This window comes from Neoarius graeffei, chromosome 13 (genome assembly GCF_027579695.1).
Source record: "Neoarius graeffei isolate fNeoGra1 chromosome 13, fNeoGra1.pri, whole genome shotgun sequence".
NCBI lineage: Eukaryota > Metazoa > Chordata > Actinopteri > Siluriformes > Ariidae > Neoarius > Neoarius graeffei.
The window spans coordinates 75613760-75685848 of record NC_083581.1 but is presented as its reverse complement, the minus strand read 5'-3'; the positions used below and the strand labels follow the sequence as shown (position 1 = coordinate 75685848).

Sequence of the window (72089 nt, the reverse complement as noted above, 5' to 3'; positions counted from 1 at the left end):
TGACCAGTTTCACAGTTTGATCGATTCAAACAACCTAAAACAACACAAGCGTAAGGCATTTTTCATGTGAGCAATGAACCTTCTCCGTCCAAACGTTTTGTCAGCTGAGCTTTGGTAGACCACCAGGTAAAGTTTTGAATAATTAATGAGGTGGATGTGATGTCACGTGAAACCCAAGAATATGAGGTGATAGCCTAGTAGTCCAGTAGAGTAGCCAATCATTCCTGTCTGTTTGGCCACATATTCTCATCGACATCAGAACGGATATTTTCTCTTGCAATGCAGCGAGGAAAGTATCTCCTTGAGTGGCAAATCCATCCTCTGCATGAATCTGCAGCGATGTCATCACATGCTGCATCCATGGCTGCTAGCAGGGTCATTTGTGTATGTGGACACCGGTCATACACCTTCCACCTCCAGGCAGAGAAAAACTCCTCTATGGGATTAAGGAATGGGGAGTAGGGAGGGAGATATTCAACCAGCATCCTCTGCTGTGCTGCAAACCACTGTGTGACCAGATGTGAGTGGTGAAAACAGACATTATCCCACACAACAACATACTGGTTGAGTTGGCCTTCACCCCTCTCATTCTCAGGGACTATGTCCCTGTAAAGAGTGTCTAAAAAAGTCAGCAGATGTTGTGTATTGTATGGACCAAGAAGGGGGATATGGGTGAGGACACCATTGTCTGAGATGGCTGCACACATTGTAATATTCCCTCTGCGTTGGCCTGGGACATCAGTGGTTGCTCTCTGTCCAATGATATTTCTTCCACGCCTTCTACCTTTGGCCAGATTGAAACCCGCCTCATCAATGTATATGAATGTGTGCAGTGGTTCCCTGGCTTCCAGCTCCAGTATACGCTTTAGAGAGAGAGAGAGAGAGAGAGAGAGAGAGAGAGAGAGAGATGTAACAACTTTTCTTGTGTAACATACTGTAATGCATTTTGAAAAATACAGTATACAGTATGTTCTGTGAATACATATACAGAATTGCATGAAACTACACAAAGTAAAACTGTTTACAGTGCTGAACATTAGAGTATACACAAAAGACATGTTTTACCTGTACATACTGGTGACGCATCTCCTTCACTCTCTCACTGTTCCGTTCAAACGGCACTTTGTACAGCTGTTTCATGCGCATTTCATTTCTCCTGAGCACTCTGTCAATTGTTGCAACGGACACAGATTCAATATTGGCAAATACATTGTTATCTTCTATGACAGCACTTTGAATTTCTCTCAACCTTATAGAGTTGTTTGCAACCACCATTGCACAAATAGCTTCCTCCTGCTGTGGGGTAAAAAGGGGCCCTCTTCCTCCACCTCTGCGAGGTTGTCTATCAATCCTATGTCATGCAGAGTAAAATTTCAGTAATGTACAGTAAACATGAGATACTGTATTACAGTATGAGATATTGGATTACTGCCCAATACTGTACTATACATACCTGTTCTCCCTACGAAATGTTTGAATGATTGAATTCACTGTGGTTCTTCCAACATTTGGTTGGACCCTCCGACCAGCCTCAGCCATTGTGAGGCCGTGATTGATCACATGGTCCACAAGTGTAGCCCTAATTTCATTAGGAATCTGCCTATGTACTTGACCTCTTCTCCCTCCTCCCCTGTTTTGTGCCCTTCCTCTTCCCCTTCCCCTTCCTCCCCGCATCCTCACCCCTCTTCCACGATGCTGACCTTCCATTTCTATGTCACAGAATTGTAGAAAAGGTACACACTGTGTCCTGCTCGGTTCATACTGTATATTCTTGCAAATGGGGGTTCATGGGATTCCTCCCTGAGTGATTGTGAACAAGCGGCTTGTCATTGGTTACAACTAATACTTCACACACCTCCTCGTGAGTGAAAGCTGAAGTTCACCTGAGAGCAATTGTTCAATTTAGGAGACATTTCCAGTAAAAAATGATAAAGAAATGTATAAAATTTGCTTGACAGAATTTGACAACGAGTTCAACAATTTTGTATGTAATGACTCAATCAATGAAACAAAGACTATTAGTTTTATTGTGAATGACTATTCAGCATCCATAAGTATAGTTCATTTTGACTGACATGACATAAGCAAATGATAATGTTATAAAACAGCATTGTATTGTATGAAAGCACCTGATACATGTCCAAAGTCATTTGCAATTTGTTCAGAGGAAGGAGAAATTGCTACTATGATGTGCACAAATAACTAAATGTTGTGGAGGTTGAACTAATGGTTATGAGAATTTACATTCTGATCTGAGAATTGCACCAAAGCGACTGAGAAAAACTGTAAATATAGAAATGCATTTTTGATCGCTATTTTGTCACTGCTATAGCAAGTTATGAGTGTTTGAAATATGCTCTGTAATATATCAGTCCATATGGCAAAGCAATGGCTGTAAACGAGATTCACTGAGACCTGTGCAAGACATCGTAGGACGGAAGTAAAACGTACAGCGGAAATCAAAGTGACCAACATCCGCCAACGTTGTCAAAAACACGCGCGCCCTCTTTCGAATGCTGATGTAATCAAGCCGGAAGTTTTGTTTGTTTTGATAGCAATCAGGAAAGTTTGAAAAAAGTAGGCAGTAATCGTCATTTAAACTCGTTTTTGTGCAATACTTCGTTTGGAAAACAGTTTTCAAAATGGCGGCACTGACACCTGGCTGACACTTCACGTTTCGAAGTCTCGCACAAGTCTCGTGAAGATCACGCGGATAAGCGACGCCTGCCGTGGACCAAACGAACTAAATTCAACACGGCTAAAAAGCGAATAGGCCGATAAGTATAATATTTAATTGCAATTAGTTGCCAATACAAGTCATGATATAAGGTTACTAAAACCAAAAACATAATTGAATAACACGTTAATTAAGAAATAAAGCAAGTTTAAAAATGACTTCAGTTCCCGTTGAATTTAATGTGAAGTAACAGATTTTAAGTTTTTTTTTAAAAGATTGTTTCTATATTTTTAGTGTATTGTGTTTGTAATTATTTGTATCTGTACATGCACGACCCCATCAGCTCTGCTAATCAATGTCTGTGAAGATTCTCAGTCATCCAGGTCATAGTAAACTGTGGGTGGTAAAAGAGAGCAACTGGACTTGCTTGAAGATTCTTGAAGACGTTTCACCTCTCATCCGAAAGGCTTCTTCAGAAGAACGATGAGAGGTGAAACGTCTTCAAGAATCTTCAAGCAAGTCCAGTTGCTCTTTTTTCCCACCCACAGTAATCAACTTATCGTGTTTAAATAAAGTCATTCATTCATTCATTCATTCATTCATTCATTCATTCATTCAAGTGGCACCATCTTTCAGGTGGCAAACAAGATATGGGCGAGTTGTTGAGTGTAATATTTGGTTAGATGTCATATTAGAACCATGGGCCACAGATGTATGGCTGGTCTTATCCCAGAGTTAAAAAATACTTTTTTTTTTTTTTAAATCAAGGTGCCAATATTTTCATACACATAGCCCACTGTTTCTTCCTTACTTACTGGTTTTAATGCTTTTAAGTTCATCCATCCAACAATAAATGTTGGCCCAGTTTAAAAAAAAAAAAGCATAATTCGTGTATGCGAACCAAAGCCCTGTTTTCTCTCCAGTGATGTCACAAAGTGCGATCAATCACACTCCTGATGTTAGACTGCTTCTTTTTGGACCTGTAGTGCACTAGACACTGTTTCACACCCAGACTGAGTGCACTCATCGAGTGAGCACAGTGCCGTTTTCATATTCGACCTCAATCTTCATGCACTAGACAGACAGAGTGATCTAATTCCCTGCAGTGTGTGTTGTAGCAGTCATCACCCCACCTCCAGCTTCTCTCAGAGCTGCTCTTTAACCGTGCCACTTCCACACCGCACGCGGGATGTTTTGGCTCGCGCAGGGCCAGGTGTGGGGGAGTTAAAAACCCGACCTGGGGGTGCCATTACAAATCCAAACACTGTGTTGTGGGATATCAGTTACACCCGAGTGCTCCGAGGCGCCAGGGCTTCATCCGAGCCTCTCCTGTGGAGGGGGGAGGTGTGTGTGGGGGGTGTTATTGAAACTTTACTGCACTCTTAATTCTAATTACTCTACACTGTATGACATCACACCAGCACGTGTGTGTGTAAATGGTGTTTCCGGTGACGTGACGTAGCCTCGCTGTCTAATTTTAAGTTCTCATCATGCCACCTGTTCAGTCAATGGCGCGAGCAGGTGCACTCACACTCGCTTCCGGTCAAGCTTCACACGCTCTCTGGATATTATGTGCACCATCATCATCATCATCAACAACAAGATCATTTTCTGTTGAAATGCTGAGCAAAATAGACCGGCAGCTACAATTATTGACACCTGAACGATCTTTTGGCCGTTGCAAAAGTAGAAAAGACTTTCAATATGTAAATTGTGCATGAATAATTACTCAAATTTCCACTGGAAAAAAATGAGTTGATTCCCGATTACTTAGCGTATCAGATCACGTGACACCATTAAACAATTATCGACACCTTTGTCCACAGTTATCGACACCGTTCCACAATTATTGACATCCAGATGATTCTCATCTCATTATCTCTAACCGCTTTATCCTTCTACAGGGTCGCAGGCAAGCTGGAGCCTATCCCAGCTGACTACGGGCGAAAGGCGGGGTACACCCTGGACAAGTCGCCAGGTCATCACAGGGCTGACACATAGACACAGACAACCATTCACACTCACATTCACACCTACGCTCAATTTAGAGTCACCAGTTAACCTAACCTGCATGTCTTTGGACTGTGGGGGAAACCGGAGCACCCGGAGGAAACCCACGTGGACACGGGGAGAACATGCAAACTCCGCACAGAAAGCCCCTCGCCGGCCCCGGGGCTCGAACCCAGGACCTTCTTGCTGTGAGGCGACAGCGCTAACCACTACACCACCGTGCCGCCCATCCAGATGATTATTTATAAAAAAATAATAATAATCGGTATGTGGTATTAAGTCAACAAAACAGTTTTTATTTAAAATGTGTTTTACATAGACTTATACTGAGTACAAAATATCTTTTATATAAATATATGGATGTCGGTGTTTACGTAAATGAGGAAGTAATTCTAATGTTTGTAAACAAATGAACTGATAATGTTTAACCTGCATCAGAAAATCTTTTTGTTCCATTTTCTAAGTATTTTCATAGATCACATTTTGTTAATCATTCGTTGTTTGTATTAGTTTCTAGTTTTGTAGTTTACCAATAAATGTCAACAGGTGATTGATATTGTAACCACATGGAAATCCAGGTCAAAGGTCACATGTGATTCCTCGAACCAAAATATAAAATGTTTACTGATATTGTAATATGTGGTCGATATTTACAACAAACTGCAAAAAAAAAAAAAAATTCTGAATGGAATAGAAAAACGTGAATATTTCAAGCATGTAATTTTTTATATGGTAGGAATTTAATTCTGGTCTAATTCTATTTATTGCAATCGGACTCCAAATAGTTTATAAACATTCCATTCTGTTATGAATAAAAAAAATTATTATACATCACAGCACTTTTATTTTTTTAAAGTACTTCATCTACTTCAACAATGTTACACAAAGATGGATCCATAACAGTTGTAAATGTCCCTTAATCCCCCAGGGTGTCAATAATGGTGGACACCGGTGAAAGTGATCACTATTATCGACACCTCACGTGATTCTCAAACGCGCGTTTAGATACAAAATGGCGACTGTCAAATGAAAGAGAAAGAAACAAAGTAGGTTTCAACGAGGAGATCATGAAATAATAGTGAACCTGCTCAGTAAAAACATGTCCATGATCTTTCCACCATGCTTACCTGTGATGATAACGTCCGGGTTTTCATCAAATTGCTGATCGTACTGAAAAAAATTCCATCTCAGGTAACGAATTGTGTCATCAGACAACAAGATCAAAGGGCAAGGGCGGTCTTTGAGTTGATTTAATTAACCAATAATAACTGTTGGAACTGAAACTCACCTTTGTAAAATTGTTTTTTATTGGTAAATCTGAAAAGGTGTCGATAATTATGGACTGTCGATAATTGTAGCCGTCACACTAGTGATTTTCAGAAAATTAAGAAAATATTTCTTCTGACCTTTTGTGATTATTAAATATTTAAAATATTTCTTAAAATATGCTACGTATTTTATAAAATATTTGCAATTTAGTTGAAAAAATAATGATATTTTTGCATATTTAAATATTATTTTTAAGCACTGAAAAGTAAGATTAACTTACTATACAATATATACTTATTATTTAATATGTACAAATTTTTAAAATATTTATTAAGAGAAAGAAACCTTTATTTGTCACATGCACACTTCAAGCACAGTGAAATTCATCCTCTGCATTTAACCCATCTGAAGCAGTGAACACACACACACACACACACACCCAGAGCAGTGGGCAGCCACACCAGAGCACCCGGGGAGCAGTCAGGGGTTCGGTACCTCGCTCAAGGGCACCTCAGCCCAAGGCCGCCCCACGTTAATCTAACTGCACGTCTTTGGACTGTGGGGGAAACCGGAGCACCCGGAGGAAACCCACGCAGACACGGGGAGAACATGCAAACTCCACACAGAAAGGCCCTCACCGGCTACTGGGTTCGAACCCGGAACTTTCTTGCTGTGAGGCGACCGTGCTAACCACTACACCACCGTGTATCATTTATTTTAAGCATAATTAAATTTTGAAAAGATTCTATTTATTTATTTATTTATTTATTTACTTACTTACATATTTGTTATATTATTACATATGTAATAATAACAAGTACTAACTTTCATGATTGACTTATTATACATAGTATGATACCAGTGGTTCTCAAAAGTTCTCACATAAGTCAAGTCAAGTTTATTTGTATCGCACTTTTAACAACAGATGTTGTCGCAAAGCAGCTTTACAGAAAATTAAATACTTTAAACAAATTAGCTAATTTTATCCCGAATAAATGTATTTATCCCCAGTGATCAAGCCTGAGGCGAAGGTGGCAAGGAAAAACTCCCTCAGACGGCATGAGGAAGAAACCTCGAGAGGAACCAGACTCAAAAGGGAACCCATCCTCATCTGAGTGATAACAGATAGTGTGATTATAAATAACTTGCATCTATAGCAGTGTCCTATAGAGTCACAAAGTATAACTGTGAAACCAGGAAATTCACTGTAGTTTTAACCTGAAGTCTGTTTTGTTGAAGTTATAAACTGTTCATTGATGGAGACTTGAGCACAAAACTGTTCATGACAACTGCAGTCCTGAAGTTAGCAAGTCAACTGTAATCTTCAGGCATAAATGTATTACTGTCAGTGTCCAGACCGTCTTCCAAGTGCGACTTTCGACTGTCCATGAGACCGTCCTAGACATAAGGTCCAGGAAGCATAGCCAGATAACCTTTACCAAGGCTATTTTACGAATTAATTATGAATTTCTTACAGTTATTCACCTGTTTTCTGGTCACGCTGGGTTTAATCCAAATCTCAGTGACTGAAAAACTTGCATCTATTTTTTTTTTATGTTCAAGTGCTTCTGACAAAGCACTGTAGCTCTAATAATTATCCAGAATATTTTATGCATGTCTGAATGAATAATAAACCTAATATTTGAACATGTTCATAAAATAAATCTCAGTGGAATTAAGGAGTCCCTGGCTGCAAATAGTTTGAAGATATCTGATGTACAATATGCCTTATAGATACAAATGATTTTTCTGGATCATAAAAATGATCTTCAGTGCATGAATTAGTTATTTGCTTGTGGATTTTTTTGTCTCTTATTGCAACATCATATAGGCTTGTAGTATTCGAGTCCAGGACTCAGACTTGAGTCCGACTCGTGCCCTAATTTTAAGGACTTGTGACTCAACTTGGACTTGAGCACTGATGACTCTGACTCGTGCATTAACTGCATTCAGACTCGTAAATTAGAGATGAGGACTCGGATTTTTTCTTTATTTTTTGTAACATGGCATAATAATTTGGCATAAGATATTTATATCGACATTCATTTTTGTACTAATTTCGTGCAAGAATGTCACATCTGCGCGCCTTGGCGCATGCATCAGATAGACTCTCGGGTGCGCTCCGGACAGCACACGTGCCATGCGGACTCTCGCACACATGCCGTAAATAGTTTCATATACAGTAAAGGCAGCAACAGCCATTATCAAATGGTGCGGTTGGAGTCTTGTTCTCAGACTCGACTCCAAATTTTCTTTAATGACTTGGACTTGAACACTGGGGACTCAAGACTGGACTCAGACTCGAAGTTTAGTGAGTCGACAACAACACTGTAGGAGTGTGTCATTATGAATGATGTCACTCAAGGCCTACATGGTCATTCTCTGTATTTTAACTTTCTGTTTATGGATATGAAGTCCATGTGGGTTAAATCGCCCCTGGAGTTTCTCTGAAAAAAGTCTGTCCCTCAAAATTAATTCTCGATATTTCTAGCATGCTGTGTCTTTAGTAAACTTTAAATCCTGAGACTCAAGATTTTGAGAGCGACTTAAGAAAATGGACAATAAAGTGTGATTTACCCAACATAGATATTTTTGCATATAAAACCATGGATTCAGTGCTTCTTGAAGGTGTGAAAGCTTTTCTCAGGAGTCCAGAAACAAACTCGAGATAGAACTTTATGTGTAATTATTGTTGGTGAACCATGAAGTACACAAAGCATAAAGAAATAATTGCTGGGTTTCACATGACATCACATCCGCCTCATTAGTTATCTGCCTCAAAACTTTAGCTGGTGGTCTACCAAAGCTCAGTTGACAAAGCGTTTGTACGGAGAAGGTTCATTGCTCGCATGAAAAATGCCTTACGCTTGTGTTGTTTTAGGTTGCTCGAATTGATCAAACCATGAAACTGGTAAAAGTTTCTTCAGGGTTCCCCGTGAACTAATAAAAATGGGTGAACGAACACACAATTTCACAAAAAGACATGGAGAAAGGTGGCTTTTGAACCTCTGACTGAAATCGAAGCATGCTCAAATTTGCAGTGACCACTTGGTGAAAGGTTTGTATTTCCCTCTCAGCTATGGCCTTAGTGTTTTCCAAGTACTTGTCTTGCTATGTGTCGTTATTTTACAGGAGTTTTTTTAGTCATGACACGCTAAAGTCCCCAGCTGTTTCTTTGTTCACTCCTCACAAAGTCCATATGCATGAAGGTCGCGACAAAATTCTTACCCAGCAGTACAGTTACAATGCGCCGTGATCACTTCTCCGTCTTGTTTAACTAAGATCCAGGTCTTTAAAGGGGTTCCTGATGATCTTTGTGAATGATTTACCTGAGAGATAAGAGCCAACACAAGTTAGAATCAAGCCAACTGTTGTTTGTTTACACTTCAACTTGCAGCACTTCATTGTAAAGATGCGAACGAAAAGCTTAAAAAAACATATTTACATGGGCAATACAGGATTCATTGGGCAGCGACTTGATACCGAGGTCCTTTACCCAGCCACATACAAAAAAGTTGTAAGCCTCCACACTCTTCCACGCTTTCATCTGTTTTGCGGTGTAGAAGGACGTCTGCAACACCAGATAGTTCGAGATGTCGGGGAACTCGGCTGAAGGGTAGTTTTCGAGATCGTATGACAAATCCTTCTTTCCCAGACTGTAGGGGTCGATTCCATTGCACATAGCAATCTTCTGAATATATCTAAAGCAAGCACTGGCTTCTAGATTACGAGCGTACTCTGATAAGTTATCACTAGTTGTTTGCACTACGGCAGCCTTTTAGACCACCAGCTATTTCACTTCCAGTAAAACTTTCCGCTGAGAAAAGTCACATGACTGAAACCCAGCAATAGTAAGAACCAGCAGTGAAACACACACTAGTATGATCCTAGAGACACTAATAAGCTACCCACAGTACCCACTACACACAATTCCAGTCTTCTGGACGTTCATTCATGTCCATTACCTGCTTTATTCTGATCAGGCTCCTCGGAACTCTGGTCATGAGGCAGGGATACATACACTCTGGAATGGGATCCCAGTCCCAGTCAGCGTTCTAGTTTATCCCAAAGGTGTTCAGTTGGGTTGAGGTCAGGTCTCTGTGCAGGACACTCAAGTTCTTCCTCTCCAACCTTAACACACCAAGTCTTCACGGATCATCACTATTCTGGAACAGGTTAATAATTCCAGTGAAGAGAAATTGTAATGCGACAGCATACAAAGACATTCTATACAATTCTCATCTCATTATCTCTAGCCGCTTTATCCTGTTCTACAGGGTCGCAGGCAAGCTGGAGCCTATCCCAGCTGACTACGGGCGAAAGGCGGGGTACACCCTGGACAAGTCGCCAGGTCATCACAGGGCTGACACATAGACACAGACAACCATTCACACTCACATTCACACCTACGCTCAATTTAGAGTCAGCAGTTAACCTAACCTGCATGTCTTTGGACTGTGGGGGAAACCGGAGCACCCGGAGGAAACCCACGCGGACACGGGGAGAACATGCAAACTCCACACAGAAATAGTCTGGCTAACGTGACTTCAAAGCTCTGCGAGCATTTGGTCTGGCAAAGATATTAAGCCCAACCGTTTCCCAAAGGCGTGGTTGACCCGCCTCCCTGAAATGCCTCAGTTTGCTACTGGTCGAAGCCAGAAAAGGCTGTGACGAAGCTTAAACCAATCACATCACTCTTTCCTCTGACGTATGTGACGCGACGGAAACTGCTTGAGTAACAGGAAGAAGATAAATACCTCCAGGGCTGCTCTTTGCTCCGTTTTCAATGAGAACTTCCCGTTGAATGCTTTCAATACAGCATCTACCGCTGTGTCAAAGGCTTGCCGCTGCTCCATGTTCGTAATGTTTCTAGTGAATGAAGTGCTTCCGGCATAGATTCTGTAAACAATCTATGGCTTCCGGTCACAGTTCTACTACGTCACTGCCTTGAACACGCCTCTACCCAGGGCCGTTGGAGATGCTCAAAGTTGATTGGCTCCCGATTTTTCGGGAGCTTTGAAGAGCTGGAGATAGCTTGCCTTGCCAGACTAAGCTCGCAACAGGCCCTCGTGTTGCGTCACACTTAGGATGGGTGGGCCCAGGCTAGCACAGAAAGGTCCTCGTCGGCCACGGGGCTCGAACCTGGACCTTCTTGCTGTGAGGCAACAGCGCTAACCACTACACCACCGTGCCGCCCGTGGTAAATGACTATTCTAGCTAAATTCTACTAAATGTCTGGTTTTTAGTGCAATATCTGCATAGGTGTATAGAGGCCCATTTCCAGCAACTCTCACTCCAGTGTTCTAATGGTACAATGTGTTTGCTCATTGCCTCAGAAGGCTAATGGATGATTAGAAAACCCTTGTACAATCATGTTAGCACAGCTGAAAACAGTTGAGCTCTTTAGAGAAGCTATAAAACTGACCTTCCTTTGAGCAGATTGAGTTTCTGGAGCATCACATTTGTGGGGTCGATTAAATGCTCAAAATGGCCAGAAAAATGTCTTGACTATATTTTCTATTCATTTTACAACTTATGGTGGTAAATAAAAGTGTGACTTTTCATGGAAAACACAAAATTGTCTGGGTGACCCCAAACTTTTGAACGGTAGTGTATAAAAAGAAAAGTGTACACTTGAAGGTCGCGTACCAGAGGCAGTGAAAGGTATAGTTTCGTGCCCTGTGTGCTGAGAAGGTGATGGGTTTGAGACCCTGGGATGTGTTGGAGTGAAATCATTAATAAAGCGCACTGGAACTGAGCACCAGTTTGCGCGTGTGTGTGTGAGTGAGTGGGTGATTGTCTCCTCTGTGTGATGCGCTGTGATGTTGTCCCGTCCCGCCCCTGCGCGCGTCAAATAAATAGCCAGTTCCGACAGTCCGGACTGATCCGCGTTCCGCTGATCTCACACACACCCGGAGCGCGCGCCCACCCCATCAGGCACATGCTTTAACACAGTGCACAGCTCCAATCATGTCCACCGGCTCCATCAGCGACGCGGACGAGTTCCACGACGCGGAACTGCTAGACGGTCTGCTACCGTTCGGTTCGGCCGTGGACCCGGCGGCGGGCGCGTCACGAGAAAGCGCCGAGGACAGCTCCAACGGCGAGGGGTCCGCGGCCACCGAGCTCACCGGACACGCGCCGGGCAAGCGGCGCAAAGCGGCCACGTCCTCGCGCAGAGCGGTGTCCGGTGGAGGCGCGGCCGTGTCGGCGGCCCACGAGGGCAAACAGGTCCAGAGGAACGCGGCGAACGCGCGCGAGAGGGCGAGGATGCGCGTGCTGAGCAAAGCGTTCTCGCGGCTGAAGACCACGCTGCCGTGGGTTCCACCGGACACCAAACTGTCCAAACTGGACACACTGCGGCTCGCCTCGAGTTACATCGCCCACCTGCGCCAGATCTTAGCCAACGACAAGCACGAGCACGGATACATCCATCCCGTGAACCTGGTGAGAGGCGCACGGTGCAGCGAGCTTTACAAACAACACACAGCAGAGGCACTCATGCTGATTTAACACCGCCACTGATCAATTTTAAGACCATTTCTTTTACCTATTTATTATTATTATTTTTTTTTTACAGTAGGATTTAAACCCGACAATATTAAATCTTAGTGTTTTGTAAACACCTCCTGCTCTTTGTGTGCGCACTGGGAAACACTGCGTGTGTGCGCGCATGGGTGTGGGTGTGTGCGCGCATGGGTGTGGGTGTGTGTGCGCGTTTCAATCTAATATAGAATGCTGAAAGTTGTAAATGTCATTTACACCGAGAGAGAGAGAGAGAGAGAGAGAGAGAGTCCAGGGAACAGTTTATCAGTTTGTTAAATTCTTCTTTTTTCCTTTTTTTTTTTCTTTTTTTGCTTTACACTACCGTTGAAAAGTTTGGGGTCACCCAGACAATTTTGTGTTTTCCATGAAAAGTCACACTTTTATTTACCACCATAAGTTGTAAAATGAATAGAAAATATAGTCGAGACATTTTTCTGGCCATTTTGAGCATTTAATCGACCCCACAAATGTGATGCTCCAGAAACTCAATCTGCTCAAAGGAAGGTCAGTTTTATAGCTTCTCTAAAGAGCTCAACTGTTTTCAGCTGTGCTAACATGATTGTACAAGGGTTTTCTAATCATCCATTAGCCTTCTGAGGCAATGAGCAAACACATTGTACCATTAGAACACTGGAGTGAGAGTTGCTGGAAATGGGCCTCTATACACCTATGGAGATATTGCACCAAAAACCAGACATTTGCAGCTAGAATAGTCATTTACCACATTAGCAATGTGGATTTCTGATTAGTTTAAAGTGATCTTCATTGAAAAGAACAGTGCTTTTCTTTCAAAAATAAGGAAAGTGACCCCAAACTTTTGAACGGTAGTGTATGTGTACAATATGTGCTGAACTGAAGGTTTTCCAAGTCAGTATTTAAATAATATTACTACTTATAATAATATATTTTTTTAAATGAATAAATGTAAAAGAATAAAGAATTAGAGGGAGGGAGGTAGTTTGGTTATCCTTGAAGGTGCATGTACAGCAGGCCTGCATGCCTTATTCATATAAACAGGCAAAAAAACACAAACGCTGCATGTATTTTATTTTCATTTTAATTATTTATTTTTTCATTTTGTGTTGTATTTACAGTCAATTCCACTTTTAAAAAAAGAGGCACATTATCAGTGTTTCTTTTTTTCTCTAGCTATAACTAAATTTTTGAGCATGCAACTCAATTAAAAAAACCCTCTATAAAAATAAAAGACAAACAATTTAAAATAATTTCAACATTTCAATTATTTATTCTTTTTTAAATTTATTTATTTATTTTTAAATTTTCCGCAGACGTGGCCGTTCATGGTGGCGGGGAAACCAGAAAACGAGCTGAAAGAGATGCTGAACTCCAGCAGATTATGTGGCACCACTGCATCCTGAGAGGATTTTAACCTTAAAAACATGGACAAGTTTTTTTATTTCTTTATTTGTTTCTTTTTTTATAAATATAAAATATCCTGTTTTTTTTTTTTTTTAAATGTACTGAAAGCACATCATCTCCAGTCCAAACCCGAAAACGCCCGCGGTGAGAATTAACGGAGGGACCGTGTGACCCAGAGGCGCGTCTCCATGTACAGAGAAACTGTAGCTATGGTTTTTGTGGGGTTTTTTTTATTTAAAACAACTCACATTTCTTTCCTTGCTGGTTCGAGGAAGTACAATGTGTATGCATTTTATGCATTTTTTTTCTATCTAGATGAATCTAGTTTAATCACTTTTTAATACAAAACCATATGTATATAGGCTCTATAGATAAGCTTTATGCTTTTGGTGACGTATGTTGTCTCCAAGTGCAACCTGCTGCAGTAAACATTTTGGACGGACAGCATTATATATATTATATATATATACAGGCTATTGTGAATAAAATATTTTGATATTTGACATTTCGGTGGCGCAGAGTGCATGGATTTTTTTTTATCATTCTTGAAGGATAGTTCTTGATGGATCTTAGATAGTTGGTGTTTATTTATCTTTTCTGACCCGAGTGAACTTTCTTATCTTGTCCTCCTAAAGCACGGTGTTGCATCAGCAAGTGAGAAGAAGAAAAGACACCATGTACTGCAGGGAGAGAAAGACTTATTATATACAAAGAAAAGCCTAAAATCAATAAGAGGTTGGGGGTTTTTTTTTGCATTTAACTGGATTTATTCTATCTCTACTGTTTTAAAGAATCGGTTTGGTGCAAAATGCAAAAAAAAAATTGGATTTGGATTCATTTTGAGTGCTATATACAGACAGTATCACGTAAATCAAATGCGAGGCTAGTTTGCATTTTAATTCATAACTAAATTATGAATTTTGCTTTCCTTTTTTATATTTATGCCACTAATACAATACAATACACTCTTCTTTGCTTCTTTGTTGAAGTGATAGTGGTCGATGTGGTACCTTTTAATATGTGCCTTTCGCGTGGAAATGTGGATATAGTGTACCTTTAAAAAGATTTAAGCTTAAAGATTTATGTAAAAGTGACTAAAGGGACAAACTAGACAGTACAAGGAATGGTCCAGGCGTGTGTGTGTGTGTGTGTGTGTGTGTGTGTGTGTGTGTGTGTGTGTGAAGCAAACTCGTCCAAACCAAACCAAATAGTCTGAGACGGTATGTTGTATTGTATTTCATAATGTTTACCTTTAATTTCTATCTTTCTCTTCAATCTATGGATATAGTGTGTCTTTAAAAAAAAAAGACATAAGGTATATAATTAGACTGTAATTATCTTTTAATGTAAATTTTTAAGCCTGAAGTAAAAGAAGTACAAAACTAACTCCAAAAGGTACACACTTGATCTTTCCACCTTCGTGACAAGGAACGGTATGGTTTAATACCCTGAGAGTGTACTGTATTATTTTGCATATAATTCCAGACTGCTTTATATATATATATATATATATATATATATATATATATATATATATATATATATATATATATATATATATATATACCACTAACAGATCAGCAATGAGTTTAACCTGCATTGTAAACCTATTTTTATCTGTAAACTTTTTATCAAATCAGTTTAGGTTTGAAGCTGGAAGCTGGAACCACCACGATCTGAGCTTCATTACAAGCACAACTGTAACAAACAACCCAATAAACGCAGGTCAGTGATGTTATCTGCTGGTGCTTTAAGAAGGAGCAGAGAATCAAAGAACTAAAACGAAGTGATGTGGCATGGTGGCTGTTTGCAGTGAAGCGGTGTAGAGCTCTTAATCTGGTTGTTTAATTTGGCTCGGGGTTGTGACCGATCTGTTTATACCGCGCAGACAGATATTTATGCCGCACTTCTCTGAGGAGGGGAGTTGCCGAGAATTACAGAGAGGACGGCCAATGTCACCTTTAACTCACTGCACAGCAACGGTCGAGTTCACTTATAAAGCAACATTCCTGGGGGTTTGTTTTGTGGTTTTTTTTTTTCTTTTTTGCATTTTAGGGTTAGTCTGTGCGCTTGTTGAGAAATGCATGCTTAGCAGTAACACAATTCAGAGTGCATTTTGAAATTGTACAATATTTCTAATAATGCTCAAATATTGTACTAGAGTTGTGTTTTATTTATTTTACTACACTAAAAAACATACTAATCATTTTCATTGCTGCTAGAGTGGTATTGTCAAGCGTACACTTTTATTTTGAAACATTTAATATGTAAGTTTTATTCAAAAAGATGCATCTAGTTAGCCTTTAAAGCTTGAGTCTAATACTTTTTTAAAATGCATGTTATGGTTGGAGAGTTAAGTGAAAGTAGTTAACACCGATGCATAACACCTCCTGATGGAGGGGCCCCGCTGTACCAGTGCAACCAGTTGAGGATAAGGGGCCAAAACTGGCTGGTACGGTATCCTCCTGATGATGTCACTAATCAGATCCAGGAACGAAGCTGTTAGCGATGAAGCTAAATCTCTGGGAGGTGTTTGTGACTCCACATTTCCAGATGAAAGGATCATATTAAAAGCAGAAAAGACAAAGGGACATTTTAGTACATGAATTTCAAAGACATATAAGCTTCAATTCAATACAAATTGTCATTTAGGATTTATATATTCTATTATATGTATATGTTATATTATTCAGTGTTGTTGTTGTTATTATTATGGGTTTTGTTTTTCTTATAGCCAAAAAACAATCTCCTTGCTAATAATTTAGGCGTGCACTTGACAGAATGTACCTTCTTAACAACATTAATCTCATCGTTCCAGTGCAAACCTAAAAACAACAAACACGTCTTGGATGATCGACTACCGTGCATGATGTGGGGAAATGGAAAACGGTGTGAATTTCAATTCTGGCCAAACTGTTTCTTTTTTGTACAGTTGCACGTCCTGTACGTGGAAGAATATCGAAGGGAATTTATTCATTTATCAAAATCATAATTTACAAGAAAAAAAACTAAGACAGAAATCCTGTGAAGTGAAGCTTTTTTATTTCAATTCATACAGCAGCAGGGATTTTCGCCTTGATTGTGCCACTATGTAAAGGACTGCTCCTTCTTTCGAGGTTGGTTTTCTCTGCCCTCTCACTGCAAAGACCAAAATCAGTGAAGGAGTAAAAGATCTGATGGCGCAAAGACAATAACAAGCTTGCCGCCACCATCCATCACGTTGTGTTATTATAAGGAGAAGCTGTAGGGCTGATCTGAGACTGTGGAGAGCGAGGGAGGCTCTCTCTCTCTCTCTCACACACACACACACACACACGGCTAAGCAGTGAAGCAACATTGATCATCCTGAAATCTGTTGATAAGTCTTGAAGCGAGGTGTGATAGGAAGGGATTTACTTTAGCACAGCGGGGCTTTAAGCACCGTGACAGGTCTCTTTGATTTCATTTCACCGTGATAGACTTTATTTATAGATCATATAAAATAGCAGCTCTTTGCTGTTTGGATTATTATCGCTGGTTTAGTGGCCTAATTAAGTGCAATAGAAAAAAGAGCTGTCCCATATGTATAAGTTATAGCCTACATGAGGTCATTTTTCATGTATTTTTTTTAATAGAGTCATCACGCTGGTATTTTGCAAGTGTGCACGCTTTGTAGTAATAGTGTCATTTTCCAGGAAAATTTATTCAGTCAGAATTTTTATTCCATGGTATTTAGATGGATGCAGTCAAACAACTCTAGGCTAGATATGGAGAGATACAGATGATCATGGTGTCTCCTGGAAATCTGTTCACTAAACCAAGGTACTGTAATTCACTTTCGATGGCTAGTTACAGTATTTATTCATTATTCATTATTCATTATCTTAAAGGGCTTTTCCCTGACACCCAATTATTTTTGTTTAGTGGACCAAAAGCTACTGAATTCAAATCACAGACTTCCAATTTAATTTATTTTTTGAATAGAACAATTAATGAATTTAGAGCCACATAGCCCTAAATTCTCCACTATTTTTTCCTGCTTCACCATGATGCAATTCAAGATACTAAGTCATGCATCACATGGTGGGCTTTCCCTGTTCACGCAAGGCATTGTGAGATACAAATTTGAAACAGGAGAGAAAAATGGAGGACGTGAGTGTGCGAATGAACTGTGAAAGACCGACTACAGTAATGGAAAGAAAACGAGAAGAAAAGACATTATGTTATATACGAAGGAAAGGAAACGCAGGACCAAACTAATAAATATGGGCGCTCAGCGAGCACCTCGGTGTGATCAGCTGTTCGTTTAGCGACAGAATGATGGAACTGTTAGTGCACGCTCAAAGGGAAACCTGTAGATGGCAGTAATGCAACACTGTGGATGCCAGCTACCATAAAACCCAAAAGAAGAAGAAGGTAAACCTGTGCATGCGCACACGGACTTCCTCTGTCTGCTTGACTGCGCGAAGCGAGCGATTTCATGCACATTATTTGCTTTAATCCCCTCAAATTAAATAACTTCCCAGCCGCAGAATGGCCTGATATTTTGTGAGATATTACAGAAATAAACATCTATCACAATGACCACATTTCAGAGGGAATTACATTTCACAGATTTTATGAAATCGAAAGGCTGTCTAGCTTTCAGTAACTGCTTCCTGGTTAGGGTGTGGTAGAACCATTTTGTTCCCTATCCCTGGAATACTGGGAAATGAGGCAGGAATACACCCTGGATTCAGTTTGTGATCTCCAGACAGACATTTGCACTGGCTAGTTCACCTACTGGTTTGGTTTGGAATGTGAAAGGAAACCCACACAGACATGAGGACAACATGTGTAACTTCACACAGACTAACCCAAGTTAAGTCCAGAACCATGGACCTGTGAGACAGAAACCTTACCGGCTGCACCATCACGCTCTCCACGCTAACTTGCTTTGAAATAAAGATAAATGGAATTGCACTAAGGGTCTGTTAGTGAAGTTAGTTAAACGTCATAAAATAAAATGCGAGCTAACAGTGGCACAGAATAAGAATTATAGAATAATAGATGGAAAACTTGACACTGAGGGGTTTTCGCTGAAGGTAGATAACTAATAACAGTACCAGTCAAAGGTTTGTACACCCCCACTCTACTTATTCAGAGGTTTGTCTGTATTTTGTATTTTCTTCTTTGTAGAACAAAACTGAAGACATCATAACTATGAAATAGCATATGGAACATATATGGAATTATGTGGTAACAGTAAAGTATAAAAAAAGAAAAGTTTTCTGTTTTAGATTCTTCAAAGTATCGAGCTTTTAACTTGACGACGCTTTGCACACTTTTGGCGTTATCTTAACCAGCTTCATGAGGTAGTCACCTGGAATGCTTTTCAAGTAATAGTTGTGGCCTCGTCAAAAGGTAATTAGTGGATGAGTTTCTTTCTTTGGGCAGCACAGTGGTGTAGTGCCGTTGCCTCATAGCAGGAAGGTCCTGGGTTCAAGCTGAATGGCTGATGAAGGCCTTTCTGTTTTTTGTGAAGTTTGCACGTTCTCCCCGTGTCTGCGTGGGTTCCTTCGGGTGCTCCGGTTTCCCCCACAGTCCAAAGACATGCAGGTTAGGTTAACTGGTGACTCTAAATTGACCGTAGGTGTGAATGTGAATGGTTGTTTGTCTCTATGTGTCAGCTCTGTGATGATCTGGCGACTTGTCCAGGGTGTACCCCACCTCTCACCCATAGTCAGCTGGGATAGGCTCCAGCTTGCCCGCAAACCTGTACAGGATAAGCAGCTACAGATAATGGATAGATTTCTTGCCTTCTTAATGCGTTTGAGATCAAATAGTAAATCAGAAGAAGAAGCCTTTATTTGTCATGTGCACACTCAAGTACAGTGAAATTCGTCCTCTGCATTTAACCCATTTGAAGCAGTGAGCAATGAGCACACACGCATACCCAGAGCAGTGGGCAGCCATACTACAGCACCCGGGGAGCAGTTGGGCATTAGGTGCCTTGCCCAAGGGCACTTCAGCCCAAGGTTGCCCCATGTTAACCTAACCTGCATGTCTTTGGACTGTGGGGGAAACCGGAGCACCTGGAGGAAACCCACGCAGACACGGGGAGAACATGCAAACTCCGCACAGAAAGGCCCCCGCCGGACACGGGGCTCGAACCCAGAACCTTCTTGCTGTGCGGTGACATTGCTAACCACTACACCACCATACCGCCCAAATATACTAATACAAATAATAATATAGCATAATTCAACAACTGTAGTAATCCATACAGTATTATATAAAGAACCGCTCAACTAAGTAAAGAGAAATGATATCCATCATTATTTTAATACACACTGTTAGAAATAGGGGTACAGTAGGAGTCCATTTCTGTACCCCATGGTACAATGTACCCCCTTAGGGCTCATTATTGAACCTCAAGGTAACTATATGCTCCTAAATGGTATATAAAGGAGACAAATAAATACCTTAGAGGCGACTGAGCCAGTGAAAAGCTGTTACTGTATATCCCAAAGGTACAATAATATACTTTATTTTCTTAGAGTGCATGAAGTATCTTTTAATTAGAAAATAAAGAAAAGAATGCTGAATTAGAAGGTGTGTCCAAACTTTTGACTGGCTAGTCAGCACGTATGTTTGTTACTATCACTCTGTAAAATGAAGTATTGCATGTAGTATAATGGCGTATAAGGTAAGGTGAAATTATACCTCGAGACTATCTGTGTATAAGATGAACTTTATTTTAAATGAAATGCTTATCTTATCTGTAGATAGCCAGCGATATCCACACTGTAACTTGGATGAGATCCTTTTGTAAGAATGATGTCAAGAGTGACGAGCTTGGAAGGGAGGATTGTTTTGGACACTGCACCTTGCACATATGATTAACCACCAGTGTAATTAGGGAGTGAGAGTGGAACCTAACCTTCATGTTTTGGCACTCACTTCAAGCACAAGTACAGAACTGAAATGTCCAAGGAAGAATTAAATAAATGTCTAAAACCTAAATTCTATTCCTTGGCACGACAACAAGGCAGCACTTTCTACAAAAAAAAACAACAACATTAAAGTCAATCCGTGCCGCCATCGATAGGTTTTTAAGAAGTCTGCCTAAGTGGAAAAGATTTTGACGGACGTTTTGTATAAAGTTTTTATTGATTGACTTTGCAAAACATAAAAATAAAAATGTTCTGTTTCTCAAAATCCAGTGAATGTGGATAGAATAAAAAGTTATTCCACTCAATCTCGTCATACATGAATTACAGCCGACTATCAGCTCATGTACGACTCGATTTCGTGGCATAATTGTTAATTATTCTATCCACATTTACTGGATATGAGTAATCGTGCACTCTGACTGGCTACTCTACTAGTAGGATATCAGCTCATATACCGTGAGTAGAGAAAAACAAAATGGCGGAGTGTGTGGCTGAACCAACCGAGGACAAAATAAAAACTCTACTTGAAAACAAAACATCAAAAATGTTATCACATATTTAACAGAAACAGAAATAGCTAAGGGCGGCACGGTGGTGTAGTGGTTAGCGCTGTCGCCTCACAGCAAGAAGGTCCTGGGTTCGAGCCCCGGGGCCGGCGAGGGCCTTTCTGTGTGGAGTTTGCATGTTCTCCCCGTGTCCGCGTGGGTTTCCTCCGGGTGCTCCGGTTTCCCCCACAGTCCAAAGACATGCAGGTTAGGTTAACTGGTGACTCTAAATTGAGCGTAGGTGTGAGTGTGAATGGTTGTCTGTGTCTATGTGTCAGCCCTGTGATGACCTGGCAACTTGTCCAGGGTGTACCCCGCCTTTCGCCCGTAGTCAGCTGGGATAGGCTCCAGCTTGCCTGCGACCCTGTAGAAGGATAAAGCGGCTAGAGATAATGAGATGAGAAATAGCTAAAAGAATATAGTTTTTTACCACAATATCTCCTGTTCCACACTCCAGCCCAGTCGATGGCGGTAATGCATTTTTAAGTTGGGTTGCCAACTGCCAAAAAAAACCTAAAGAAGAAGAAGACAAAAAAAAACCCAAAATGCAAAAAAGCAACAAAATATGGAATAAAAGTATTTGATGGTAAGAACGGATTTTTTATTTTTCAAGAATTATTATTATCATTGCATTTCTCACAAATTGTTCCTGTCATTTCGCCAATTTGTTTACATTCTAAGCAGAAATGATTTTGTCGAATGTTTTGTATAAAGTTATTATTTATTGAATTTGCTAAAAATAAAAATGCTCTGTTTCTCAAAATCCAGTGAATGTGGATAGAATAAAACAGTTATTCCACTCAATCTCATCGTACATGGATTATAGACATCAGTTCATATACGACTCGATTTTATGGAATAACTGTTAAATATATAGTTAGTACAGTGAAAATAATAGAAATCATTTGTAGTTATGAGAATGAGGAATGTAACTCCGGACCTACCAAAGAGGTTGAAACGGAAATTAAATTTATCAAAGTGCTGTGTTGGAAGAGGGAGGACGACTGCATTTGGACATGAATTTGCTGACAATGGAAACAAAATGAAGATAAACAGGAACGTCTGATCACCACCAAAGTTAGCACTGATTTATCACTGAGTTACTCTGCATTTTCACATTGCTGGGTTTTGTGGTTATGGTGGTTGCTTGACTGTATGATAGTTTTGTTCTTGACTGAAATATCCTGTTCCTTGAACAGTAAGTGTCCTTTTTTTTTTTTAGAAGGTTTGCATGTTACTGTATGTAAGGAATAAAACATGATGAGGTGTTCTGTTATGGGAAATAATCAACAGTGGGATGGAAGCAATCATAAAACATAGAAGTTTGCCAAAGCTTTTTTTTTTTTTTAAAGTTGTACTGCCTTTCAGATTTTCAAGTGTAGGTTGTAAAAATAATTTTCCCCGACACTTAATTATTTTTGTTTAGTGACTGAAAGCTACTGAATTCGAATCACAGACTTCCAATTTTATTAGTTTTTTTTTAATAGAACAATTAATGAATTTAGAGCCATGTGGCCCTAAATTCTCCGTTATTTTTTCCTGCTTCACCATGACCCAATACAAGATACTACATCATGCATCATGTGGTGGGCTTTCCCAGTTCATGCAAGGCATTGTGGGATACAAATTTGAAACAGGAGAGAAAAATGGAGGACGTGAGTGTCTGAATGAAACGTGAAAGACAGACTACAGTAACGAAAAGCAAGAAAAAAGACTATGTCACAGTTTATACGAAGGAAAGGAAATGCAGGACCAAACTAATAAATATTGGCGCTCAGCGAGCACCTCGGTGTGATCAGCTGTTCGTTTAGCAACAGAATGATGGAACTGTCAGTGCACGCTCAAAGGTAAACCTGTAGATGGCAGTAATGCAACACTGTGGATGCCAGCTGCCATAAACCCCTAAAGAAGAAGAAGAAGGTAAACCTGCACATGCGCACACGGACTTCCTCTGTCTGCTTGACTGCGCGAAGCGAGCGATTTCATGCACATTATTTGCTTTAATCCCCTCAAATTAAATAACTTCCTCACCACAGAATGGCCTGATATTTTGTGAGATATGACAGAAATAAACATATATCACAATGACCACATTTCAGACGGAACTAAATTTCACCAATTTTATGAAATCGAAAGGCCATCTAGCTTTAATTAAAGAAATACATTTTACTTTTTATCAGTTTACAGTAGTGCTTGAAAGTTTGTGAACCCTTTATAATTTTCTATATTTCTGCATAAATATGACCAAAAACATCATCAGATTTTCACACAAGTCCTAAAAGTAGATAAAGAGAACCCAGTTAAACAAATGAGACAAAAATATTATACTCTGTCATTTATGTATTGAGGTAAATGATCCAATATTACATATCTGTGAGGGGCAAAAGTATGTGAACCTTTGCTTTCAGTATCTGGTGTGACCCCCTTGTGCAGCAATAACTGCAACTAAACGTTTGCGGTAACTGTTGATCAGTCCTGCACACCGGCTTGGAGGAATTTTAGCCCGTTCCTCCGTACAGAACAGCTTCAACTCTGGGATGTTGGTGGGTTTCTTCACATGAACTGCTCGCTTCAGGTCCTTCCACAACATTTCCATTGGATTAAGGTCAGGACTTTGACTTGGCCATTCCAAAACATTCACTTTATTCTTCTTTAACCATTCTTTGGTAGAACGACTTGTGTGCTTAGGGTCGTTGTCTTGCTGCATGACCCACCTTCTCTTGAGAGTCAGTTCATGGACAGATCTCCTGACATTTTCCTTTAGAATTCGCTGGTATAATTCAGAATTCATTGTTCCATCAATGATGGCAAGCCGTCCTGGCCCAGATGCAGCAAAACAGACCCAAACCATGATACTACCACCACCATGTTTCACAGATGGGATAAGGTTCTTATGCTGGAATGCAGTGTTTTCCTTTCTCCAAACATAACGCTTCTCATTTAAACCAAAAAGTTCTATTTTGGTCTCATCCGTCCACAAAACATTTTTCCAATAGCCTTCTGGCTTGTCCACGTGATCTTTAGCAAACTGCAGATGAGCAGCAATGTTCTTTTTGGAGAGCAGTGTCCTCTGTCCTGAAGAAATGCTGGAAAACTTTACAGCTTTAAATAAAGTTATCTGGTGGTTACAAAATGCTGACACTGGAGACTCCTTCCAAAAATATTAAATAAACATCTCCTTACAGAAAACTGTTTGTCATGTGTCAACCATACAAGTCCACGTGTAAGTGGTCAAGTAAGTCATGACATTTTTAGATAGCTGGTGAAATTTATGCATCACATTCATAAACATTAATACGGATCCCGCTGCGTATATTTTCTACAAGTTAGCTCACATTAATACTGGGTTCTGACCTTTTAAAAAATCTTCCTGGATGATCCCTGTCTCACTCTCTATCTCTCTTTATCCTTCTCTTTTCCTCTCCTCTTGTCTTGCTTACACATACACACACTAACTGTTGCTTTAAGAGCATCCTCCTGACTTCCTGGATACAGCTCATCCTATACATCATGGCTGGGGTGAGACGCTCCAACACAAAGGGACCACCGCTGTGAACACTGGGTTTTGGCCGAGCATTGCCTGTGGACTGGAGGAGGAGGAGGAGGAGGCAGAGGGCAGTGCTCATTAGGACAACGCAGGGGCCCAGGATTCCCATGCACTGAGAGAAGATGTCTTAATTGTTTTGCTGGACGGTTGCCCAAACCTCTTGAGAAAGAACATTGTCATTTGCTGTAACTGCACACACACACTGGAGAAGTGTGTGTATGTGTGTGGGTTAAAGTTTATGATGGGCGCTTAGGGCTGGTATTAAACAGGACAGACATTAAATCTCTGTGTCTGGTCTCTGTCGGAGGTCTCGGTCTGCCGCTGATCATCCTAACAGTCTTTGTGCTTTAAATGATTTTCAAAGGGTTTATCTCTGTTATATGTAGAAACAAAACTAATAATGATTATTATAAATATGGATGGACAACACATATACTGGTAATGGGTATCTGTGAATAATATGCTCATTTACTTGTAAAAATGCTCTGATACCAACATCCAATATTGACTGATAAATAATATTGTCTGGCTTTTTTTCATGGTCTATCAGATATATTCCATTCAGCTAGCATGACACTGAACAAGTCGAAGACAAGTAGCTGAATGGAATATATCTGATATACCATGAAAAAAAGCCAGACAATATGATGATAATAATAATAATTATTATTATTATTAATATTATACATACACATGGGCGGCACGGTGGTGTAGTGGTTAGCGCTGTCGCCTCACAGCAAGAAGGTCCTGGGTTCGAGCCCCGGGGCCGGCGAGGGCCTTTCTGTGTGGAGTTTGCATGTTCTCCCCGTGTCCGCGTGGGTTTCCTCCGGGTGCTCCGGTTTCCCCCACAGTCCAAAGACATGCAGGTTAGGTTAACTGGTGACTCTAAATTGACCGTAGGTGTGAATGTGAGTGTGAATGGTTGTCTGTGTCTATGTGTCAGCCCTGTGATGACCTGGCGACTTGTCCAGGGTGTACCCCGCCTTTCGCCCGTAGTCAGCTGGGATAGGCTCCAGCTTGCCTGCGACCCTGTAGAAGGATAAAGCGGCTAGAGATAATGAGATGAGATGAGACATACACATGCCTTTCAGATGTTCAACATGTCTTTCTCTTTCAAAATTTTCTCAAAATCTTCTGTATTTAACAAAGCAAACCTGGCGGCCATGTCTGTTTACAAATTGTCACAGTCACTCGCTAGCATGGAAGTTTTACATCTCCAACATGTGACGTCATGTTGTCTTAACAACCGTGCAATATCATAAACCATATTCAGCACTCATTCTCCATTGGGTAGAGTGACATAATACATGTAGAATAAGCAATATGCTAACAATATTGCATGCTATTGAACCAAATGAATGAAACCTGCTAGTAGGGAATTGAACACGTTTTTATTCCATTGAAAAAGTGTCCTGCGTGTATAATAATTAGTGTTGTTGTTCTTGTTGACATGTTTGGCTGATGATCTCTGAGAATATGATTATTGGCGTAACAAGTGCACGCTAGTTTGCTAGTGGTTAGTCAGTTAGCTAGCTAGTATAATGGATATCAGAAGGCTATAGGGGCGTTTTTCCCCGCTAGAAGGGAATAGAATACATGTTTTTATTCCATCGAAAAAGTTTCCTGTATGTATAATAATATGTAAAATACAATAAGTCTATTATGCAGATGACACATAATAATGACAGCAGCTTGGCTGTACTTCAAGACTAATGATCAAGATGATGTATTACAGCTACATCTTCTGACGATACAAGGAACCAGATCAAGCTTTTAACTCTGTTTAAATAATATTATTAATAGAGAGTGTAAGTATGGGCAACATGAGTGCACAAAGCAGTATCAGTATGCATAGTCATTAAGAATAAGCACAAGGTGCCAGGAATTGCGCTCACACATTACATTAATGACACTTAGCAGATGCTCTTATCCAGAGTGATGTGCAACATACCCAGAGCAGCCTGGGGAGCAGTTTTAGGATTAGCTGCCTTGCTCAAGGGCACTTCAGCTATTTCTGCTGGTCCAGGGAATCAAACTAGCAACCTTTTAGTCTCAAAGCTGCTTCTCTAACCATTAGGCCATGATGTTTGTGAGTGTGGGACAGAAACTCTTTCTGTGGCAGAATGATTGTATTACATACATCTCTAATAGAAAAAAACAACAACTAGAACATGGTGCAAAAGTTTTAACTTATCTTTGGTTTTCTGAAATCAACACAGGGTGAAAAATACACATCCGGCACGCCTAATATTTGGTTAAATGTCCCTTAGCAAGTTTCACTTTGACCAGGCACTTTTGGTAGCCATCAACAAGCTTCTGGAAGAATTCTGGTTGGATATTTGACCATTCTTCTTGGCAGAATTAGTACAGAGTTCAATTCAATTTGTGTGTTTCCTGGCACAGACCCAACTTTTAAACAGTTCAAATATTTTTGACAGGGTTGAGGTCAGGACTTCTTTTCAATTTAATGTTAGCCTGCTTTATCCATCCCACAACCTGCTTTGATGTGTGTTTGGGGTCGTTGTTCTGTTGGAATACCCAATCGTGTTCAAATTTCTGATGGTTTGAGGTTATGCTGAAGAACCTCCTTCTTTATTATTCATCCCACTTATCCAGTTTTATTATGTTCAGTATCTATTATCCAGTTCTGTTGGCAGCAAAGCAGCCCCAGAGCATGATGTTACTACCACTAGTGTTCCTCTGTACCTCTGGTCATTGTGGTCAAACAACTCAATCTTTATTTCATCTGACCATAAAACCTCCCTCCAGAAGTCTTTTTCTTTGTCCATGTGGTCAGCTGCAAACTTTAGATTTTGGAGCAGGGGCTTCTTTCTTGGACAGCAGCCTCTTAGTCCATGGTGATGTAAAACTAGCTTGATTGTAGACAGTGACACTGATGTTCCTGCAGCTTCCAGTTCATGGCAGGCCTGTGCCTTGGTGGTTTCTGGATTGTTCCTGACCATCCAAACCAATTTCCTCTCAGCTGAGACTGATAGTTTGGGTCTTCTTCAAGCAAAGTGACTCTACCTCCTGATAACTTGTACTTACATACAGTTGTTTGAACTCATTATTTGGAATGGGCAATTGTTTAGAAATGACTCCAAGAGACATTCCTATAATCCTCTTGCTCAGATCTGCACTGAGCTGCTTGGACTTTATCATTGTACTGTGTGTTGGTCAAACCAATGAGTCTCAAACAAACCATTTTTATGTTGGCATGGAGAAGTGAGCAGCTGTAGTCAATCTTGATGACTAGCAGGAATTTAAGAAACCCAAAATACAGCGCAACACTGAATTAATAATCTAAGTGGGCGTATATTTTTGACTCTGTGTTGATTTCATCCATCCATTATCCATAACTGCTTATCCTGTGCAGGGTCACGGGCAAGCTGGATCCTATCCCAGCTGACTATGGGCGAGAGGCGGGGTACACCTTGGACATGTCGCCAGATCATCACAGGGCTGATACATAGAGACAAACAACCATTCACACTCGCATTCACACCTACGGTCAATTTAGAGCCACCAATTATCCTAACCTGTATGTCTTTGGACTGTGAGGGAAATCGGAGCACTCAGAGGAAACCCACGCGGACATGGGGAGAACATGCAAACTCCGCACAGAAAGGCTCCCGTCAGCCCCTGGACTCGAACCCAGAGCCTTCTTGCTGTGAGGTGACAGTATTAACCACTACACCACCATGCCGATTTCAGAAAACCCAAAATAAATTAACAGCTTATTCATGATTTCCAAAAATAATTTGAAATGTGGACTTGTCAGACCACAGCACACTTTGCATCAGTCCATTCCAGAGAATTCAGCATTAAAGGATGTTGTTGATAGTCATTAATTTTCTTTTGTTACAGACATGTAAAAGTTTTTCCTTTACATGTCTGTAACAAAATAAATGACGATTTAATAAGAAGACATAATGAACGTGACACATCTATTGATGTTGTTGATATATGGCTTTCACTTTGCATGCTAGATACAGCGATGAATTGTCTTTAGCAACAACAGTGTTCCAAAGTGTTCCTGAGCCTATTGGGGCTTTTCCACTACCAACGCGGCTGAGTTGGGCTGAGCCGTGCGGTGCTGAGTTGGGCTGAGTCGAGCTGAGTGGGGCTGTTGGGGTTGCATTTCGACTACAACCGCGCTGAACCGTGCTGGCTGGATGTGGGTGGACACATTGGGTGGAGTTAGCGAAAGTGGGTGGACGTCACGTGATGTTGTTAGGCGGTGCAAACAGTGACATCAGTGACCTTTTAAGTGGTAGTCTCACGACCCAGATAGTAAATAATAAACTGGCTGGCCTTTTCTCACTTGGGTTGGTCTTCCATCTTCTAGTTTTCTGATCTTCTTCTTCTTCTTTGTCGTAATTCTTCTTCTTCCGGGTTTACGGTGTTTACAGATCCCAGTGTGCTCGCAAGGCGTGTGTGGGCATGTGAGGGCACTCCTCCTCACCAATCAGTGCACAGGGGAGTGTCTCCTCACGCCCCTAGCCCCACTCGGCTCGGTTGAGCTCACTTCAGCCCCACTCCAAAACCGTGCGAGTTTTGGGTGCTGAGTAAGGCTGAAGTGAGCTCAGTCATGCTGCTCTGAGGTAGTCGAAACGCGAGCCGTGTTGGGCTGAAGTGAGCTGAAAAAGGGTAGTGGAAAAGGCCCATATGTGGTAATATTCTTTATACAATCATGTCAGTTTTTAATGTAGTGCCACATGAGGGATCGAAGGTCACGGGCATTGTATGTTGGTTTTCAGCCTTGCTCCTTACACGCAGAGATTTCTCTGTATTCTTATATTATGGATTGTAGATTGTGAAATCCCTATATTCCTTACAATCATTGAGAACTGTTGTATGGACTATTTGCCCATGCAGTTTTTCACAAAGTGGTAAACCTCACCCCATCCATGCTTGTGAACCCCTGAGCCTTTCCAATTACCAATTAACTTGTTTACTTGTCAAATGTTCCAAATAGGTGGGATTTTTTTTTTTTTTGAACATTCCACAACTTTCCCAGATTTTTGTTGCCCCTGTCCCAACTTTTTTGGAACATGTTGCAGGCACCAAATTCAGAATGAGTGTATATTGACAAAAAGAATAAATCTGAATAGTTTGAATGTTAAATATATTGTCTTTGTATTGTATTCAATTGAATATAGGTCAAAAAAGAATTTGCAAATCATTGCATTCTGTTTTTATTAACATTTTACACAGAGGCCCAGCTTTTTTGGAATCGGGGTTGTACATGCAGGTTTTGGAGCAACATATGCTGCCATCCAGAGGACATTTTTTTCAAGGATGTATCTGCTTATTCCAGCAAGACAATGCCAACCCATGTGCAATCTGCACATGTTACAACAGTGTGGCTTTGTAGTAAAAGAGTGTGGGTGCTAAACTGGCCTGCCTGCTTCCTCTTGAAAATGTGTGGCGCATTATGAAGTGCAAAATATGACAATGGAGACCAGACTGTTGGGCAACTGAAGCTGTATATCAAGCAAGAATGGGATAGAACTTCATGTTCAAAACTTCAACAATTCGTGTCCTCAGTTCCCAGATGTTTACTGAGTGTTGTTAAAAGTACATCCTTACAAAATGTAGCAATTCTGACGGGTGGGTGGAGCACAGAAGGACGGCAGGCCAGAACTGAGTTCAACAAAACTCTTTTATTTTCCACTTTTCAGTGTACTTATTTTCCACTCTCCCAGCCAGATACGCACGCACGCACACACACAAGGTGTCTGGTTGGGGAGAGAGCTCCCTTCCTCTGCCCTCTCTCTCCTTATATAGGGCGCGGTCACTGGGGAGGACACACAAAACACATGTTAACTGACATCAGGTGCAGTGATTCTGCCACTTACCTTCCTTGACTCCGCCCTCCGGTCACAAACTGACACTTGACCACGCCCCTGCTGCCACATACCCCCACCGCCCGACTCAGGCTGGGTGGCCGTCCGGCCTGCAGCCGTCTCCTTCTCGATGGTGCTGTAGCGCCCGTCACGCACCGACAGCTTCCTGCTGATATACAGCACTGGACGATCCTCCCCCTCCACCTCCTGGGACAAAACAGCCCCCAGCCCTCTGTCCGACATGTCTATCTGCAACATAAAGGGGAGAGAAAAGTCAGGGGAGTGTAACAGTGGCCCCCCGCACAGTGCAGCCTTCACCTCAGAAAAAGCCCGCTGGCATTGCTCCGTCCACTGGACCGGATCTGGTGCCCCCTTTTTAGTGAGATCAGTCAACGGGCTGGTGACATCCAAATAATTAGGTATAAACCTCCGATAGTAGCCAGCCAGCCCCAGAAACTGTCTCACCCCCTTTTTGGTCTTGGGCCTCGGGCAGGCCGCAATCGCTGCTGTCTTGTTAATTTGGGGATGCACCTGCCCATTGCCCAAGTGGAAGCCCAGATACCGTACTTCCACCCGCCCAATCGCACACTTCTTTGGGTCGGCCGTGAGACCCGCTCACCTCAGCGACCTAAGGACGGCCCTTAGGTGTTCTAAATGCCGCAGCCAGTCATTACTATAGATTATGATATCATCTAAGTACGCGGCCGCATAGGTGACTTGGGGGCAGAGGACCCTGTCCATAAGCCGCTGGAACGTAGCAGGCGCCCCAAACAGCCCAAAAGGAAATGTAACAAATTGGTGTAAACCAAACGGTGTGGAAAAGGGCATTTTTTCTCAGGATAGTGGAATCAAGGGGATCTGCCAATAACCCTTTGTTAAATCCAGTGTCGAGTAAAAGCGAGCTGTGCCTAGTCGATCCAGCAACTCGTCAATACGAGGCATTGGGTATGCATCGAATTTAGACACCGCATTGACTTTTCTATAGTCCACACAGAACCGGACCGACCTGTCGGCCTTGGGAACCAAGACCACTGGGCTGCTCCAGTCACTGTGGGACTCCTCAATGATGCCCATTTCGAGCATGGCCTTAAGTTCTTCCCGAACCACTTTTTTCTTGTGTTCGGGTGGCTGCGGACTACCACCCCCAGGGGGCATCTTGATGTGGTGTTCTATGAAGTTGGTGCAGCCGGGCAGGGGCAAGAACACGTCCAAAAATTCGGTCTGCAACTGGGCAACCTCCGTGAGTTGGGTCGGGGAGAGGTGGTCTCCACAGGGGACCGGAGAGGTATGCGATGTCAATGTTCCCTTTTGAACCTCTGGCCCCAGCTCCGCCTTCTCCAGAACCACTGACACCAACGCCACGGGGACCTCCTCATTCCAGAGTTTGAGCAGATTGAGGTGGTAAATCTGTAGCACCCCACCCCTGTCCGTTCGCCTCACCTCATAGTCAACGTCCCCGACTCGCCGTGTGACCTCAAAGGGTCCTTGCCACTTGGCGATCAATTTGGAGCTCGATGTGGGCAACAGTATGAGTACTTTATCTCCCGGTGCGAACTCCCTAAGGCGCGTACCCCTGTCGTACAGGTGGGTTTGCCATTCTTGGTCCTGCCGCAAATTCTCCTGGGTTAAGTGTGTGAGTGTGTGGAGTTTTGCACGCAGGTCAATAACATATTGAATTTCATTTTTGCTGGGGGAAGGTCCCTCCTCCCAATTTTCTCACAGTACATCTAGGATGCCGTGCGGCTTACGCCCATATAATAATTCGAACAGGGAGAACCCTGTGGAGGCTTGTGGGACCTCTCGCACTGCAAATAACAGGGGTTCGAGTCATTTATCCCAATTGCGTGCATCCTCATGAACAAATTTTTTAAATTATATTCTTGAGTGTGCGATTGAACCATTCGACTAAACCATCTGTTTGTGGGTGATAAACGCTGGTGCGGATTGGTTTAATTCCCAATAACCCATACAGTTCTCTCAGTGTGCGTGACATAAACAAGGTGCCTTGATCAGTCAGAATCTCTTTGGGGATTCCGACTCAGGAGATGATGCGGAAGAGCGCCTCTGCAATACTGCATGCTGAGATATTGCGAAGAGGCACTGCTTCCGGGTATCGCCTTGCATAGTCCACCAGAACTAAAATAAAGCGATATCCTCGTGTTGACCGATCTAATGGCCCAATGAGATCCATCCCAATTCTTTTGAATGGGGTCTCGATTAATGGTAGAGGGTGCAAAGGCGCTTTTGGAATGGCCGCTGGATTTACTAACTGGCATTCACGGCATGCCGTACACCACCTACGGACATCGCCGCAAATCCCTGGCCAATAGAACTGGGCCATTATTCGGGCTAGTGTCTTATCCTGTCCCAAGTGTCCAGCCATGGGATTAAAGTGAGCCACCTGGAATACCAATTCCCAGCGGCTCTTTGGAATCAAAAGCTGTGTAATCGGCTCCTTAGTCTGAGTGTCCTGCGTCACTCGGTATAATCTCTTATAATGGAGAAATAGGGGAAGGACGGGGTGGCATTTGGCTGGAGCGTTTGACCATCGATTACTCACTTGGTCAAACGCATGCCGCAGAGTTTTGTCTCATGACTGCTCTAATGGGAAATCCACAAGGGATTCCCCGAGAGAGGGAGGAGGACCCTGCGGCTCCTCGCTCTGACGCGGAGATGACATAGACGGCTCTGTGACAGCTGCTCCTGCCAATGCCACACCGGGACCTCCCCCTGCTGAACTACGGCAGAACCCACTCTTCACTAAATGCCTCATTGACTTCCGAAATCCCGACCAATCAGTCCCCAAAATTATCGAGTGGGTAAGGCGAGGATTAACCGCCGCCTTTACACTAAATTTCTCCCCTCGAAAAAGAATGTGGACTGACACTAAAGGGTAGTTGTGAACATCCCCATGCACACACAACACCTTCACCAATTGTGCTCCCCCCAATGCCTCGTCTTGCACCAGGTTTTGGTGGATTGAGGTCTGATTACAGCCAGAGTCCACCAACACCTGATATGTATCCCCTTGGACACTCACTGGTATGCGATACGCTCCGGCCCGATCAAGGGCGGCTCCTGACGTGTCGGGGATCCGGACCACTGCGCCCACCTCCATTGCCGAGCACTGCTGCTGGAGGTGCCCCGGCTCCCCACAGTGCCAGCAAACCGGCCCAGGCTTTCTCTCTGCACCGGTACTCTGGGGCTCACTCACCTGAGGGGGGGAAGAGACAGACACGGAAGCGGGAAACGGGAGGGCACCACGGGTGCGGCGGGCCAGCTGGGGTGGAGCCGGCCCCTGCCTCCGCGGTGAGGGAACGGAGCAAGGATGAGATACAGAAGGGGAGGGGGAGAGAGAGAGGAGAGGGGAGAAGAGGAGATCTGCTGTCCTGCCGTCGGAACAGCCGCCAAATGGTCCTCCGCCAGCTCGATGGCCTGATCCAGCGACGCCGGGCGATGGCACTGGACCCACTCCGCGGTACCTTTGGGTAGTTGGGCAATGAACTGTTCCAGTACCACCAGACCGATGATTCCCTCGGCGTCGTGGTTGTCAGCCCTCAGCCACCACCAGCAGGCGTCCTGGAGTTGCTGGCCAAACGCAAATGGCCGGCCGACTTCCTCCAGGTGCAGAGCGTGGAAGTGCTGTTGATGTTGTTCGGGGGTGCGCCCCACATGCTGGAGGACGGCCCGGCGGAGGTCCGCATAGACCAGCCGGCTGTCGGCGGGGAGTTGTAGCGCGGCCAGCTGCGCCTCGCCTGTTAGCAGGGGGAGGAGGCGTGCTGCACGCTGTTCCACCGGCCAGCCCGAGGCCTCTGCTGCCTGCTCAAAGAGCGTGAGGAAGGCCTCGGGGTCATCGTGCGGGCCCATCTTCGTTAGGGTAAGGTGGGGAGGGCCCGCAGCGGTGGAGGTAGTGGACCCCGCTGACGCGAGGAGGTGCCGGAACGCCTGATGATCTTCCTGCTGCGCCAGCATCAGGGCCTCAAACCTTTGCTCCTGCTCCTTCCAGAGGGCGATTAGCACCTGGTGCTGGCTCTGCTGGGCCGTGGCGAGGGCGTGGACTAGGTCTGCAAAGGGGAGGACTCCATGGGGCTGTTCTTCTCTGTTCTCTGATCCCAGGTTTCAGCACCACTGTAGCAATTCTGACGGGTGGGTGGAGCACAGAAGGACGGCAGGCCAGAACTGAGTTCAACAAAACTCTTTTATTTTCCACTTTTCAGTGTACTTATTTTCCACTCTCCCAGCCGCACACACACAAGGCGTCTGGTTGGGGAGAGAGCTCCCTTTCTCTGCCCTCTCTCTCCTTATATAGGGCGCGGTCACTGGGGAAGACACACAAAACACACGTTAACTGACATCAGGTGCAGTGATTCTGCCACTTACCTTCCCTGACTCCGCCCTCCGGTCACAAACCGACGCTTGACCATGCCCCTGCTGCCACACAAAAGTAAAGCTGTAACATTCAATTTTCCATCATGAGAAAGTTTTCATGATGTATGGCTTTGCTGTGTTTCACTAACTGGACAAGCTAAGGGTTTTGTTTGTTTGTTTGTTTTTCTTTGTTTGTTTGTTTGTTTGTTTGTTTGTTTGTTTGTTTGTTTGTTTTCCCCCTGACATCAAGCTAATGAGGTAAATAAATAACTTTTTCTAGTTATAAATTTAAACTTATAAAAATTATGTGTTGTTCTTTATTTATTAGGTTTATGACTGTTAGCAAATACCAAAAAAGTTGTCATAAGAGGAATAAAACTCTTCAAGATGTGTTATTATAGGAAACTTTGGGATAGTAACAGTAACTCTGCAAGTTCATCAAAAGAATTTTGAACCAGTTCGCCATTTTGACAACGCGCGTCTAGTCAGTGGGAAAAGACCGGGAGTGACAACATCGGAGTGAAATATAGGTAACTCTGCTTTGCATTGGGCCTCATCACACCACCCTGTCATTAATTATTTTCACATAACAGCATCCCCTGCACTGTTCACATCTTTTATTGCCAGTCGCCTGATACAACTGGTTCCAGACAATCAGAACTCTGGTTCTGGAAGAAATCCAATTTTGCCATCCAAAGAAACATTTTTGTGTGTTGGAAAAGTGTGGAATGCTTTCGGATTGGGCTCAGACACCTTGTAGATGGTTGGAGAGGGGTTTCCTGGAGGTTTATGAGGTTTGCACCTGTGTCCTAATTGTCCCAAAATTCATACAAATTTTGATTTCAGCCCATATGTTTCAGACAAAAGTGTCTACTGAATGAATAAAATTTAAATCTCTAGATGCAAATCAGTCAATCTGGAAAAGAAAATGACCTGTGACTTCTGGAAATACTTCACTTACAATAATATCTCATTTTATTTCCCAGTAGTGGATCTTAACCCCAGCCTTGGAAACATTCCAAGCCCTGACTAAGGCAAATACCTTCTTTGTTCTATAGCTTTAACTGGGCCTGGAAAACTAAGAGCGGTGCGACTTCTGATTTTTCCAAGTGTCTGATCTGTCCAGCCTGATCCAGAGGGGGGCATCACAGGACCGAAGCAGATCTCTTATCCTGACTGTTTCGACTATATTCATGGTTGTGTAATACACACAATAAGCACTATGAGGCAGTGAGATCACAGTCGAGATTCTTCTCTTCAGCACTGTCTTCATTTTAGCTTTAAAATGTTCAGAAAACAAGATTCATGCCACCAAGGTTTGAGCACACATCCAAAACACATCGGTGAATATTTCAAAATGATTGCAATGCTATATAATATATATTGTATATAATTAGAAATGAGTATTGAATTTTATTATATAGTGTTACTTGAGTATTAACTAGTAAATAAAGAGCATTTACGGTGTATTAAATCTTTGTAAAAGACTGAGAACAACATGGAATTGCATATTTGACTACTAATTCCACAGCTTCATATATGTATATAGACATTTTACAAAAAAAAAATACTCATAACCGATAGCAATTAAATAATGAAAAAATATTCAATTATTATTTTTATTAAAGCCAGATGATGCAGTTAAGCTCATAGATAAATGACTTTTAGTCAGTACTAACATTAACAAATAGCTGTTGTCTTCTACAAATGCCTAATTAATTATAGTATTTCAATTAGTTTTTTTCTTTCTTTTGTTCATTAAAATACAGTCACAAATATTTTCCAATTCACTTCTACTGATTCTTCGCTTCATTCCAAAAATAATATTGTTGAGTATATTGAGACTATTATTAATATAAAGTCTTTAGAAATATTAATATTAAAATCATCATCGATAGAAAGTTAAGGCTTCTGCGTCAATCTGTGCATTTTCAGCTGGTTTCAGAAGTATTGGCACCCCAAACAAATTTAATAATATGCAAATAAACGCACTGAGCTTTTTCTTGTAATGTTGAAAAAGTTAGATAATTTCATAATGTTCTAAACTCAAATCCACATGTTCGGCTCCCATATATTCTTGGATATGTGCATGTGGTTTGTCCAGAGGGTTCAAATCCAGACATTGAGATGAACGTAAAAGAACTTTGATTTTTGTGTCCCACTGCCATTTGTTCATTTGGATGTACTTTTTTTGTTTCGTTTTTTTCCAGATGCATGAATATCTTTTTGACAGATCAGTTTACAACCAGATTGTAACCTCTTGGAAGAGGCAACATGGTTTTGTTTTGAAAACTCCTAGTTGAATTAATCCTAGTCTTCACAAAAACCACCATGAACCATCATCCACAATGCTCAGCTCGAAAGTGTTCAATAAATGATGTCACTACATTTTACATTGAGTTTGGGGGCTTTTTTTTCCTTGGATGCAGCCATCTTTTTTTTTTTTCTCCTGATGAATCCTGATGTTGTGCATGGCCAAAAAATAAATTTTGGTGCCTGACCACAACACATACAAATCAAATTTGCTGAGGTTTAGCTGCTTTTTAAATGGTGTATTCATTTCCATGTAAACCACAATTTGAAAATATGTAATTTACAAACGTGGAAACATGTAAAGAAAAAACACACACTGTGTGTGCATGTGTGTGTATCTGTGTGTAGCACCATCTGAAGTGAGAATTTAATTGCTTCCACAAGAGTGAACGTGAGAGCAGCACCGCCTTCTCGCCTTCTCTCTGGCCGCCATCTGTACCCTGAACATCGAGCTGTAAATTTCAAACAGGGGCCAGCAGGTCTTCAGACACACACACACACACACACACACACACACACACACACACACACACACACACAGAGTCACTCAGTGTCTCCATCACACACTATATCAGTGCTTTTCTAACACACACACACACACACACACACACACACACACACACACACACACACACACACACCCTAATTAAATAAGTGTGCATGGCTGGATTATAGCTAATTCTTATAAACCTTGTCAGATGTGAAGGGTCTTGAGATGTTTTAGCGGATCACACAAGGCAAATATTAGCAGACTGTGTATATATACATTTGTGTGTGACGGAAAGTGAGAGTTTATGAGGTGTGAAATGTTTGCCCAGGTGGGGGTAATTATTGATTGTGGGGTGGGGTAGGAAGGGGACCTCCCTCTGAAGTCTTTGAGAAGAAGTAGTGTTTTATATTATACAGTTATACTCCCTCCTATATGTTTCACTTCCACTGTCTTCCTCCATCATCATTGTTTATTCTCCTAATTTACACTTCTGGGTAACACTGAATTTGAATCTTTGTTATAGATTTCTATTTTATGACTTCTGGATTATCGAGTCAATAACACAAAAACATTTTAGAGTTCCAAACGTTCATTCATTTAAATGTTACAGGGAAAAAAAATGTTTATATCTGAGCAGCATATTCTATCAGAGAGCACTTTTCAGATTAAAAAGGAAAACATAATTCATAAGATCATTGCTGTATTAAAATCTATCATCACACTGAAATCTGCTCTGAAGTCACACAGACCACAATCAATAACATGTCAACCTACCTACATCTTGTGCAATATTTATATTTATGGTTATTTATCTATTCATCTATTACCAAGTGCAATATCCTTCAGAAGGTCTCAGCGTATATAATGTGAATGTCTTAGTATATCTTTCGTGTTTGTACATTTTGTCTCGATCTTGTAAATTTGTAAACCCTTACGTCAGTACATCTTCATGTTTGTCAAGCTTGTATCTTTTACAGTACATAAATCTCTTTTATGTACAGTATATATTGAGGACCGTTTCATAAAGCAGCGCACTGAATTTTCTTGTGGCTCTTACACAATGACAACAAAGCAATCTTGAATCGTGAATCTTGAATTTTATAAGAATAAGGGCTTTAATAAAAACCTGCAGTTTGTAGTTGGAACTACAGTCAGAGCTCCAGTTAGAGAAAATTAATCAACACCTTCTGACCAGTCAGATTTGAGAATTCAGCGGTGCTGTGGTATAATTTAAATGCAGTTTAATTTTGGATCCAAACCTAATACATAAAAAAGTAAACTTACTACATAAAATAATAATAATAATAATAATAATAATTATTATTATTATTATTATTATTATTTGTAGTAGTAGTATTTATATTCTCTATAGAAATATTCCATTCACTTAACAAACTGGATATTATATTTTATTTGGAAAGCGCTCTTAACAATAGATATTATCACAAAGCAGTTTTACAGAAATCTGGATATAAATTTTAGATTTATAAATTTATTGTGTGATAATGTTGATGCATATTCATAGATTGTGGGTTTATATATATATGTGTGTGTGTGTGTGTGTGTGTGTGTGTGTGTGTGGGTAGTTATATTTATTTATTCAATATATAGAGGATATTACATGGTGGTGCAAACATATGAAGTTTATCATTGAGTGGTGAATGTATATTTCATGCGTGAGCAAAGCGAATGAGCAAAATATTTTTCAACATGACAAGATAAACTTCATATCTTCACACCACCATGTAATGTTCTTTATATTACATGGACACATACACACACAGAAAAAAAAACCACAAGTTAATCAAAAGAATTTAAATTATGAACCGGTTCTCCATTTTGACGAGTCAGTGGGAAAACACTGGTAGTGACGTCATCAGAGTCAAATATCATGAATTATTCTATCCACATTCACTGGATACAAGCAATCGCGCGCTCTGATTGGCTACTCTACTACTAGGACATCAGCTCATATACTGTACTGTGAGTATAGAAAAACAAAATGGCGGTACGTGTAGCTGAACCAACCGAGGACGAAATAAAAACTCCACTCGAAAACAAAACCACAAAAAATACAAAAAAAAGCAACAAAGTATGGAATGAAAGTATTTGATGGGAAGAACATATCTTTTTTATTTTTCAAGAATTATTATTTTTATTGCATTTTTCACAAATTGCTCCTGTCATTTCGCCAGTTTGTTTACATTCTAAACGGAAATTCTTTTGTCGGACGTTTTGTATAAAGTCTTTATTTATCAAATTTGTGAAAAATAAAAATAAAAATGCTCCAGTTCTCAAAATCCAGTGAATGTGGATAGAATAAAATAGTTATTCCACTCAATTTCGTCATACATGGATTATAGACAACTATCAGCTCATGTACAACTCGATTTCTTGGAGTAACTGTTAAATATGTCACTCAGGTCCTCAAAGTATTTCATATGAAAAATACAAGTGTTTCAACACGAGAAGTTAAACTTCACATCTTCAGGCCAGTGCGTGATTTTCTTTTTATTATATCGACACATTCACAAACAAAAAGTACCCAAATGTATCAAAACAATTCATCGATTTCCTCATGAATGAAGATATTGGAAAATATGCTACTCAATGTCCCGGATGTAGTTCATATGAAAAATAAGAGTGACGTATTTCCCAGCAAAACACTCCTGTCTTTGTAATAAAACATTTTCTTATCTTTATCACATATTTATGTGTATTTTATTATTATAACCATTAGTGCAAGACATCATTGGATAAACAGATGTAGAACACAATTATAATATTTTGTCGAATGTTATATGACTGTAAATGTGAGTAAATATATATGTGCTTATTGATTGTTCACTGAGACATTAAGTTCAGGTCACTCCACTAAGAATAGTGCTAATGCTAACACTGACGGCCTCAATATTGCTATCGGTATTGAGAGAGTGAGGAAGAAAGAGATAGACCTTTGCATACACTTGATCTTTGATTTGCTATAACTGGTCCATGCGGGACACCTGTCTCTTTTTGTCCTCCAACATCACCAGATCTTGAGTTGTTTTTTTTTCCTCCCCAAAGATGCAAGTCATTCCTCTTTGCAGCTTTCTGATATTCCGTGGTGTTCCCAACCCGGTCCTCCACAAAGGCAGTGGGAGTGTGTGTGTACTAGGATGTGTGAGTATGTGTGTGGGCATACAGTGCGTTTGCCTCAGCAATGTGTGTGTATGTGTATGAGGGGGATTTCAGCGGTAATTGGGAACAGCTGAGGCTTCCATCTTCAGCTTGGAGTTCTGAGATTGGACTGTTTGGGCTGAGCGAGGGAGAGAGAATGTCTGATTTTTTGTCGAGTTTTTTTTTTTAAACAAAAGTGAGCACTGCTCTTATTTAAAACAGATGGTGAAGGTCAAACTAAGCAAACAGAGAGAGCGAGAGGAAAGACAGAGTGAGAGATGGTGGGAAAGAAGACAAAGATGTGACATATTGCGCAAGAGATACAAAAGGAAAAGGAGTGACTCCTGAATGATGGGCAATCAGTGTTTAAAAAAATAAACTTCTGTAATTTAGTTTTTTCTTCTTCTATATTTCACTGAACTGAAAAAAAAAACACTCTAAGCTGTAAACTAGCTTTTGGGTTTTTCAACCTGCTAGTGGTCTTTCTGTGATTCTGCAAAATAAACATGGTTTCTTGAAGTCAGACACAGACATGGATCAAGATATCCTTCAGGGCTGTTTTCCCAAAGCAGATTCAAAAACCTACCCAATCAAAACCAACTTGGGGTTGGAGTTGTAAGTTTATTTTCCCGAAAAGAGAAATTGGACTGAACATAATGACGATAGTAAATGTCATTAGCATTGAGTAATGTTCAACACAGGTATTCTGAAGTTCAATTTTTTTTTTTTTTTGGATTTATATAGCATATTTGCCTGATTGGCCGTTTGGGTAATCAACAAAAATTCCAGATAAAACACCTGATTGATGACGGGTTTTTAAATTCCATCAATCTTTAATGGCGAGAGAAAAAATGCGTACTGTGATGAAATGATTGTTGGAAATCTGACGAAATGAACATAAAACTGTGCTCGCACATTTTCTCAAAGCTGTGAAATAAATTCTGGTTTTGATGTTACAGTACAGTAGTATCAAAACCAGCTGCATGACAAATTAAAGGAAAAACAGCCTCAATGAGGCTGGAGCTCATACCTGCCACTGTTGTTGTGTGTGAGTTTGAAATCTGATCAATCCTGTGGGAGGAGTAGTCATTTTTGTGAAATTGCATTTGATCCCTGTGTAGCTGCATCCATGGCAGCTAGTGCCACCTGGTGAACAATTCTTGTTGGAATATATCTTTAGAGTCTATTGGGTGAGTTTCAGTGAAAACATCCTAGCAGTTTATGAACAGCCATGTTTGGTGTGACGAGTCACCTAAACTTTTCAAACGCCCATAAAATGTTAAATATGGCAGGTGGTGCCACTGTCTTGACAACTTTTATTCATACCAACCTGGGGAACATTCCATACAAGTTTGATCCAAATCTGATTACTCCTGTAGGATGAGTAGTGATTTTCATGAAGTTGAACGTGACCCCTCTGTAGCCTCATTCATGGTAGGTGGCGCCACCTGGAGAACAACTCTTGTTGGTTTATGTCTTTAGAGTCTTCTGGGTGAGTTTCAGTGAAAATGTCCCAGCAGTTTACAAAGAGTAGCTTTTAATGTGATGAGTCACCCCAAAATTTCAGATGCCCATAAAATAGTAAATATGACAGATAGCGCCACCATCTTGACAAATTTTATGCACACCCACCTGGGAACATTGTATGTGAGTTTGATCGAAATCTGATCAATCCTGTAGGAGGAGTAGCGATTTTTGTAAATTGTGGACGGACAACGACGACAGATGACAGATGGATGATGTGTGATCACATAGGTCATCTAGTCTGGCCTACAGCCGGATTAGCTAAAAACCAACGTGAAGTGTGTTATTGTGCTGTAAAGTTGTTCGGCCACCACAAACCACTAGAAGAACTTCAAATCACATTGGTATCAATTCTCCAAGACTCGTGAACTGTACTGGAGTTCCACCAAAAGTTAGCTCCTGAAGTTGGCGTTTTGATGATGACAGTGGTGAAGAGCTCTGTCTAACATGTCAATCAGTGTTTACGTGGGTTGAGATCAGTTGACCGTTAAGGCCATAGCATATGATTTATGATTCATTTTCATCCTCATTAAACCATTCACTGGAGCTAGACTGCTATCCAAGTCCTTCCCATGCCACAAGGCACATTGGGTGGTGCCAATCTCCGTTTCTGTAGCCCTCGGCCTCTCGCCTATTACATAGCTAGGGTTACAGTTGGGGCTGGTCCTCTGGTAACCACAATAGTTTGACTTTCTATTCACATCTGCATTGCTGCGTGCCTCGCCAGATGGCAGTAGGTCCCATTTTTATGATGGTCTTTGGTATAACCCGACCGTGAGTAGAACTCATGATCTCCCAGTCGAGAGGCAGACATGCTAAAAACTGCTATCCAATGGCAAAATACACTTCCTTTTTTCTGGTACCAAAGGTGTTACTTGTTGTTATAGTGTGTAATGTTGTAGTCAAGACCACCTAAACCGAGACCAAGTCATAACTAAGACCAAAGTGTATCAAGACCAAGACAAAACCAAGATTTTGAGAAGTTGAGATCAAGTCAAGACCAAGATCAAGGTAGGGCGAGACTGATTGACCCGAGGTGAGAGAGCAGTTACAATGGAAATAAATTTTGAGATGAGGAGGTGAAAGACCTGAACAGACTAAAGGGCTAAAGTGCTGCTGCGTCGTTCTCTTTAGGTAGAGATGAAGCAAGAGGAGTGAAACCAGAACCAGACCAGTGTGTGATGGGGGGCAGAATTAGCAATGAGTCACGTTATTGGTCGCATTTGAAGCAGGAACTTTTACATCCAATCACAGTAACAATGTTAACAAATAAATCAGACAATTCAGTGCACAGTTAGTCAAATCCCTACAGTTGTGGTTTTGACCGGTCTTGAAATAAAATCCCGAATTCTCTATGCCTGAGACCAAGACAAGACCAACTAAAAGTGCAGTTGATTCTGAGACGAGACCGAGACCTTCAAAAAGTGGTCTTGAGACCGGTCTGAAGTACTACAACCCTAATATTGTGCACCTTCTTCTCCTCCAACACCTGAGCCATGGTTGGGTTCTAGATACGGCAGCTAGTGGATAGCTCCAGACTCCAGTTTACAACATTACAAACTTGATTATTTGTTGAAAATATTGAAACATTGGGACGTTTGATAACATTGACACATTTGGATGCAGTCAACCAAATCACACCCCAAATAACACTTCCAATGGTCGTGATTCCTTAAAATAAATTTTAAATGTTAACATTAACCTGTGTCTGATTTCATAGTTCAACTTTATCTAGTCTTGTTCCTGGACTTGTGTTCTTGTACAGTACATTTTAGTGTTATCCCATTTCTCCACTAAATAGCTCACAAAGGGAAGGGTTCATTAAAATTGTTCATTCTGGTGTGATTTTGCTGGTTGTTGCTGTATTTTCATTATTGCTGTCAGAGGTTAAAGATTGCGTTCTCTTTGTCCTGATGTCATGGAGGAAATGTCTTGTGCAGTTACAATGGAAATAAATTTTGAGATGAGGAGGTGAGAGACCTGAACAGACTAAAGGGCTAAAGTGCTGCTGCATTGTTCTCTTTAGGTAGAGATGAAACAAGAGGAGTAAAATCCCACTGCACCACTATCAGCAGAGAGCTGAATGGACTTGTGGGTAATGTAAGACTGGTATCCCGAGTGTCAATGAAAGAAGGTTCAACTAAAGTAAACCAACTTAGGAATTCATACCAAAATAGATTTATACAACTATACAAGTTGTTCAAGATGAATTAGGTATGTTGATGAACAGTGTGTGCACAGTGAACAGGTACTAGGATTCAGAAACATGGCTATAAACTAGACGCAATGCTCCATCTACACACCCATGATGTATTTCATTCTATTTTGGAGAAAAGAACTCATTACCCTGCAGCAGTCTTTCAACAAGACCTCCAACCCATCTTCCAACTTTTGTTCTCCATTTGTCCATCTGTGAGGCCACGACGCCCTTCCGGGAGCGGTCAGGATCACTTTACACGCGACACCGGATCTAGAGTCTCCCTCCTGCAATGAATATTTAATCAGACCCCGCGCTCGCACTGGACAAATGATTTTTTATTTCTGACAGTCGGCTGAGAGCTCGAGTTACACGCGGCAGCAGCAGCAGGCGGCTGCCGTGAGCTAGGAACAGGGCCTCCTCCTCCTCCTCCTCATAGCCTCGACTCCCAGGTGATACACTGTCACCTGGATCTATACCACGAATCCGTTCAACTCTTTGGCCTTGTCGATTCATGTCGCATATACTCCATCCTTTGTACAAAAATGTCTATAAAATCATCCTGGTTGCTCAAACTAATGTAAACATAATAATGTGACTCTGAATATGGCGCTCTAACATACAAGGCTTCAAATGGCAATATTTATGTCTTCCGTTTACACGAAGCACTCAGGAGAACCACTGGCCCCCTAATTTAAAATTGTCTATAACTTCCACTGAGACTGAACCATTTGTGACTTTGAATAAGGGGAGATAAATCCCTCGAGACTTCAGTATTTATTATGGATGGAAAGTTCAGTCATTCAACGTATTTATTCTGCCAATTCTAGTTTATTTATGACTCTAATTAGTTTAAAAAAAAATAAAACTGGAGACCAAAACAAACATTCCTTTCCAGGATTTTTGAAGGCCTGACTCCCATTAGGGCAGGTTCATTATGCCCCCCCATTCTGATGCAACTTATAGCAAGTGTCTGTGTTAGGGTGGTCATAGCAACTAGTAGATTTATCACGTTAATATACGTAAGTCTGCTGGGATTTAAAAAAAAAAAAAAACCCTGAACCCAAATAATCACATCACCAGTTTTTCTCTGGCTAATCAGACACAAGGTACACCACCACTCTTGCCAGAGCAGTTGGGGGTTAGGTGCCTTGCTCAAGGGCACTTGAGCCAATCCTGCTGGTCCAGGGAATCACACCAGCAACCTTTTGGTCCCAAAGGCTTCCCCCTTTGGAATGAAACATACTTCCTGAGTCACATCAAACATGTTTCATAGGAAGCAAAAATATTTCTAGGGAACATACTAAAAGGTACAGGGTACTGCCTTACTTCTCTCAAAGTTTCAGAAGCTAAATATTGTGAACACTGTTTGTAACAAACTGGGCCTTATGTACTGCATGTACATGTACTAAAAACATAAAAACAAACATATCATTATACACAGTAACAGAAGTTTGGACACACCTTTCTTTATTTTTATTAATTAAAAGTAACTTCATGGCTTAAACTAATGATGGATGTCGTTTCTCTTTACTTAGTTGAGCAGTTCTTGATATAATAGGTGTGGAATAGGACTATTTATTGTCTTTTTATTATTTACTATTTACTGTTTGATCTCAAATGCCTTCTTAAGAAGGTAAGAAACTCGTCCACTAATTAACTTTTGACGAGACACACCTGTTAACTGAAAAGCATTCCAAGTAACGACCTCATGAAGCTAGTTAAGATAATGCCAATAGTGTGCAAAGCGTCATCAAGGTAAACACTGGTTAAGCTGAAGAATCTAAAATATGAAGCCAATTTTGCTTTTTAACACTTTTTTATGTTATGTTCCATATTCTATTTCACAGTTGTGATGTCTTCAGTATTGTTCTACAATATTGTTCTAGAAAATACAGAAAAACCTATGAGTGAGTAGAGTAGGGGTGTACAAACTTTTGACTGGCACTGTATCTAAACATATAATACGCTTGTTATGCAAACAAACACATTTCCGGGTATTTTAATGTGTATTATAAAATATATAATATCTTGCCAATGTTCCTTATGTTGAAGCTGCATTTATTGCACATTGTCATAATCGACAATAACCAACACGTTTTTATTTATATTTTTATTGGACATTATAGAAATACACAAGTGATAGGTACACTACTGTTCAAAAGTTTGGGGTCACCCAGACAATTTTGTGTTTTCCATGAAAAGTCACACTTTTATTTCCCACCATAAGTTGTAAAATGAATAGAAAATATAGTCAAGACATTTTTCTGGCCATTTTGAGCATTTAATCGACCCCACAAATGTGATGCTCCAGAAACTCAATCTGCTCAAAGGAAGGTCAGTTTTATAGCTTCTCTAAAGAGCTAAACTGTTTTCAGCTGTGCTAACGTGATTGTACAAGGGTTTTCTAATCATCCATTAGCCTTCTGAGGCAATGAGCAAACACATTGTACCATTAGAACACTGGAGTGATAGTTGCTGGAAATGGGCCTCTATACACCTATGGAGATATTGCACCAAAAACCACACATTTGCAGCTAGAATAGTCATTTACCACATTAGCAATGGATAGAGTGGATTTCTGATTAGTTTAAAGTGATCTTCATTGAAAAGAAGAGTGCTTTCCTTTCAAAAATAAGGACATTTCAAAGTGACCCCAAACTTTTGAACGGTAGTGTATATACATATATCCCCCTCTTTAAACAATAATCAAGTCAGAAATCAAACGGGGTTACAGATAATTGAGGTGAAAGTTTGTTGAAAGGAGTTAGTGAGTATAGTAGGGGTGTACAAACTTTTGACTGGCACTGTATCTGACAAAGGAGTATGGAAAAACTCACTTTTTTAGTGCTTGTGCAAATACATTTGGGTATCTGGAGTGAATAACATGACCCAGTCAGTTTGTTTATTACCCATTTCAGAAAACACGAGCTTCAACAAGCCATTCACATTCAGCTCCTCTTTCTATGTCACAAGTGGAGCTCATTAGAATGATCCCACCCCCTCATCTGAGTATCTCCACCCATCGCTTGAGAACTGCTTTTGTGAATGAGTATTCATTATGATACCCTGTGTCCAAAATCACTCACTCGTTCACTACTCCCTGCTCACTATATAGGGAATTACTATATAGAGGACTATACAGTGAGCTCATTGGTAAAATGAAAAAACACTTTCGGACACTATTCCGTCACACCGTTATTTACATCATTACTGTCGCACAATTAAAACGTGCCACATCAGCTAGCTGGTGGGTTTTCAAAATAATAAATACACGCATGTAAAGTACTTTTGTGATAAATCCATATTATACTGAGCGTATTTCCCACATTAATAAATACAAAGTACTTTGTGTCTGCTGCGTCTTTCAGTTCTTTTAAATCAAGGCTGAATACTTTCTTTCTTCTTCACCGCTGCCTTTTATTCAATCAAATTTGAGGCTTTTGATTTGATTTATTTCAGTGCGACCGAAATGCATGATGGGATATATTGCTTGGTGAGTGACCATCGGTTGTACACTACTTTCTGTGATGCATTGTGGGATACTTTGAGTCCACCATCTACAGTTAGGTCCATAAATATTTGGACAGAGGCAACATTTTTCTAATTTTGTTTCTGTACATTACCACAATGAATTGTGAACAAAACAATTCAGATGCAGTTGAAGTTCAGACTTTCAGCTTTAATTCAGTGGGTTGAACAAAATGATTGCATAAAAATGTGAGGAACTAAAGCATTTTTTAAACACAATCCCTTCATTTCAGGGGCTCAAAAGTAATTGGACAAATTAAATAATTGTAAATGAAATGTTCATTTCTAATACTTGGTTGAAAACCCTTTGTTGGCAATGACTGCCTGAAGTCTTGAACTCATGGACATCACCAGACGCTGTGTTTCCTCCTTTTTAATGCTCTGCCAGGCCTTTACTGCAGCGGTTTTCAGTTGCTGTTTGTTTATGGGCCTTTCTGTCTGAAGTTTAGTCTTTAACAAGTGAAATGCATGCTCAATTGGGTTGAGATCAGGTGACTGACTTGGCCATTCAAGAATATTCCACTTATTTGCTTTAATAAACTCCTGGGTTGCTTTGGCTTTATGTTCTGGGTCATTGTCCATCTGTATTATGAAACGCCGACCAATCAGTTTGGCTGCATTCGAGCACACAGTATGTCTCTGAATACCTCAGAATTCATCCGGCTGCTTCTGTCCTGTGTCACATCATCAATAAACACTAGTGACCCAGTGCCACTGGCAGCCATGCATGCCCAAGCCATCACACTGCCTCCGCCGTGTTTTACAGATGATGTGGTATGCTTTGAATCATGAGCTGTACCATGCCTTCGCCATACTTTTTTCTTTCCATCATTCTGGTAGAGGTTGATCTTGGTTTCATCTGTCCAAAGAATGTTCTTCCAGAATTGTGCTGGCTTTTTTAGATGTTTTTTAGCAAAGTCCAGTCTAGCCTTTTTATTCTTGAGGCTTGCACCGTGCAGTGAACCCTCTGTATTTACTTTCATGCAGTCTTCTCTTTATGGTAGATTTGGATATTGATACGCCTACCTCCTGGAGAGTGTTGTTCACTTGGTTGGCTGTTGTGAAGGGTTTTCTCTTCACCATGGAAATTATTCTGCGATCATCCACCACTGTTGTCTTCTGTGAGTGTCCAGGTCTTTTTGCATTGATGAGTTCACCAGTGCTTTCTTTCTATCTCAGGATGTACCAAACTGTAGATTTTGCCACTCCTAATATTGTAGCAATTTCTCGGATGGTTTTTTTCTGTTTTCACAGCTTAAGGATGGCTTGTTTCACCTGCATGGAGAGCTCCTTTGACCGCATGTTTTCTTCACAGCAGAATCTTCCAAATGCAAGCACCACGCCTCAAATCAACTCCAGGCCTTTTATCTGCTTAATTGAGAATGACATAACGAAGGAATTTCCCACACCTGCCCATGAAATAGCCTTTGAGTCAATTGTCCAATTACTTTTGGTCCCTTTAAAAACAGGGTGGCACATGTTAAGGAGCTGAAACTCCTAAACCCTTCATCCAATTTTAATGTGGATACCCTCAAATGAAAGCTGAAAGTCTGGACTTTATGTCTATGTCCATTATATAACTATAACTTGAATATGTTTCAGTAAACAGGTAAAAAAACAAAATTTGTGTCAGTGTCCAAATATATATGGGCCTAACTGTATATAGGCTGTAACACTATACATTTGAACAGCACTACAAAATGGCATCCTCACTATAGAGTCCACTATACAGTGAGTAGGGAGTGATTTTGGACACAGGGAGAGTGTTATCTGATTGACAGGCAGATGAGGTGGGCAGGGTGAGCAGTGCCTCATTATCATTTAAAGGAACAGGCCGCTCCTCAAATCGACTGTTTTGAACAGGGTTGTTTAGACTGGGTGAGAAGGAAGCTGTGGTGTTTTATCCTTGTGGTATTTTGACCAAAGTGTGTCATTGACATTTCATTCAGACCTCAGGTAGCCGTGTCAACTTGTGGAAAAGGGGTATAATATGCCACCTTTAAGTTACGCTATAAAAATATCCAGAAGCTTATTATGATTTATAGAATTTGTGTGTGGGGCCAATTGGTCTATTGTATCCCTGACATTAAGATGACAAGCCAGGGATGTTTTGATTACAGTATTTAGGTTATGGGTGATTTCAAATGTAAATGAATTTATCCTACGAGACACAAAGCCAATGGGATTATGATTATCTCGTCTCGTCTTGTCTTCTTCCGCTTTATCCGGGGCCGGGTCGCGGAGGCAGCAGTCTAAGCATGGAAGCCCAAACTTCCCTTTCCCCAGACACCTCGGCCAGCTCCTCGAGAAGAACACCGAGGCGTTCCCAGGCCAGCCGAGAGACATAGTCCCTCCAGTGTGTCCTGGGTCTTCCCCGGGGCCTCCTCCCGGGGGGACATGCCTGGAACACCTCCTCAGGGAGGCATCCAGGAGGCATCTGAAAAAGATGCCTGAGCCACCTCAGCTGATTCCTCTCGATGTGGAGGAGCAGCGGCTCTACTCCGAGCTCCTCCCGAGTGACTGTGCTTCTCACCCTATCTCTAAGGGAGTGCCCAGCCACCCTGTGAAGGAAACTAATTTCGGCTGCTCGTATCCATGATCTTGTTCTTTCGGTCATTACCCAAAGCTCATGACCATAGGTGAGAGTCGGAACATAGATCGACCGGTAAATTGAGAGCTTCGCCTTTTGGCTCAGCTCCTTCTTCACCACGATGGACCGGTAAAGCGACCGCATCACTGCGGAGGCTGCACCGATCCGCCTGTCGATCTCACACTCCATCTTTCCCTTACTCGTGAACAAGATCCCGAGATACTTAAACTCCTCCACTTGAGGCAGGACTTCTCCACCAACCTGGAGAGAGCAAGCCACCCTTTTCCGGTCGAGAACCATGGCCTCGGACTTGGAGGTGCTGATTCTCATCCCAGCCGCTTCACACTCGACTGCAAACCGCCCCAGTGCATGCTGAAGGTCCTGGTTTGAAGAAGCCAACAGGACAACATCATCCGCAAAAAGCAGAGATGAAATCCTGTGGTTCCCAAACAGGATTCCTTCCGACCCCTGGCTGCGCCTAGAAATTCTGTCCATAAAAATTATGAACAGAACCGGTGACAAAGGGCAGCCCTGCCGGAGTCCAACATGCACTGGGAACAGGTCTGACTTACTGCCAGCAATGCGAACCAGACTCCTGCTCCGTTCGTACAGGGACCGGACAGCCCTTAGCAAAGAGCCCCGAATCCCATACTCCCAAAGCACCCCCCACAGAATATCATGAGGGACATGGTCTAATGCCTTCTCCAGATCCATAAAGCACATGTGGACTGGTTGGGCAAACTCCCATGAACCCTCGAGCACCTTATGAAGGGTATAGAGCTGGTCCAGTGTTCCGTGACCAGGACAAAAACCGCATTGTTCCTCCTGGATCCGAGGTTCGACTATTGGTCGAATTCTCCTCTCTGGTACCCTGGAGTAAACCTTCCCTGGGAGGCTGAGAAGTGTGATTCCCCTATAATTGGGGCACACTCTCCGGTCCCCCTTCTTAAAAAGAGGGACCACCACCCCAGTCTGCCACACCAGAGGCATTGTCCCCAACTGCCACGCGATGTTGCAGAGGCATGTCAACCAAGACAGCCCCACAACATCCAGAGACTTGAGATACTCAGGGCGGATCTCATCCACCCCTGGTGCCTTGCCACCGAGGAGCTTGCAAACCACCTCAGTGACTTCGGCTTGGGTAATGGACAAGTCCACCTCTGAGTCATCAGCCTCAGTCTCCTCAATGGAAGACATGACGGTGGGATTGAGGAGATCCTCAAAGTATTCCTTCCACCGCCCGACAATGTCCCCAGTCGAGGTCAACAGCTCCCCACCCGCACTGTAAACAGTGTTGGCAGAGTACTGCTTCCCCCTCCTGAGGCGCCGGACAGTTTGCCAGAATTTCTTCGAGGCCAACCGATAGTCCTTCTCCATGGTCTCCCCGAACTCCTCCCAGTTCCGAGTTTTTGCCTCCGCAACTGCCCGAGCTGTGGCACGCCTGGCCTGCCGATACCTGTCAGCTGCAGGACCTCAGGAGTCCCGGAGGTCAACATGGCCTGATAGGACTCCTTCTTCAGCTTGACGACATCCCTTACTTCTGGTGTCCACCACCGGGTTCGGGGATTGCCGCCACGACAGGCACCGGAGACCTTGCGGCCACAGCTCCGAACAGCTGCATCCACAATGGAGGTAGAGAACATGGTCCATTCAGACTCAATGTCCCCCACCTCCCTCGGAAGCTGGGAAAAGCTCTCCCGGAGGTGGGAGTTAAAGACCCCCCTGACAGAGTGCTCGGCCAGACTTTCCCAGCAGACCCTCACCATACGTTTGGGCCTGCCAGGTCTGTCCAGCTTCCTCCTCCGGCAGCGGATCCAACTCACCACCAGGTGGTGATCAGTTGACAGCTCAGCCCCTCTCTTCACCCGAGTGTCCAAGACATAGGGCCGGAGATCAGATGAAATGACAACAAAGTCTATCATCGACCTCTGACTTAAGGTGTCCTGGTTCCACGTGCACTTATGGACACCCCTATGTTCGAACATGGTGTTTGTTATGGACAAACCGTGACTAGCACAGAAGTCCAATAACAAAACACCACTCAGGTTCAGATCAGGGAGGCCATTCCTCCCAACCACACCCCTTCATGTGTCACTGTCGTCGCCCACGTGAGCATTGAAGTCCCCCAGTAGCACAATGGAGTCCCCAGTCTGAGCACCCCTCAGTACCTCTCCCAGGGACTCCAAGAAGGCCGGATACTCTATACTGCTATTCGGCCCATAGGCACAAACAACAGCAAGAGCCCTCTCCCCAATCCGAAGGCGCAGAGAGGTGACCCTCTCGTTCACTGGGGTAAACTCCAACACATGGCGGCTGAGCTGGGGCGCTATAAGCAAGCCCACACCAGCCCGCCGCCGCTCACCATGGGCGACTCCAGAGAAGTGGGGAGTCCAGCCCCTCTCGAGGAGCTGGGTTCCAGAGCCCAAGCTGTGCGTGGAGGTGAGCCCGAATAAATCTAGCCGGTACCGCTCAACCTCCCGCACAAGCTCAGGCTCTTTCCCCCCCCCCCCCAGCGAAGTGACATTCCATGTCCCAACAGCTAGGCGCTGTGTCCAGGGATCAGGTCGTCGAGGCCCCTGCCTTCGACTGCCACCCAATCCACACTGCACCAGTCCCCTACTGCTACCTCTGTGGGTGGTGAACCCACAGGAGGTCGGGCCCATGTCACCTCTTCGGGCTGAGCCCGGCCGGGCCCCATGGCCAAAGGCCCGGCCACCAAGCGCTCACATACAAGTCCCAACCCCGGGCCTGGCTCCAGGGTGGGGCCCCGGCTGCGCCATACCGGGTGACATCACGGTCCTCAATTGTTTCTCCATAAGGGTTTTGGTGAACTGCTCTTGGTCTGGCCTGTCACCTAGGACCTGTCTGCCTTGGGAAACCCTGACAGGGGCATAATGCCCCCGACAACATAGCTCCTAGGATCATTCAAGCACACAAACCCCTCCACCACAATAAGGTGGCAGTTCTAGGAGGAACTATTTATTATTATTATTATTATTATTATTATTATTATTATTTCTTAAGATAAAGACACATAAGTTACAAACATTAAACAGCTAAAAATATTAAAATATATACAAAACACGTGTGTAAAAAAATATAAAAATGCAACAAATATCCTGTTTACAATTTATACTTAAAAATGCATCTATTTACATAAGAATTCTTAAATCTGTTGGAATGTATTTGAGGGTGGTGGCTACTGCACTTCCTGAGGTTATATGATGTTTCTTTCCTTTTTGGTAAAATAGCGTATGACAGGGGCGGCACGGTGGTGTAGTGGTTAGCGCTGTCGCCTCACAGCAAGAAGGTCCTGGGTTCGAGCCCCGGGGCCGGCGAGGGCCTTTCTGTGTGGAGTTTGCATGTTCTCCCCGTGTCCGCGTGGGTTTCCTCCGGGTGCTCCGGTTTCCCCCACAGTCCAAAGACATGCAGGTTAGGTTAACCGGTGACTCTAAATTGACCGTAGGTGTGAATGTGAGTGTGAATGGTTGTCTGTGTCTATGTGTCAGCCCTGTGATGACCTGGCGACTTGTCCAGGGTGTACCCCGCCTTTCGCCCATAGTCAGCTGGGATAGGCTCTAGCTTGCCTGCGACCCTGTAGAAGGATAAAGCGGCTAGAGATAATGAGATGAGATGAGCGTATGACGGCTGGGACGGGGCTAAATTATATTTTATTCTACAGCTAGTAATAGTCTGTTGGGACACTGAAGACAGTGAGATGGGGACATGGCTATAAACATCTAGTGTGTCTGAAATAGTGTCAAAAATATTGGTCCAAAATTTTCTACATTTTGCTCAAAACATACAGCATGTGTCAAGTTAATTCAGAGAATTGCACAGCTGTCACTTATATTTTGTAACAATAACCAGCATTACAGATGTTAATGTTAGCTTCATAGCAGTGTATTTACTAGAGATGTCACAGATCTAATACCCAGGATCAGTATAAAAAGTACTGAATCTGATCCTGTTATAAAAAGGAAAAGAATGGAATTTTTTAAAATATTTTTTTAATCCAGAAATGTTTACACTGACAGTTCAACTGACAGACAGCTGATATATACATATACAGATACTCTATCCACATTCAGTGGATATGATCAATCGCACACTCTGATTGACTACTCTACTACTAGGATATCAGCTCATATACTGTGAGTAGAGAAAAACAAAATGGTGGTGCATGTCGCTGAACCAACCGAGGACGAAATAAAAACTCTACTCGAAAACAAAAACCCCAAAAATACAAAAAAGCAACAAAATATGGAATGAAAGTATTTGATGGTAAGAACATACTGTATCTTGTTTTATTTTTCAAGAATTATTATTATTATTATTATTATTATTATTATTATTGCATTTTTCACAAATTGCTCCTGTCATTTCGCCGGTTTGTTTACATTCTAAGCGGAAATTATTTTGTCAGATGTTTTGTATAAAGTTTTTATTTATTCAGTTTGCAAAAAAATAAAAATAAAAGTGCTGTTTCTCAAAATCCAGTGAATGTGGATAGAATAAAACAGTTATTCCACTCAATCTCGTTGTACATGGCTTATACAGTAGACAACTCAGTGCTACACGACTCGTCAGCTATCAGTTCATGTACAGCTCAATTTTGTGGAATAACTGTTTTATATATATATATATATATATATATATATATATATATATATATATATGCACGCATGCACACAGGGTAACAAGACAGAAACTACTACACAGAAAAAAATGATAAGGTGAATGTTCAGGGTGCAACTCTATCAGGAGGAAGCAGGAACTGTAGAAAATCAGGAAGTAACATGGAAGCCATGTGATATAAAGGATCTGCATGATTTTCTGTCCATCAACGTCACAACCGACCAGGAGCTATTATACTTGAGTTCAAAGTAACATTTTCCAGAACCCAGACGTCCTTGTGGATGTCCTCAGGTGTGTTGGACCGAGACCTCCTCAAATCCACAGGCATCCTATAGCTTGATTTAATCCTCTGCTTTACACTGCTTATCACTTAAACCCATAAAGTGGTATGCTTCAGGGGGAGAGGGAGGGCGGGGGTGACTGGGCCACTTTCATTAATTTGGGATTACGGAGCAGTTTCGTTCTAATTGATATATCACTAAAACAGAATCACTTAAACAAACCACTCTCTTATTCAGCTCGACTTCACATTGCAGGGGAATCTACCCTTATTATATATCCAGTGCAGGAGTACAGTAGCCTTTTAGATACAGAGTTGTGAAAAAACTTTCAAACATTCCACTACTTTTCTTTATAGTTTCTAGATGCTACAGTGCATTACAACTTTTGTGCAACTTACAGTCTGTTAGATTCATTTTTGAAAGGTAAGGAATTGAGTATTTTGTGGTGTTGAGGAACAGGGGCCCTCATCTTTTATTTCTTTTCAATTTTTCAGGCATCCGAAGACCAAAACCAGAAAAACACCAAAACAACTTGGAGACAAAGACGAGTAACCACGAACTAGGAAATTATAAGAAATTTGATTAACAACAGAAAAAGGTAGTGCTTTTGTTTGTTTGTTTGTTTGTTTGTTTGTTTGTTTGTTTGTTTGTTTGTTTGTTTTTTAATCACTGACTTGTGTTTTCTTGCTGTATGAACTTCCTTCCAACAGAGCTGAGCTCAATGGTATTCTTAGACCATGACTTATTGAACTAGCACGCAGATGTTTTTGATGGAAAGAAAGTCACTCTGGATAACAGAATCGACTAAACACTTTAAAGTTAATAAAGAACAGAGAAAACCTGGGAAACAAAACTTAGGTGCAACTTTGTAAAGCAGACACACAAACTACAGAATAAACACCAGAGGCTTGGTGCCTCTGGGGAAACCTTTGGTTTGTGTAGAGACCGACAACACAATATTTCCTTTCAGAAAAGATTCAACATTAATAAAAGCTGTTAACTATCCAGCTGTTAACAATCCTTTTATCACTTACATGCTTTTATCCAGCTGAGCAGTTGAGGGTTAAGGGTCTTGCTCAAGGACACAACAGTGGCAGTTTCGTGGTGCTGGGATTGCAGCTCTCAATCTTCCGATCAGTATCCCAATGCCTTCAACACTGAGCTCCACTGCCCCGCTGTTCCTGTCATGGGTTTTTTTCCTCTGTCTTGGAATTAATAAGACCAAAAGAATGCAGCTTGTCATGCTTTATTATTCTCTACAAAAAGCAGAGTCTGCTGTCCTGAAGATTTGTCTGTCCTGTGTCAGAAAATGGTTGCGAAGTTCTGACACTGGAGGATCCTTCAACAAGCCCAATTCCAAAAAAGTTGGGATGCTGTGTAAAACATAAATAAAAACAGAATATGAAGGTTTGCAAATCATGGAAACCCAATATTTCACTGAAAATAGTACAAAGACAACATATTAATTGTTGAAACTCATTCATCTCATCTCATTATCTCCAGCCGCTTTATCCTTCTACAGGGTCGCAGGCGAGCTGGAGCCTATCCCAGCTGACTACGGGCGAAAGGCGGGGTACACCCTGGACAAGTCGCCAGGTCATCACAGGGCTGACACATAGACACAGACAACCATTCACACTCACATTCACACCTACGCTCAATTTAGAGTCACCAGTTAACCTAACCTGCATGTCTTTGGACTGTGGGGGAAACCGGAGCACCCAGAGGAAACCCACGCGGACACGGGGAGAACATGCAAACTCCGCACAGAAAGGCCCTCGCCGGCCACGGGGCTCGAACCCGGACCTTCTTGCTGTGAGGCGACAGCGCTAACCACTACACCACCGTGCTGCCCAGAAATTTTATTGTTTTTGTAAAAATATATGCTCATTTGGAATTTGATGTCAGCAACACGTTTCAGAAAAGTTGGGACGGGGCAACAAAAGACTGAACACACTAACTTGGTTAATTGGCAGCAGGTCAGTAACATGATTGGGTATAAAAAGAGCATCCCAGAGAGGCGGAGTCTCTCAGAAGTAAAGATGGGGAAGGGTTCACCACTCTGTGAAAGACTGTGTGGGCAAACAGTGCAACAATTTAAGAATAACATAACATTCTCAATATACAACTGCAAAGAATTTGTGGATCACATCATCTGTGGTCCATAATATCATTAAAAGATTCAGAGAATCTGGAGAAATCTCTGTATGCAAGAGACAAGGCTGAAAACTGACATTGGATGCCTGTGATCTTCAGGCCCTCAGGAGACACTGCGTTAAAAGCAGACACGGGTCTGTAGTGGAAATCAGTGTATGGGCTCAGGAACACTTCAGAAAACCATCGTCTGTCAAAACACTTCATTACTGCATCCGTAAATGCAAGATAAAACCAGATATAAACAATATCCGGAAACACTGCCACCTTCAATGGGCCCGAGCTCTTTTACGATTGACTGAGGCGAAGTGGAAAACTGTCCCAAGGTCTGACGAATCAAAAGTAGAAATTCTTTTTAGAAATCATGGACACCACGTCCTCCAGGCTAAAGAGGAGAGGGACCATCCGGCTTGTTATCAGTGCACAGTTCAAAACCCAGCATCTGTGATGGTATGAGGGGGCATTAGTGCACATGACATGGGTAGCTTATACATCTGGGAAGGTTCCATTAATGCTGAATGATATAAATACGTTTCAGAGCAATATACTGCCATCCAGACAAAATCTTTTTCAGTGAAGGCCTTCCTTCTTCCAGCAAGACAACGCCAAACCGCTTTCTGCACATATTAACACTGCATGGCTCCGTAGTAAAAGAGTCCAGGTGCTAAACACATAACCAAACCTCCTACATTTCACTTATTTCCAAACTTTGTATCTTGGATTGATGTAGATCTGATCGTCCAAGGACTCAGGAATCACTATCTGAGGATCATCTTTTGATTTAATTATTGAGGATCATCAATTTTATTTAATATTGACACAACATGTCTAAATTAGAGTGCTACACATAATTTGTGTAATTTTCTACACATTCCTTGTAAGAGTGTGATTTGAAATGAGAGTGCGTCAAAAATGACACACATATCATTTTCTTTTTTTTTCTTTTTTTTTGCCATAAATGTGAGCTATGTGTTAATTTCAGTTTACACATCACAAACTTTCCAGCTGATTTTCTCCAAACTTGATTGTCTGTTAAGATGATGATGATGCCTTCAACATTTAGTTAATTTCTTTAGATTGGCTTCACCAAATTTAACAAATGACTCTTTATTTTAAAGATAATTAACTGTAGATTTAGAATATCCAATAAAAACATTTTTCTTTTTTTTTGACCAGATGGACTCATTTTATGGTAACACACCCCAAATGTTTAATTGTCTATTATACTAATACAATAATATAATATAATAACAATAAAACTGACTCTCCTTAGGGTTGCTTTTGGTCCATTAGAGGATAAATACCTGGAACTCCCCATGAGTCAGACAGAACTGAAGAAGCTTTTCAGATGAGAGGTGAAACGTCTTCAAGTATCTCAAGCAAGTCCAGTTGCCTTCTTTAGCACCTATGGTTTACAATGACCTGGATGACTGAGAATCTTCACAGGCATATTTCCATGCACTTTAGAATGAGAACCCTTCGACTGGTGCGAGAGTATGAGAGGACTTCCAGAAAACTTGCAGAACCCACAGAAACCACCTGCATTTCAACCTAAGATGACGATAATCCAAGATTATCCCCACAAGCCTATGCCTGGATTCCACCATCAAAAGACACAGAGCAGAAAGGATACTCCAGAAGGCCCAGAACCAGCTTCTCAATTAGAGAGTGAGACAAGTACAGTTCACCATTGATGACCTCCAAGCCAAGACTGAAGTGATGTTTGAAGAATTGACAGCACTTCTTCCCAGTGAAGTTTTGGAACCAGTCTCCCAGGTCATTGAGAAGGCATGGAGCTCACAGCACAACGAAGAAGAAGAACTTTATTTATCACATGCTTGTGAAATCCCTCTCTGCATTTAACCCATCTGAAGCAGTGAACACACACACATGCACACACACATGAACAATGAGCACACACACATACCCAGAGCAGTGGGCAGCCATGCTAACAGCACCCGGGGAGCAGTTGGGAGTTAAGGCCAATTTATGCTGACAACCCAGTCCTCGCAGACAGCATCGCAGATGGCGTCTGCGAAGCCCCCCCCCCCCCCGCTTCACAGACGCTCTGCGCGCACCTCCCAAAATTTGTGACCACCGCAGACAGCCTCGCAGACAGCGTCGCACACAAGAGGGCTCTGATTGGTCCACTCTACATCCGCTGTACACGCACTTCCGCTTCCCTACTTCCCCGGTTTGGTTTGTTTTCACGACCGCCATTTTTAAAAACATGAGCGAAGATGGAGCAGCACGAAGAGCGGTTGGTCGAGGAAGTGAGGAAGTAAGTACATCTATACAACTCCAGTTCTAGTCATTATAAGGACAGCACATTATAAGGACAGCGGTGTTGAATGACCTGTTGCTCAGTAACCGGAAGATAAACACTCCACTAACCACACCCACCAACTACTCCTAGCGATTTCGCGACTTCACGCCCCCTTGCATTGTGGCGGTGAGTAACATCGCGCACGCCTATACACGCCTATACTCCCCGCTCAACGATAAATTACAACTGTCTGCGAAAAGCTATCTGCGAAAGCCTTGTTGCAAGAGCATGCAGAGGCCTTTAGGTGCCTCGCTCAAGGGCACCTCAGCCTAAGGCCGTCCCATATTAACCTAACTGCATGTCTTTGGACTGTGGGGGAAACCGGAGCACCCGGAGGAAACCCACGCAGACACGGGGAGAACATGCAAACTCCACACAGAAAGGCCCCCGCCAGCTGCTGGGCTCGAACCCAGAACTTTCTTGCTGTGAGGCAACTGTGCTAACCACTACACCATCGTGCCACTCACAAAGGCAAGGAACGACAGATATGCACATTTCAAACACTGCTGTCTAAAACTACCTCTTCTCACAAGACAGAAGTACTGACTTGAAGGAAGAAACACAACCTGGCAACCTAACCAGGCAACACAACCTGACATCCAAGAGAAGTGGGTGAAGAACTTATCTGACAGGGAATTCACCCAACCGGAGAAGGATGTTTTATCCAAAGGACTAAACTTTGCAGTTTTACCAGAGCAGATACCAGTGGTAGAGCTCATCACAGCCACAGAGTCAGCCATAATAAAACTGACTCTCCTTAAGGTTGCTTTTGGTCCACTAAAGGATAAAGACCTGGAACTCCCCATGAATCAGACAGAACTGAAGAAGCCTTTCGGATGGGAGGTGAAACGTCTTCAAGAATTTCAAGCAAGTCCAGTTGCCTTTTTTAGCACCCACGGTTTACTATAGAAACAAGAACACATTATTGAAATTCACAATTATTCCACATGCATTATGCATTTCCACTTTTGGCAGATCCATATGTTAGTTGTTTATTTGCTACATTGACCATACAAGCAATTCTGTATGGCTACTAATCTCTTCATACATGAAGGGTAATAAATGTTCTTTTACAACTGGTGTAACTAACATAAGCTCAATGAATTTATGCAGACCAGTTGCACATTGCTCGTTTTATCTTGCTCCACCTGATGACAGCTTTCAGGTGTGGAGATCAAGTCAAGTCAAGTCAAGCTTATTTATAAAAATAACAATAAACATTGTCGCAAAGCAGCGTTACAGAATTTGAACGACTTAAAACATGAGCTAATTTTATCCCTAATCTATCCCCAATGAGCACGCCTGTGGTGACAATGGCAAGGAAAAACTCCCTCAGATGACATGAGGAAGAAACCTCGAGAGAAACCAGACTCAAAAGGGAACCCATCCTCATTTGGGTGATAACAGACAAGGTGATTATAACATTTTTAACAGTTTTAACATGAAATCAGTTTTGTTGATGTTATAAACTCTTCATTGATGGAAACTTGAGTCCAAAACTGTTCATGACAACTGTAGTCCTAAAGTTAGCAAGTCAGCTGTAGTGCTCAGCCATAAAAGCATTACTGTAAGAGTCCAGAGCGTCTTCCATGTGTGACTTTCAACTGTTCATATGGGGCCGTCCTCCACAGGAGCCATGTGATAAGACTCCAGCCAGAAGTAGGGCATCAGGATGGATCAGGCAGGTCCAAGGAGCAGAAGAGGTCAGCATCTCGATTTCAGGATTGACATGTAACTCAGACAGACAGACGGGGGGTGAGAAAAAAACACAGGTTGTTAGTGATGCCCAGTGTCACTTGATGAGTAGGAACAGGATACATTTTGTACTTAGCGCAAACAGGGACTCTGGCAAAACTAACCTACTACTTGGTACTTGGGCAGGTCTTCATTTGCTAAGCGAATCTGCCTGCTCGCAGGTATCTCGCATGGCGACGGACCATGGAAGGTGACGCCAGCCAACTCGATCAGCAGCGCACTTCACTCCATCGGCCAGGCCACAACTTTCTCCAAGAAGAAAGTTTCTCCATGACAGCATAACTAAACGGGGAGAGCCAGAAGGTAACACAGGCATGAGGGAGCCCTGGGACATTAAAGCAGCAGCCACTACACTGTCAACAAACTTGTCGAGATGAGTCTGAAATCCCAAAACTGCAGAACCCTTTGGGCCAAAAGTACACGGACCCCTTAAATTTCCTGTTTGCTTTGATAAATGCACGCTTGAAACTGTTTTTATAGAAATTTGGATCTGGAAGGATGAAAGGAACAGATTCAAGCTCTCACTTTCTTTCAAATGGCTCCAAAATATCAACACGTCACTTTTTGTGTTTTAATCTTGTTACCCTGATTAACCGTGAGGTGATGTCATCCATACCACAGCTTTTCCACCCGGGCGACTGGCCGCAGGAGGCTAATAAGGTCATCACTCAGGCGGATCTCTGATTCCAGATCAATATTAGTTGGGAATGTTGCTTTATTATGGCCTCTGTCTCATTCCCTCAACATTGAAGTAGATCGCTATATGATACTTAATACACATGTTCAAAAATTTTGCAGGAGATCTGATTAATAATCATGAAAAAAACAGGTGTATGAAAATTTAATGGCAATAGTTGGCATTAGTACATGTAGCTGTACTTTTCTGGCAAAAATACAGACAGTGTCTGTATTCCAATTTGTCCCATTAATGCAAATGTCAACATATTTCCAAGAATGATCAATGCCCTGATTTATTAGCATAATTTCTGGACAGTCTCTTGATTACTTTGCATCTTGAAGTGTATTTCCATCACAGGAACATGATGAGGAACTCAGGAATTTCAGAATATTCACTGAGTAGCTGATGAAGCATAAAAATGTCCATTTGTCTATTTGTAGCTTTCCAAATCAACACAATTTTTAACATGATATTCATACAGATTGGTACGTCTCACAGCTGCAGGGTCCTGAGTTCAGTCCTGAGCTCGGGTTACTGTCTGTATGTGCAAATGGGTTTCTTCTCAACTCTTAAAAACATGCTTAGGTGGATTGGCTACTCGTAATTGCCCCGAGGTGAACTATTATCACCTCATGTCAAGTCTTCCTGGGATAAAACTCTACTGAAGATCCAGCCATCATCTATACTAAGAATCCATCAGGGTCACAGGAGGAGCTACATCCAATCCCAACTGACTCTGAGTGAGATCTGGGCAGATCATCAATCCATCACAGGGTTAAAGGGATTAACCAGGAAATTTTGAAATTACAGGGCGGCACGGTGGTGTAGTGGTTAGCGCTGTCGCCTCACAGCAAGAAGGTCCGGGTTCGAGCCCCGTGGCCGGCGAGGGCCTTTCTGTGCGGAGTTTGCATGTTCTCCCCTTGTCGCCGTGGGTTTCCTCTGGGTGCTCCGGTTTCCCCCACAGTCCAAAGACATGCAGGTTAGGTTAACTGGTGACTCTAAATTGACCGTAGGTGTGAGTGTGAATGGTTGTCTGTGTCTATGTGTCAGCCCTGTGATGACCTGGCGACTTGTCCAGGGTGTACCCCGCCTTTCGCCCATAGTCAGCTGGGATAGGCTCCAGCTCGCCTGCGACCCTGTAGAACAGGATAAAGCGGCTAGAGATAATGAGATGAGATTTTGAAATTACAGGGTTGTGAAATGTCATCATTATATCTAAATAAAAGATGTTCTAGATGAAAAACATTAAACGGACTTTAGCTTAAAAAACATAACATCAGTCTGTTGGGTCATTTCCCCGGGCGTGGTCGTATTGGATTAGCCAGATACATGGACGGATGTATTAGGAGATGAAAACAAAGGTGGCGCTGCGTGACATAGGATTCCACACGTCTTCCTCATTCCATCCTGGATCCAAGATATTTAGCTGAGTGGCTTCATCAAGTAAAGCAAGAAAACTTTACTCCTGGAAAAAGCAGCAAATTGTGCAGTGAGCATTTTACAGAAGATTGTGGATTTGTGGAGGACTTGGATGAAAAAATCACTGGGAAGAAGCGAGACACGAGGCAGAAACGGCAACTGAAGCCAAACGCGATCTCGACTTTGTTTCACCACAAAACACCGACATCAGGAGGACGACAGCATACCGCGTCACGCATCAAATGGATGGAAGATAAGCAGGTTAATATATATATTTTTGATAAACAGGCAATAAACTAGCTGCTACTTTATTTTGGTTCCTTTTCTAATCCTGCATTACCATAATTTTTGTTGAGAAATGCAAACAAATTGACCGAGACCATAATATGTTAGACCATAATATTATACGGGGCGGCACGGTGGTGTAGCGGTTAGTGCTGTCGCCTCACAGCAAGAAGGTCCGGGTTCAAGCCCCGTGGCCGGCGAGGGCCTTTCTGTGCGGAGTTTGCATGTTCTCCCTGTGTTCGCGTGGGTTTCCTCCGGGTGCTCCGGTTTCCCCCACAGTCCAAAGACATGCAGGTTAGGTTAACTGGTGACTCTAAATTGAGCGTAGGTGTGAATGTGAGTGTGAATGGTTGTCTGTGTCTATGTGTCAGCCCTGTGATGACCTGGCGACTTGTCCAGGGTGTACCCCGCCTTTCGCCCGTAGTCAGCTGGGATAGGCTCCAGCTTGCCTGCGACCCTGTAGAACAGGATAAAGCGGCTAGAGATAATGAGATGAGATGAGATAATATTATACTATAGTCGAGTACAGCATGCACTTGTACATCTCCGCTGTGCTCACGGAAAATGACATCACGCAAGATGGAGTTACGGCGGCCTCCCTGACAAAAAATAACAGCCCCATCTATTTTCATCCCTTTAGTGGTTATATCGTTAAGAACAAATTCAACATGCAGCTTTTTTTTATAAAGCACAGACATAAAGACCGACTTTTAGCTCAGTTTGTTTATTTGCGAGATATTTTCTTTAACACAGAGATGAACAACCGTTCACACTCACATTCACACCTACAGGCAATTTAGTAACCAGCTGACTGAATTAACATGTCTTTGGATTGTGGGAGGAAACCGGAGCAACTGCAGGAAACCCACACAGGCACTGGGAGAACAAGACCCCAGTTGGCTGTGAGGTTCGAACCCTGAACCTTCTTGCTGTGAGGCGATGGTGCTAACCTCAGCTGAAGATCCGAGTGATATTCTTGCAACAAAACGAAACCACTGCAAACAATTACATTTGCAGTACTAATGTTCATCACATTGCTGTAATTTTCTCATATTCTGAAATGTTCTCTCTCTCTCTATCTCTCTATCTCTCTATCCATCTCTATCTCTATTTCTCTATCTCTATCCCTCTCTCCCTATCTTTATCCCTTTATCTCTCTCTATCCCTCTCTATCTCTATCCCTCTATATCTCTATCCCTCTATCTATCTATCTATCTATCTATCTATCTATCTATCTATCTATCTATCTATCTATCCCTCTATCTCTCTCTACTTCTCTATCTCTATTCCTCTCTCTGTCTCTCTCTACTTCTTTATCTCTATCTCTCTATCTCTATCCCTCTCTCATCTCTCTCTCTATCCCTCTCTCCCTATCTCTATCCCTTTGTCTCTCTCTATCTCTCTATCCCTTTCTCTCTATCCCTCTCTATCCCTATCTATCTATCTATCTATCTATCTATCTATCTATCTCTATCCCTCTATCTCTACCGTATCTCTCTATCCCTCTATCTCTCTCTACTTCTCTATCTCTATACCTCTCTATCTCTACTTCTTTATCTCTATCTCTCTATCTCTATCCCTCTCTCATCTCTCTCTATCTCTATCCGTCTATCTCTATCTATCTATCTCTATCTCTCTCTCTCTCTATCTCTCCTGCAAAGTTTGTGTCACTTTGTTTGTTAAGGAACTCAATGGTTTTTTGAGGAACTCATCCAAGAAACGCATCCTTCTCAATTCAGTTCAATTCAAAACACTTTATTTGTTCCCTGGGGCAATTTAAAGGCACGCAGAGAAGTACAGTTAAACACGTAATAAAAAACAAAACAAACATTAAACATAAAAACGATGGCAGTGTGCAAGGTGGCAGTATGTGGATAAATAACTGTACAGTGGTACAATATGTATAAATATGATAATTAAAAAAAAACAGTATATACAAAAATACAGTGTGGTGCAATTTGCTTATGAGGTAGAAGGATCATTTCATTCAGGTTCACTCTTCACTTCTGCAAAATGAGCTCGGAAGATTCGAACTTCATCAGAAACACTCTTCAGTGAGATGTGTTCGAATCTTGTGAACGTCGAAGCATGAGTGTGTTATCGATAGTCATAGTCTCATTTTCTGCTGGTTTCTAGCTCAAGGCTATGGCACACCTCTGTCTGTCCTTATCCAAGCCTTCGTTTCTCTCATTCTTTCTCTCGCTTTCTCTCCTCCACCGGGGTGTGTGTCTGTTTTTTTTCGGGCTGGGCTGCGCTGAAAGGACTTCTTTAATCAGATCATTTACTGAGGGAAACTCGAGATGCTCTGACTCCCACGTTCACCAGGTACACACAGCGGGATTACGGTATGAACCCCCTGGGGGTGTATACACACACACACACACACACACACACACACATCTGTACCAACCTAAAGCCACAATAAGGGGTTGGGAAGGAAATGAAAATGGAGATGAAAATAGATTCAGAAAGTGTTGATTGCCAGGACATGAAAAGGTTTTATGTTGTGGTGTCGATTCTCACTTGTCATTATAGATCACTGGTGGAAAAATGTGGAAAATGTAATCATAGAATATTTTATATTTAAAAAAAACATCCAATACAATAAGAGTAGACGGTATAACAAGGTCAATTGTCTGGCACCAAAACCCTGAACCGATTTAGTGAAATTAAAATGTGGAAATATTTTTATTCATCAACAAATCTGCTATAGAACACAAGTTCTTAAAAATTTGACAGTCACAGACCCATGAGGGAAAAATTTAGAAGTATTAATCTAATGTTTATTAGGATATGCATAATGGTAATAGTGGGTTGTGGTTTTCACCACTGTAATAAAACTAGTAAATCACAGAAAGCCCTGGATATGCTTCATGGACCACTAGGGTTTCTCAAACCCCATTTCCAGAACTTTAGGTTTAGAAATTAAACGTAAAGTAAATTTCAAAATTTGATTGATTTAAAGCTAGACGGCCTTTCGATTTCATAAAATCGGTGAAATTTAGTTCCATCTGAAATGTGGTCATTGTGATATATGTTTATTTCTGTAATATCTCACAAAATATCAGGCCATTCTGTGGCTGGGAAGTTATTTAATTTGAGGGGATTAAAGCAAATAATGTGCATGAAATCGCTCGCTTCGCGCAGTCAAGCAGACAGAGGAAGTCCGTGTGCGCATGCGCAGGTTTACCTTTGAGCGTGCACTGACAGTTCCATCATTCTGTCGCTAAACGAACAGCTGATCACACCGAGGTGCTCGCTGAGCGCCGATATTTATTAGTTTGGTCCTGCGTTTCCTTTCCTTCGTATATAACATAACGTCTTTTCTTCTCGCTTTCTTTCCGTTACTGTAGACTGTCTTTCACGTTTCATTCGCACACTCACGTCCTCCATTTTTCTCTCCTGTTTCAAATTTGTATCCCACAATGCCTTGCGCGAACGGGAAAAGCCCACCACGTGATGCATGACGTAGTATCTTGAATTGGGTCATGGTGAAGCAGGAAAAAATAGTGGAGAATTTAGGGCCACATGGCTCTAAATTCATTAATTGTTCTATTTTTAAAAAATAATAACATTGGAAGTCTGTGATTCAAATTCAGTAGCTTTTGGTCCACTAAACAAAAATAATTGAGTGTCGGGGAAAATTCTTTTTATAACCTACACTTGAAAAATCTGAAACACATGTTTGTCTCACTGTCCTTGTGAGGACCTTCCATTGGCATAATTATTATTGCAGTTAATTAATGCTGTGCCTGCACCGAAACCAAACCCTGACCTTAACCTCAGTAATGAAAAGGAAACTTTTTGGCTCGTTTATTTATTAATTTTTAAAGTATTTTTGTTTTTAAAAATAACCCCACAACAACAGCAATTTCCTTCTGGGGACCATCCAAATGTCCTCACAAGGTCGAAATTGTCAGATTTCACTATCCTTGTGGGAACGTTTGGTCCTCAGTGGCACACACATACACACACACACACACACACACACAGAGCCATAAACACAGATTAGTCTTCATGAACAGAGGAACAAAAGTCACTTGGACTCTTTTGATGTCATCCTGTCTCACACACACCTGGTCTACCTGTCACAGTGTTTGTGCTTCGCAGCTGTTAAATTAGTCGAGCTGGAGACGTCCTGCATCACAGATGGAGTGTTCTGTAAAAGAGAGAGAGAGATACAGAGAGAATATAAATGCTATGGGCATGTAGGTGAGGTGCAGTTGATGGATGAGTCCACCAACCCAACAAATATGACATCTGTGTGGTACATCCATGTTCTCAGATTCTTCAAATCCTGCATGTTGGAATGATGCCAAATGTGACCTACTGTTCTGTGTGTGTGTGTGTGTGTGTGTGTGTGTGTGTGTGTGTGTGTGTGTGTGTCCGTCCACTGGGAGGATCAGGAGGCGAGAGGGGATCAGTTTACCCCAAAAATGTGGCGGCCATACAAAAGCATCCCATCCGGCAAGGACCTGGGAGACTGTAGGGAGGGAGGGGTTACCACCGCGATGGCAGAATCCAGGAAACTGGAGATGACATGAAAGGGCGCATTAACAGAGAGAGAGAGAGAGAGAGAGTAGATTTGGGAAGTAAAATAAGACAGGAAAGGGGAAGAGAGGTTTTTTTTCCACTACCCTTTTTTTTAAGCTATTCAATGTAGCTTCATGATTAAATCAGTTTTAGTCATTCAGGTTTGGTGTGTGTGTGTGTGTGTGTGTGTGTGTGTGTGTGTGTGTGTGTGTGTGTGTGTGTGAACCAAAGCTCCACAATGTTTTTCAACCACAGTTAAAGGTAATTAATGGTAATGTGAGTCTGATTTTGTGATAAATTCATACACCTTCGAAAAAACGATTGTGCTGTGATTGGATTTCTTCCAATTCAATCCAAACACGGTACAAACACTAACTGCACGTCTGAGCCGAACTTTAACTGTCATATCTTTGATTCCAAATTGAGTTTCACAAACAGGTACGAATTTGAAAGTGTGAGATTATATCAGATTAAGCATGTGATTGATTGTGTTGTTTTTACAGACTTACTGTATGTAATCGATTGCAATGTAAGTGACACCACATTTCCCATAATTCATAGTGTGGTTGTCATTATGGGAGTCAAACAATAGGATTAAAATTGTATAAACAATCAAAAACATTTTTTCACTGGTTATGAACTGACTTCAGGGATTATGGTTCATATCTGTGTTGTACACTCACTGGCCACTTTATTAGGGATCCATCCACCTGCAGTTTTGTGCAGTTCTCTAATCAGCCAATCGCTTGACAGTAGCACAGTACATCAAATCACAAGTAGGTGGCTAAACAGATGGATGGATGGATGGATGGATGGATCAATAGATACGTAGATTGCTGCACAAATAGATAGATAGATAGATAGATAGATAGATAGATAGATAGATAGATAGATAGATAGATAGATAGATAGATAGATAGATGGATGCATCAATAGACAGACCATTACACAAACAGACAGACAGAAAGATAGATGGGTAGATCGATGGACAAGTACTGTAGGTAGCTAAACGGATAGATAGATAGATAGATAGATAGATAGATAGATAGATAGATAGATAGATAGATAGATAGATAGATAGATAGATAGATAGATAGATAGATAGATGCATCAATAGACAGACCATTACACAAACAGACAGACAGAAAGATAGATGGATAGATCGATGGACAAGTAGGTAGCGAAACAGATAGATAGATAGATAGATAGATAGATAGATAGATAGATAGATAGATAGATAGATAGATAGATAGATAAACAGATGGATGGATGATAGATGGATGCATCAATAGACAGACCACTACACAGACAGACAGAAAGATAGATGGATAGATAGATGGACAAGTAGGTAGCTAAATAGATAGATAGATAGATAGATAGATAGATAGATAGATAGATAGATAGATAGATAGATAGATAGATAGATAGATAGATAGATAGATAGATGGCTAAACAGATGGATAGATGGATGCATCAATAGACAGACCATTACACAAACAGACAAAGATAGATGGATAGATCAATGGACAAGTAGGTAGCTAAACAGATGGATGGATGGATGCATCGATAGATAGATAGATAGATAGATAGATAGATAGATAGATAGATAGATAGATAGATAGATAGATAAGTAGGTGGCTAAACAGATGGATAGATGGATGCATCAATAGACAGACCATTACACAAACAGACAGACAGAAAGATAGATGGATAGATAGATGGACAAGTAGGTAGCTAAACAGATGGATGGATAGATAGATAGATAGATAGATAGATAGATAGATAGATAGATAGATAGATAGATAGATAGATAGATAGATAGATAGATAGATAGATAGACAAGTAGGTGGCTAAACAGATGGATGGATGATAGATGGATGCATCAATAGACAGACCACTACACAGACAGACAGAAAGATAGATGGATAGATAGATGGACAAGTAGATAGATAGATAGATAGATAGATAGATAGATAGATAGATAGATAGATAGATAGATAGATAGATAGATAGATAGATAGATAGATAGATAGATAGATAGATAGGCAGGCAAGTAGGTGGCTAAACAGATGGATGGATCCACCTGCTGTTCTGTTTGATGCAGTTCTGTAATCAGCCGATCCCTCGACAGCAGCACAATGCATCAAAATCACTCAGATACAAATCAAGAGCTTCAGTTAATGTTCACAATGTTCAAACATCAGAATGGGAAAAATTGTGATCTCACAGTGTGACTTTCTTTCTTTCACTGTGGTATGGGTGTTGGTTTGAGCCAGATGGACTGCTGGTTTGAGTATTTCAGAAACTGCTGATCTCCTGGGGTTTTCACACACAGCAGTCTCTAGAGTTTACACAGAATGGTGCGAAAAACAAAAAACATTGAGTAAGTGAGCGATAGTTCTGTGGGTGGAAACCAGGGGTGCCGTGGGGGGTGTCAGGATGATTCTAAGGGCCCAGCATTGACAGAGGGCCCTCAGGGGACAATATTAATATTATTCCTATGTGTAAATAAATTTAATAAAAAATATCTTTAATAATTTTGTCTCTTAAAATGACCAAATACAACAACCTTCTGGTTTGGTTTTCCATTTTCTGCAAAATTATTAGAATAGATCGTCTTTATATTTCACCCCTCTCCCTATTCATGACATGGTACAGGCTTGTGTAGGCAAGCCAATGTGGCTTGTGTAAGCCACATTGGTTCACTTTGCAAGGTTGAATCAATGTCATCACACCACAGACACCACGGCTGAGCCCAGAGTTATCGGAAATGCAGTCTTTCCTTTTCAATCATCCAATATATAGAGGATATTACACAGTAGTGCGAAGATATGAAGTTTATCTTCGAGTGGTGAACATAGTTAAAATAGTTTTCAACACAAGAAGATAAACTTCATATCTTCATGCCACCGTGCAATGTTCTTGATATTATATGGACAAATACACAAAAAAAATACACAAGTCAATCAAAAGAATTTTAATTTTGAACCGGTTCACCATTTTGACAATGCGCGTCTAGTCAGTGGGAAAACACTGGGAGTGACATCATCAGAGTGAAATATCGGGAATTATTATACATACAGGGCACTTTTTTGATGGAATAAAAATGT

At 41.7% G+C, this 72089-nt stretch overlaps 1 protein-coding gene and 1 long non-coding RNA gene across 2 annotated transcripts; one reads left to right on the top strand and one right to left on the bottom strand.

Annotated features, from left to right (window-relative positions):
- The first annotated feature begins 11926 nt into the window (after nucleotides 1-11926).
- tcf21 (transcription factor 21) lies at nucleotides 11927-13900 on the top strand. Its single transcript, XM_060937026.1, has 2 exons — nucleotides 11927-12403; nucleotides 13792-13900. Exons 1-2 carry the CDS (start codon nucleotides 11927-11929, stop codon nucleotides 13879-13881), a joined length of 567 nt encoding a protein of 188 aa, XP_060793009.1. The 3' UTR covers nucleotides 13882-13900.
- Nucleotides 13901-30961: 17061 nt separating this feature from the next.
- Nucleotides 30962-56891, bottom strand: LOC132896314 (uncharacterized). Its single transcript, XR_009655996.1, has 3 exons — nucleotides 56863-56891; nucleotides 35118-35168; nucleotides 30962-30986 (listed from the first exon to the last, which is right to left on the bottom strand). It is a non-coding gene; the product is annotated as an uncharacterized LOC132896314 (long non-coding RNA).
- Between the last annotated feature and the right edge of the window lie 15198 nt (nucleotides 56892-72089).

Coding starts and splice junctions, on each gene's coding strand:
- tcf21 (XM_060937026.1), top strand. CDS start 11,927: ATGTCCACCGGCTCCATCAGCGACGCGGACGAGTTCCACGACGCGGAA. Junction 12,404..13,791: donor ACATCCATCCCGTGAACCTG/GTGAGAGGCGCA, acceptor AATTTTCCGCAG/ACGTGGCCGTTCATGGTGGC.